This window comes from Cajanus cajan, chromosome 5, assembly GCF_000230855.2.
Source record: "Cajanus cajan strain Asha chromosome 5, NIPB_CcT2T_4, whole genome shotgun sequence".
Classification (NCBI taxonomy): Eukaryota; Viridiplantae; Streptophyta; class Magnoliopsida; order Fabales; family Fabaceae; genus Cajanus; species Cajanus cajan.
In genome coordinates this window covers 25,119,709-25,187,289 of record NC_138521.1, presented here as the reverse complement: position 1 = coordinate 25,187,289, position 67,581 = coordinate 25,119,709, and the positions used below count along the sequence as shown (strand labels likewise).

At 33.0% G+C, this 67,581-nt stretch overlaps 2 protein-coding genes across 23 annotated transcripts; both read left to right on the top strand.

Annotated features, from left to right (window-relative positions):
- Positions 1-6,898: 6,898 nt before the first annotated feature.
- LOC145949192 (uncharacterized) lies at positions 6,899-16,565 on the top strand. The gene is made up of 6 exons (XM_083074356.1): positions 6,899-6,955; positions 13,216-13,302; positions 13,887-14,003; positions 14,685-14,762; positions 14,852-14,917; positions 15,365-16,565. The coding sequence occupies exons 1-6, from the start codon at positions 6,899-6,901 to the stop codon at positions 15,605-15,607; spliced, it is 648 nt and encodes a 215-aa protein (XP_082930482.1). The 3' UTR covers positions 15,608-16,565.
- Positions 16,566-18,923: 2,358 nt separating this feature from the next.
- On the top strand, positions 18,924-44,367 carry LOC114916527 (RNA cytidine acetyltransferase 2). Of its 22 annotated transcripts, none has more exons than XM_083075142.1 (14): positions 18,924-19,120; positions 24,412-24,522; positions 29,777-29,866; positions 31,110-31,193; positions 31,899-31,986; positions 32,079-32,141; positions 32,273-32,323; positions 33,102-33,277; positions 33,370-34,333; positions 34,406-34,459; positions 34,613-34,671; positions 35,927-35,999; positions 36,159-36,253; positions 37,346-38,081. In XM_083075142.1, the coding sequence occupies exons 4-9, from the start codon at positions 31,129-31,131 to the stop codon at positions 33,401-33,403; spliced, it is 477 nt and encodes a 158-aa protein (XP_082931268.1). In that variant the 5' UTR covers positions 18,924-19,120; positions 24,412-24,522; positions 29,777-29,866; positions 31,110-31,128; the 3' UTR covers positions 33,404-34,333; positions 34,406-34,459; positions 34,613-34,671; positions 35,927-35,999; positions 36,159-36,253; positions 37,346-38,081. The 22 variants fall into 22 exon arrangements, with proteins under 22 accessions (XP_082931268.1, XP_082931264.1, XP_082931263.1 ...); XM_083075138.1 differs by having other exon boundaries at positions 18,925-19,120; positions 29,777-29,884; XM_083075137.1 differs by having other exon boundaries at positions 18,926-19,120; positions 31,036-31,193.
- Positions 44,368-67,581: the final 23,214 nt, after the last annotated feature.

Below are 67,581 nucleotides of genomic sequence, written 5' to 3'. Positions count from 1 at the left end.
TTTTCTTATCATAAAAATTTTACCTCTTATACTTGGCATGTTGTGTATGTAGGTGATAATTTTTATTCCATACATCCTCGAGATTTGAGGACAAATCCTTTTCAAGAGAGAGGGGATGATGGAATCATGCTTAGGAAGGCAAGAGGTGACAACCTAAAAGATCCAAGAGGAGTGGGCTAGGCATGGAGGTTTGGGCCAGTCAAGGCCCAATGGGCCCGATGGGCTTGGAAGGCCCAAGTTGAACTTCTCATGGGCCTATCTTTTTATGTCCATTCTTCTTATGTTTTTATTAGTATAGTTTTCATATATTTTAGTCTTGTATTTTAGACCACATAGAATAGCATTCTGGGCTTTAGGCTTGTTAGGCCTAGTTTTGGGCTTCATGGGCCTTTGGGCTTTTGGTATCCAATATTGGGCTCATTTTCATTCTTGTAATTTTACTTTTCCATTGTATTTGAATGACCATTGTATTTAGGTCATTAGAATAGGATTATACAAGGATTACTTAAATAGGCAAATTAAACTAAACTAGGTTTAATTTGGAAGTCATTTAAGTCACATTTGAGTCACATGTTTAACACCATGGGTGGATGAACATGTGCCACTCAAATTAACCCTAAATGACACTCCAAATTCAACCTAGATGCACCTTAGTACCTAAAATTTCGGCCAAGCACATGGGAGCCAAAATTTGAATTCAAATTTCAAGTTTGAATTCAAATTTTGGGCGCCACATGTAGGCTTTGATTTAGGCGCTCAAAGTGTGCATATCCGAAGTGCTTACTTAAGTAATTCTTTCCCTCATTATACTCACTTTTGAACTTCAGAAATTTGAGAGCATTTCTTTGCCAAGTTTCTTCCAAAAGTCATCGAGATATTGCCTTCAAGAACCCTAGGAAACTTACCTAGTTCCTACCTTTTGAAGTGAGCAATCCTTTGAGCCTTAAGCTAGGGTACTTCCTTCCGTAGTCTAGGCTATTCTAATCCGAAAATCTCCTCCATTTCAAGTGTTCATCCATTGGTTTCAAGCTCCTTTGAAGAGGTCTAAGCTTTGGTGAATTTGAGGAGAAGAACACCTATCACCTCTCCTAGTTTTTGCCATCAACAAGATTTATTTTCTACTCTTACGTATCTCTATATACAATGAAGAATCAGAATTACGTAATTGTTTGTAAAAAAATATTTGCGTGTTGATATATTTAATTAAATATTATTTTTTTATTAAATTTAAGATTCATGTTTACGACCTTTATAATTATAAAATAGATTATATAAAGTGAATCCATGATAAAAATAAATAAATAGGAAATAACTTGTTTGAACAACTTAGAATTGAGTTATAGATAAAAAAAAAACTCAACACTTTGAAATTATAAAAAAAAAGTTTTAAATTGGAAAACTTAATAGTTATTAGTATTAAAATATTTTATACTATATCATTATTGAAATGAATTTATACTTATTTTTTATAAAAAATAACAATTTATTATAAATGATTGTTTGTGATTGAAAGATGTTGTAAAACTATTTTATGATATCACTTATTTTTTTCTTAATTATATATAAAGTAATTTAATCTAATTTATTTTTAAGATAAATATATATTTCATAACTATTTATTTTTAGTAAAATATATGTTATAAAATTAAATTTTAATATAAATTTATGTTTTAAAATTATTTATTTATTTTCTTTTTACTGAATATTTTATATTTTAAAAAATATTTATAAATACTTGTAGAAATATATAAAATTCACAAATATTTACTAAAATACACTTACGCTAAAATGTGACAAGTGACCAGATAACTACTTACACATATGTGTCTCATTTTGTAAAATCTCTCGATTGCTCCTCCTTCGGGTGTCTCTCTCTCTCTATGTTTTTTTTGGGTTATATTTTCGATTTTTCAATAGATTGAAAATAAAGTCTTTATATGGTGGTTCTGAATTCATATATAACATTACAAGGCATCGTGACACTGCTATCAAATTGGTCATTTTTTTTAGACTCATTTGTTCACGCCCTTGATTTTAATGCTTTTTTGTTTCAAGTATTTTTGTCAATGTCGCATTTTTTCATTTCATCCTTGAATTGCAATTTAATTATTTTAATATTGAGTTAATTGTACTTAGGGAACGTTTGACCGAACATTTTTTTCCTTGCTTATAAGTAGCTTTTAAATTAAAGCAAAAAATAAGAACTTAAAAAGAATATGTAAAAATTGTTTGTTAATTTTTTTTTTAGCTTAAAGTTAATTTTAAACTACAAGTTATATAGTATTTTAAAAAAATCAAATTATATAATATTAGTTATCTCATTCAATAAAATAGTATATTTATAAAATAAAAATATTATGTAAAATCATTTTAATAATAAGAAAAACAAATAAAAAATATTGAAGATCAAAATATTGAAATTTTAATTTTTAAAATGTTAAAAAATGCTCATTCAATAAATTTTTATTTCAATGATGATTTAAAAATAATCTATACTATATACAAAGGGATACCTCCACAATTTGTTTTCAGATATTTATATGCTTTTATTATATATTAATTTTTTCCACCACCATATTTTGTCAGAGTAAAAAAATATATATAAAAAATTAAATATAATCCACTTTATTAATAATAACTAGCATCTTATTTTGTAATAATTTTGTTTAATCTACATAATTTCACTTTTTTCTTCTTCTAATTATACATTATTTCACTCAATTTACATATGTTGTAAGTTATATTATTTCTATTATTTTTATTGCATATTATTTTTAAACAAAATATATATAGGCATGAAGTGCCTCGATCCCACTGATATACATAATATCAAGTGAGAAACTTTGGATTTAAATTACAAGTGATAAAATATTTAAGGCATTATATACAATAATATTTTTTTTAAATAAAAATCTTATTTAGGCAAAATCTAATAATTAACCAAAAAATATATGGGAAAAAATAGAATAAAAAATGCAAGAGGAAAATAGCCAATATGGAGTTTAAATAAAATAAAATAAAGATAAGAGTAAGAGTAATTCTCAACAAAAGAAAATAAAATAAATAAGATACATACAAATAGTAACCAATATTGAGATTTGAAATGAAGTACTAAGAGCAACTTCAATGGGAGTTGCTTGTCTTATGAAGTAACTCAAGTGCCGGTTTCTTACCATTGGAGGACTGTGACGTGATAATAACATGAGTTGCTTGAAGAAGAGAGAGAGTTGTTTCCTCAAGCAACTGTTCCTTACCAGATTTTAAGCAGATCTCATTGAATATATTTGGAAACATTTCGGAAATAATAATGATGAAAATTAATTTCGTATAATATTTATGTATTTATTATTGCTTTATTTTATTTTTAATATCTACTTACACTACTAGAAAAATTAATATTTGTGACGAATTTTGTGACGGAAAAAATAGTATCGCTAATAGTGACGCATTTTGTGAGGGAATTTTAAGTTTTGTGACGGACTAGAATTTATTGAATTTTGTGACGGATTTTGTGACGGAATATATTCTGTCTCTAAAAATCCGTCACAAATTTCGTCACTGAATAAAAAAAAAAAACTTGTGACGGATTTTGTGATGGAAAAATTTTCGTCTTTAAAAATCCGTCACAAATTTCATCGCTAAATAAAAAAAAATGTTTGTGACGGAATGGACTTCGTCTCTAAAAAATCCGTCACAAATTTTGTCACTAAAATGAAAACATTTAGTGACGGATTGTTCCCTCTCAAAATTCCGTCACAAATAGGTTATTTAAGTTAACATATACTATAATTTTTATTAATGTAACAAATGATATATATTTATTATTACTAAATAAATAAAATTTATATATTATTAATAATTTAATATTGCTAATAAATTAATATCAATAATATTTTTAGTATATTTATAGATAAATTGATAATTTGATAAATATAACTTGGTATATATTAATATACTTTTACAAAAATATAAATATAGTAGATATATAAGATATGTATATTTATATTTTTGTAAAAGTATATTAATATATAATAAGTTATATTTATCAAATTATTAGTTTATGTATAAATATACTAATAATATTATTGATATTAATTTATGAATAATATTATAAAAATATAATATATATATATATATATATATATATATTTTATGCATTTATTAATAATAAAGATATATCATTTGTGTGACACCCTCTACCCCACATACCATAACACAAATAACAAAAATTGAATAACATAATCTTTTTCATAATTGAAATACCAAACATGTTTAATTCAAATCAAAACTCATGTATTTGTGGAATTAAATAGATATTGATACATCTCACGCAACAAAGAATACAACAGAACAATCAAAAAGCAAAATATAAACTTACATAGTTTATTTGTTTATCTCAGGTTCTCTTAAGAACCCACAGAGTACTCTAATCCATACAATAAACATCTTACTCATATAATTGTCTCGTACAATTGCATTCCCTTATGGTGTGTTTGGATGAGTAATTTTACAAATTCAAGGAATTTGAAATTCTTGATATTTGAATTACTTTGATTTTAATTTCTATCATTGTTAAAATATTTTGTTTGGATAAGTCAATTCAAATTTTTTTTAAATTTTAAATTGTTAATTTGGATATGATAATATGATTCTATCATGATAAAATTGCTTTTAAAAAGATATTTATATGTTGAGATTTTTAAATAAAATTTTATAAAAAAAATGTTAACCAATTTTTAAATATTTAATAATTTTAAAAATTAATTTAGATAATATTTAATAATTTTTAAAGTATTTTTGAATATTCAATAATTAAAAATATGAAGATATAAGATAAAATATATAAGTGAAATAAGGGAAAAAAATATGAGGAATTTCAAATTGTTACATTTTTGGGAGAATTTGAAATTCTACTATTTCAAAGAATTTCACAAATGCTCTGGTAATCGATTACAACACATGGTAATCGATTACAACGGTTTAGTTTCAAAATGATTGGAACGTTGTAAAGTTTAAATTCAAATTTTGAAATTTTCATCTTCTGGTAATCTATTACATGGAACGGGTAATCGATTACCGGAGCACGTTTTAAAGAGTGACTTTGAACATATGAGATTCATCCTTTGGTAATCGATTACATGTAATGGTAATCGATTACCAGTCTCTTAAAAACAATAATTGTCTTATTAAAACTTAAAATATTGAAAACCTTTATTTTCAAAACCTTATTAATATAAATCATATTTGGGTTTTCTTTGAAATTCTTTATTTTAAATGGACAAGAACTTTATGCAATATTTCTAAAGATTTCTTTTTACATATTAAGCTAGGTTGACAAGACTTATCTAAAATATTTTGAGATTTTTGTTTCTTGGTCACCTTACTTTAACTTGACCTCTTGTTTTCTTTAACTTCTTTGGCATCATCAAAATCCTTTAGATACGTTCTTCCACATTCTCCGCCTTTTTGATGATGACAACATACTGTAGATGGAAAGAAACATAAAACAGTGTATATCGATCACTCCCCCTTAGTCTCCCCCTTAATAAATCATTGTTTGATGTTAATTTTTATATTGTAAAAATTTGACTTTAAATAAACAGTTGTAATGATCAGATTAAATTGTTCAATTCAAAATATCTAATATTTGATCAGGACCCTTCTTTCTTTTTCTCTCCCCCTTTGGCAACATCAAAAGGAATGAGACAATATATAAAAAAAATTGAATAAGATAAACAAACACCATTCCGAAACAAAAGTAAAATATGTCCTATGAGCAAAATAGTCAGAGTCAAGCGAGCAGAATTAATCTAAAACATACTAATCAAAGATCCAGAAATTGACTAAAAAATAGTCCAAAACATAAGATAAACTAAAATAGCAAATAACAGAATCAGAGTCAACTAGCTACTCGGAAGGGCGTCTAAGAGATTTTACTTCCTCCTCAAGACGAGTCATGCGAGTGTCAAGAGAATCAAAACGTTCACCAACATAGAACTGGAGATCTCTAATTTCATTGAGAACATCCGAGAGAAGTGCTGATGAAGGATCTTGAGGAGGTGGTGACGGAGTTCGATCGTCAGTGTCTACTGCTTGAAAATCCCGCTTCCTGACCCAGGTGTTGTCCAGTGTTTTGTTGTACCCAAAGGAAGCAATTGCATTTGCTCCAATCTCAAAGACCCTCTTAACTGGAACCCAGGTTTCATCTTCCAAAGGAACTTTAAAATGTTCCAAAATAGTAGTTACAAAATGTGGGTATGGAAGAGAAGCATTAACCCGCAAGGCCTTATTCATTCGACTCCTAATCAGATGAGTCCAGCTAAATTCCCGGCCAGTGATTAGAGCCCATATCAAAATTAAGTCCTCTTCTGAAGCCTGTGCAAGGTTAGTCGTGCGTGGAAACAGTACCCGAACAATTATGTAATGCATGATTCTATAATCAAATTTCATTGAGCCAGCCAATAATCTTCCAGTCATGTCAACATTATCCATACAAATCATACTTCGGGCATTGGGATGGGAATATTCTGCTTTCCATGTATCCGGTATCGTTCCCTCGAACAGAGTACCTTGATCTTTTAATTTTGATAAATCCCGGAACAGAGACTGATTTATCACTATTGGAATCTTTTTAACTTCACTGTAAAGAACTCCATTCCTAATTTCCAAATTGCTGTAAAAGACCCTAACTAATTCTGGATAAACAGGGTTTTTCATAGCCATAAAATCCACTAACCCAGAATTCTTAAAAATCGTATAACACTCAAAAGATTCATCCTCAAAAAAATCAATACTGATATATTTGGGATCAACAATATTTCTCTCAGAAAATAACTGGTAGTACTTATCTCGTTGTTCGTCTGTGGAGAACAAAGCGAGAGCACGTCCAGTGTACGGAATGGGATTCGTAGGAGTAGGGGCGTCGTTGGAGGGAGGCTGTTGGCGGCGCCTGGCGGTGGTTGAACGTGACTAAGAACCCTTATGACGTTTGGATGATTCCGCCATTTGAGGGATTTTTTTGAAAAATGCAATTGGTAGAGTTGAAGAGACTTGAAAACGAAGAAGAATGGAACAAACGGGGCTCAATTTGGTTAAGATTTGAGGAAGATATGGGGATTTGAAGATGTTAGGGCACGAAGGGTTTTGGGCATTTTCGTGAGGAAGAAGACGAACTGCACGAATATAAGTGCGGATGCGCCGTGTAATCGATTACATGTATATCGTAATCGATTACACCTTTTTCAGATTATGTGCATTTTGCCACTGGTAATCGATTACATGACATGGTAATCGATTACACTTTACCCAGATAAGTGAATTTGCACTGGTAATCGATTACACTACTCTGTAATCGATTACATATATCAGAACAAGCAAACACGCACTGGTAATCGATTACATGACCATGGTAGCCACTAAGCCAAAAGCTATAGCTGATAGTCAGGGCGCAACTCTTTTTACTTAAGAGCGTAGAAGCCCAAGTTTGAGAACGGCCCGTTTTGGGCTACTTAAAAATCAAAATATTACAAAAATTAATTTTCATAAATATTCATTATTAAAATACTAATAATTATTAAAAACCTTTAAAACATTCTATAAAAGTCATTAAAATAACTATAAGAAGATAATGTCCACAAATATAAAATAAATAATAATTAACTAATTTATTTATTTATTGAAAAATATCTTTCTAATTTCATATACCTGAACAAGAGCTGTCAAAATGGGCCAGCCCGGCCCGTTTTGCCCTGCCCACCTCAACTTTTTAAGTGGGCCAACCCGGCCCGGCCCACCAAGTTTATTATCTAAAAATTTCTAGCCCGGCCCGGCCCACCACGGGTTGGTGGGCTAAACGGGCCGCCCACCAACCCACCTTATTTATTTAAAAAAAATTATAATTTAAAATAAATTTCAATATAAAATAATATTTAATCTAAAGTAAAAATTATTAAACTAAGTATCATGGGTACAACATTAAAATTAAATTAATAAGTGTGCAACTTTAAAAAATTAAAACAAAAAAAATAAAAAATCTTTCATGAGAGTGATTATTCATCAATATTAAATTTTATTAGAGGTTTGGATAGATAAATTTATAGTAATTTCATATTATTTAACATTGATTTTATCTTTATCTATAAAAAAAATGATATCTTATTAAAATAATGCATATATAATAATAAATAGTTAAGTGAGTTGTTAGTGGGTTTAGGGGATGGGTTGGTAAGTGGGTCAGGTGGGCCGCTCGGGCCACCATGGGTTCAACCCGGGTGGGCCGGGTCAAAAGTGGGCCGGGTCACATTTTTTGACCCATCATAAATTTTTTTATTTTTTTGGCCCGGCCCGGCCCGTTTTCAAGGTGGGTCGGGTTGACCCACGGGTTGGAGCCTACTTTGACAGCTCTACCAAGCAGACACACACTGGTAATCGATTACATGACCATGGTAGGCCACTAGGCCAAAAGCTATAGCTGATAGTCAGGGCGCAACTCTTTTTACTTAAAAGCATAGAAGCCCAAGTTTGAGAACGACCCGTTTTAGGCTACTTAAAAATCAAAATATTACAAAAATTAATTTTCATAAATATTCATTATTAAAATAGTAATAATTATTAAAAACCTTTAAAACATTCTATAAAAGTCATTAAAATAACTATAAGAAGATAATGTCCACAAATATAAGCTGAGGCATTTTCTAAAGTTGAGAGAGGACCCTTATACCTTTGCTTCACTAGTTTGCTTTATTACATTTTTACTCTATCATACATATATATGTTGTATTAGCATATTAAGTTTGTAGTAGCCACAACAACAACAGTAGTCTTAATAGAGTGTTAAAATCTGATTTGATCCAATAGCATTGCAGCAACTGATCCTAATAACCACAAATTCAGAAAACCAAGAACCAATAACCACAAAATATGACTGCATGTGAAAACTGAATTGCACCAATATATGCTATATGTGGTAATCGATTACAAGAAATGGGTAATCGATTACCAGAGAACCTTTTAAAAAGTCAATTTCGAACATATGATTTTCATTGTCTGGTAATCGATTACATGTATATGTAATCGATTACCAGACTCTTAAAACAATAGTTTCCTCATTAAAGACGCCCAGTTTGTGAGGGATTCAACCCAGTTAGTGACGGATTTTATCCGTCGCAAATTGTGACGGAATTATGGCGTCGCAAATTGTGACGGATTCTACTCAATAATAGGCATCACAGTTTGTGACGGATTTTCTTCGTCGCAAATTGTGACGGATTCGTTCATCATAATTTGTGAGGGACTCACATACCTCTCAATCCCTCTCAAATTGCGAGGGGTATAATCCCTCACAAATTGCGAGGGATTTAATCCCTCACAAATTGTGACGGATTTTTATTAATTTCTAAACATTTATTGTTAGAAATTAGTGACGGAAATTATACTGTTTGTGATGCCTTAATTCCGTCACTAATTGTGACGAAGAAAATAATCCGTCACTAAATTTTTTGTGACGCCAAATTTTGTGACGGAATCATTTCCGTCACAAATTCCGTCACTAATTTATTTGTGACGGATTTTATGAAGATTAGTGACGGATTTGTTCCCTCTCTAATTTTAATTTTTCTAGTAGTGTTATTGTGTATTTTTTCTCGTAATTTATTTTCTTTCATTGTAGCGCAATTATCCTTTTTAATAAAAATTTAAATTTGGTTCATAAATGATTAGAAAAAAATTCTAAAAGTTGAATTTCTTAAAGTTTCTTACCATTTAAGTAAATTTGTGTTTGAGTTGCTTAATGCTAATATGGCACACTAAGGACCACTTTTTTCATTTTTCAATGCATGAAACAACTCAAATGAGTTACTTCTATTGGAGATGCCCTAACAACAACAAAATAAAAGAAAATAAAATGCACACAAATAGCAACAAATCGAAATGAGGTGCTGATAAAAAAACCTCCTTTAAAAAGAGAATGTATACAGGTAAAAATTTATTATTAAACAAATAGAAAAATATTTATATTTATTATTTATAATATTTATTTAAGTTGTCTATTTATTATTTGTTTATTTATTTATTATTTATGACGGGTTTTATTTGTGGATATAAGTTTTTTTTTATCACCCATATAAGAGAAAGAGAATTGAATAGGAGAATGAGAAGGCAAAGAATAATTTATTCTCGTAGTTTAAATGGTGGATTGCTACACTTTTGTGTTTAAACGATATTGATTCAAAGATATTATCCTGGGTAAGTTTTATGCTTTCCTTTTTTAAACATTTCAATATTCATGTTGTAACATTGTTAAAAAAAAAAAAGAGGCTGATTCAGTAGCCCAGAACGGGCCGTTCCCAAACTGGAACGGGCCGTTCCAAACTACTGAATTGAACTACATATTGTAGTTGAGAACGGGCCGTTCTGGGAAGGAGAACGGGCCGTTCCGGAGGGAGAACGGGCCGTTCCAGAGGGAGCACAGGTCGTTCCATAGGGAGAACGGGCCGTTCCGGATGAGTCCCGGAATGGGCCATTCTGATTTCAGAACGGGCCGTTCTGGGTGTGGATTTTGTGCGTGATCTGGTAGTTCAGAACGGGCCGTTCCGGTATCGGTACAGGCCGTTCTGGCCACTCCGGATTGCCTATAAATAGGGGTGAGGGGGGCCGTGAGGAGAATTAGAGGTTCTAGAGAGAAGTTTTAGAGAGAAGGTCTCTAGGTCAGTGAGCTCCTTTCTCTCCCAAATTTCTCTGTTTAACTCCTTTTCTCCTCTAGATCAATAACTCCTTCTGTCTTTTCTTGAAATTCAGATTAGAAAGCTTGTTTTGGGAGGATTGAAGTTCCGAGTTGAGCCTCAAAGGAAAATTCTACTTTTGTTCAGTTTTTGGCTATCTGAGCCAATCTTCAGGTAAGGGAAGCTAGATTGTTTGCATGTGGTTGAATTTGTTAGTTTAGATTAAAATTTTGAACTCTTTAAATAGGTTTAGGCCGGGTGCATGTTGAGCGCGTCAGGCGTGGAAGAGCTTAGAGCTCTTGGGTTGGTGTTAGGCTAGGCGCGAGCTGACTGCACCGATCGTGATTATATTTATAAATAATTAATTTAAATTGATTCTTATGCATGTTTAAAGTCGAAGTTTAGATCATGTATGTATGATATATGATGTATGGTGAGGTATGATTCATATGTATGATTGTGATGATACGTATGAATGGTTGAATATGATATGAGTATGTTTATTGATCATAATGATTTGATGTATGATGCATTATTGCATGTGATGTCTTATGACATGTGTATGATTGTTGATCATGATGGTGGGCAGACCATTATGATGTATGATGCATGATTGCATGTGATGCCTATGGCATGAGTCTAGCCTAGGACTTGAGGATAGGAAAAATATTTTCGAACTGGAAGAACTCACATAGAGTTTCTTGAGAGTGGTGCTCAGATAGGCCACTGGGTTGGGTGAGTCTCCTCTAAGTCCTTAGCTAGTGTTGGAGCGGGGTATGAGGTCGAGGGTTATTCCCTTAACCAAGTACTCGGGAAGGTGCGTGGATCCTTGCGGATAATCGGTGGGCGAACTCCACAGTTGACTTGGTTAATGCATGCCAAGGTCGTGGTAAGCCTGTACCCAGCTGTGTTATACCTGACGGTGGATCTGGACTTCCAAGTGTGTAAGTGACATCATCCGAGTAAACCTGAGTGAGGATTATATATCCTGTTTAGCTGTGACCGAGCGGACGCATTGGGCGTGAAAACGGTTGGGGTGGTTTCGGTAGGATGTAATGTCACTTATACAACTCTATTATTATGGAGATCTCCTAGGTGTATGCGTGACGACACATTAGATGATTGATATGCATTGATATCTGTCATGAGATGCATTTATTGCATGATTATTAATATGATGAAGTGTGGTGTTTGACTTCATGTTTGATGAATGAATGATTGATTGAGATGAAAGGGTCCTCAGGGACAGGATTTGGGATGCATGTGTAATATAGATTTTATTATGTACTTGTACTATTGATTTTTGAATTCTAGCTTACCCTTTTGTTTCCATGTGGTGGAACTGCGATGATCATACTTGGTATAGGAGTAGGTCAGGGATAGCTTGGAGTAGAGGTGATCGTTGTGAGATGGGGAGCTGAGTCTCGTGTTTTGAGTTACCATATTGGGTAACATTTTTTTTGTATGTGCTTGATCGGCACTAAGGAATATTTTGGGATGACTGTACATATATGGTGCTATATTTTATATACAGAAACTTAATTATTTTGATCTTTATATTTATGCATGTATGTATGTGTTATCCAGTTTAATATTCTCTTAGTTAACTAGTTGTAGTGCGATTCCACTAAGTGTAAAGACTGTGGTGGGTCGTTACACATGTAATGTTGTCCAAAGTTCAAAATGAGACTTTTACATATTGCCCTCTTCCAACCTAGCTTTTACTGAAGTATATACGAAGAGTTAATCACATATACATTGTTAGTGTAAAGTTTTTTTACACTGATAATCAATTATATCTTTTAATTATATTATGTCACTATAAACACATTTATTTTTAACAATGACATAATACAATTAAACAAACACTATTTTTATATTCGAATCGATCAAATTTTATCACAATTACCCGAAAATACATTATAACTATGCATCGATTAAATATGCATCAATTTTATTGGCACAACACCTTGACTCACCGGACAACAACCCTAATAGTGTGTTTGGATGAGGAATTTAAATGGAGTAATTCATTTATTTGAAGAATTTCAAATTCTTTGAGGTGAAATACCTTGTTTGGATGAAGAATTTATAAATAATTTGAAATTCAAGCATTTGTGAAATTCCTTGAAATAGTAGAATTTCAAATTCTCCCAAAAAAGTAAGAATTTGAAATTCCTCATTTTTTTTCTTCATATTTCACTTATATATTTTATCTTATCTCATATCTCTTCATATTTTTAAAATTATTAAATATTATCTAATATTAATTTTTAAAATTATTAAATATTTAGAAATTAGCTAATATTTAGTTTTATAAAATTTAATTTAAGAATCTCAACATATAAATATATTTTTAAAATCAAATTTATCATGGTAGAATCAAATTATCATAGTTAACCCAACAATTTAAAATTTAAGAAATTTGAATTGACTTATCCAAACAAAATATTTTAAGAATGATGGAAATTGAAATCAAAGTAATTCAAATATCAAGAATTTAAAATTCCTTGAATTTGTAAAATTCTTCATCCAAACACACCATAACCTCCCATGGGAATTCTCCGATGCCAACCAAGCAAAGGTAATGTTTCGTCGCATTTGGATTTTAGAACCCGAACTTAAAATGTGGCCACCTTCTTTGTCATCATTTATTATCATGTAGTTCACCGGAGCTATCAAAATGCATAAATGTTTCGATAGGCACTGCTGAGGACTATTAGTTCAATGCTATCAGTTTTTTGTCTGTATAAACTTTCGGGGTCGTGTATTGATTTGACGCTTGATCACTATTAATATATAGTTTTAACGGTTCTAACCATCTTCTGTCATCTTATATATTCTATATTACATATTCTGTAATAGTGAATCTGGTGTTGGTTTGGACATAAAAAATTGGCGGACGTGAAAAGTCGTTGAGCATGTGTTGTGGTGCAATTTATTGCAGCTTTGTTCATTTTGCCCCTCTATTGTTGCTCTTTTGTGTGACTAGCTTTATTCTTTATTTTCTGAAAAAGTGTAGACTGATATGATTTGATGCCTTATTGATTTGTTCTATATCATGATGTTTACACGAGTTATGGATATTTAGTTCAATGTGATCCTTTCTGGTATCTAGCCCATAATCATATTTAAAAATTTAATGATTTTATTCTGTGCTAATTACAGGTCAAGGAGATTTTATCGCACTATCCATCCAACTATAAGCAATCTGCAGTGATCCCTCTTTTGGATCTTGCCCAGCAGCACCATGGAGGGTGGCTCCCTGTTTCTGAAATGAATGTGGTATGTTTGCCTTCTGCCTGATGTATTCTTTTAGCATGTCTTGAAACACATCAAAGGACCATGTCTGATTCTCTGAGCAGGTCACATGTACTCCCTTCAAATGGAAAAGGTGCTCCACACAAGATTGCGAGTTAATGAACTGGGGTTATTGTGCTCATAGATAGTGTCTATTAAGTACTAAGTAGAATAATGAAGCCTTTTGCTAAAGTTAATGAATCCTTTTGTGCTTGTTATAGATTGTCATGTACATCCTTTTGCTAAAAGCATTATTCTGTTGGTTGGCATACATGGTTTGTCTAAAATCTATGTGCTTTTTACTGAACTGGGTTGCACAACCTGACCCAGAAAAGTCAATTTGCAGGACTAGGAAAATCATCTGATTCCACAATCCTGGTCCAATCCCACTTTAAACGATTTTTCATGCTTGATCCAGCTTGGGAAAAGGCTGTGAGATCATATAATAGTGCAATTTCACAATTTAACCAGTGATGATGACTACATTGGTACATATAGTTTTCTATGCAAGTACTCATCATACTCATCATTGTTTCGTTGAGTTTTTTACTCACAGCTTGTCACTGTGATGCTTCGGTGAAAATCCCAAATTAACAATGTTTACAAATAGGGTAATTTTCTTGATTGACTAATAAGTGAATGATTGAAGTTGTTGGTGTTTTGCAGGGGTGCTGTGTGAATGCTCCTATGATTACAGTGGCTGATTATTCAAATGGATTGGAGGGATATACTTATAATTACTATGTTCGTCTTTTTTTTTTTCCTCTCCGTTTTATTAATATTTTTTGTGTGTGTTGGGGGGTCCTAACATGTCATATTTATGTCGATTCCAGGAAGATGTAACTCCAGAGAGAGTAGTTGAGATAGTGGAATTGCTGAGAAAGGGGGAGAAGCCACCGGTAAGGATATTGGCCTTGATCTATTTCGTTATTGTCCATATTTTAGAAACTTGTACCTTCTTGGATTATAAATCTGGTTTGTTTTTATTTAGCACGGCACGCAAAATCTCTTGCTTGCCACAACAGTTTTCTTCATTCCATATTTCAGTCAAAAAAAGGGTTGGACTACTCACACATATGATGAGGTTACCTAAATTTTGGGCTGACTTATCTAGCCCGATGTAAAACTTCAATGCAAGTTGGTTAATTTCATTTTTGGATAAAAAGCTAAGAATGACTCCAGCCTATCAATAATTACAACCAACCAATCAATTACTTTTTGGATAAAAAGCTAAGAATGACTCCAGCCTATCAATAATTACAACCAACCAATCAATTACTTTCAATTATGTAACATACGTTCTTCCATCTAGAATCTATAATTTAGTGACCTCACATTGTCAACAGGTATGCATAGATCCCAGTTTCAAATCAGGAAGGCTCTCATTGTTAGATCGGGTTTTTATATATGCAATAGCTCATATACGTGGAGGTGGTGAAATGGGGAGGCAGTGGTATGAGAATGGGAAGCTGTTGAAGAAAAAGAACACTTTCACTGATTTTATTGCATGTGCTGAATATTTGATTGAAAATAAATTCTGTTCAAATATTATCTTGTTAATAGCATGCACAAAAACCTTACCGAGGTAATTAACATTTCATATAATTATACCTGGAGACACAAGCTAGAATAAGCAACAAAGCTGCAGTGATGACTGTCAAATTTTGAAGTGCTTCAATCCTTAAAACTGGCCATTCCATGGCCACATTAGAACGAAAGAACAGTGTTGCGTCTGTGTCCACAAGCTTTAAGTAATTTTTAAAGAATTTGTCTGTCATCTTTTATGCTCTTACAGTAACCACACCAAGTGATGTCTCCGATGCAAAATTCATGTTATAAAGTATTAACAAGTTTTAATACTTTATATAATTATAGTTTAAAATGATTTAGTATTATTTTTAGTTTTAATTTATCTTTTTTATGTGGTTGTCTAAACATTTCCGGTCAGCAGTACGGGACTTGAAAGCTCAACTCAAGCCAGCTTCTATGCAGGTATTGTTTACAATTAAGTGTTTTAACTGGATCTCTGAAAATAATCTTTTTCACTGATCATTCTTCATTCTTTATCAATTAATTTCAAAAGCACTATTGTTTTCCAATTTCTTTGAGTCATTTAAATATTGTTTCACTGATTCCTTACATCCATTTCTCGGGTTTTTTTTTATATTGGATTTTATGTTTTACGTGTCTCATATTTTAGAAGAAATGTTTATGCTATGCTATCAAGTGCTAAATAGAGATTTCAAGTTTGCAGCATGGATAATTGCTTGCACGGTTTGTTTATTGGCAAAATTCTTTATGACTCAATTGATTTAGTTAAAATTTGTTTAAATCAGGTAAGAGTTATATTTTTCCTCCCTGTAAACCAAGACATCATTCCTCAGGAAATTTTCCTTTTGTTAAACTTTATTATGTTCTGTAGTTAATAAAACCTGCAAACTTTCCTTGGTTGTACTTTTGCAAACTTTTTTGTTTTGTATCTTCCCGTATCTTTTGGACCATTTGGATTCTGCTATTGTATGTTACAACAACCAGGTTGTTTAAATCTTGTGTTGCTATTTACATATAAAACGCTACAAGGTTAAAATGCTAAATTATCCTCCAGGCACCTTTGCAGCTGCTCAATACCTTATATTTATATATATATATTGTCATTCATCAATCTCTGTTGAACAATCCTATGCAGTCCAGGACCACGAGGTCACTATTAGTTGTAAACTGTTCAGTATTTTTGGGATCTTAACTGACCACTTATTTAGATGTTGAATCAAGAAAAAAAAATTGCAATTTTGTGGTGGTTTAAAACCGCCACAAAATTTATCTAAGATTTTTCTATAATAATAAAAATAATTATGACCAAATATCTTATAATAATAATATTTTAAAAAAATAGGGTGTTACACAGACAAAATAAAAATAAAAAATCAAGCTAAAACAAGTTAATTATGATTCCTAATTACATATATATTGTGTAAATAATGACCATTAATAATAAGTCACATGTTATCTATAAAATAAATGAAAGAAATAAATTAGCATACTAATATGAGGTTGATCCATAATGCATATATGAAGCCTTGTTTAAGGACTAAAAATAAGTAATTGCTACAATTTTGGTCATTTTAGACCAAATCAAGTAGCCTATTTCTAAAATATAAAAATTGAGAGAAAGAGTAAGTTAGTCATACAGATATGTAGCAAGTAATTCGTCTCAAAGTCAATAATCATCCTTCCCAAAAACACTTTGGTCACTTTGTAGAAAAAAAGTAGTACACGATAAAATTAAACCTATAAAAATAATATCAAAATAATTATATAATTAAATAACTTTTAATACGTGATTGGGTGGGGAGGGGTTAGGGTAGTTAGAAGCATGAGGACTTAGGTTCAGTCCTCATTGCGATCATCTTTCTTATCTTTATCGAATTTTTTTTTTAATATCTACGTACACTTTTCAAATTTAATTTTAGATGAAGCAACAATCAAAAAAATCTTGAAAGTTTAATTTAAATATATTCACACTACATAAAAAATGTAAATAAATTGCACTAATTAGAGAGTGCTTAAATAAATTAATAAATGTTCTAAATGAACATCTATAACATTATATAAAAGGGATATAAATATTCATAACCACTATTTAGTCTTCACTTTTAGTATGACCGTTTTACCTTTAATAACCACCATCTTAATATAAGTAACTGCCATCTCTATATTTTAAAAATCTTTTATCCCTCACCAAATAATCTTTTTAAACAACTGTACTTATTATTCTCACTCTCACAATTTAAGTAACTGCACTCATTATATTAGTATAGATATAGATTTTCTAGTACAAAATAAAAAGAAAGCATTTATTGAAACTAGAGGAGTAGAGACACTTTATGCCTCTAATAGTTATTCACTAATAAAATATTAGAAAGTTGTGTATAATTATTTAAAGAAAATTTAAGATTTTTTTTATATCCGGGGGTATAATGGTCCATTAAAAAATGGAGAGCAAAAAGCAGTTACATCTCCTATATCCCCTTTATAACAGAATAAAAAGAAAGCATTTATTGAAACTAGAGGAGTAGAGGCACTTTATGCCTCTAATAGTTATTCAGTAATAAAATATTAGAAAGTTGTGTATAATTATTTAAAGAAAATTTAAGATTTTTTTTATATCCGGGGGTATAATGGTCCATTAAAAAATGGAGACCAAAAAGCGGTTACATCTCCTATATCCCCTTTATAATAGTTATAGATAATAGTTATTCACTAATAAAATATTAGAAAGTTGTGTATAATTATTTAAAGAAAATTTAAGATTTTTTTTTATATCCGGGGGTATAATGGTCCATTAAAAAATGGAGACCAAAAAGTGGTTACATCTCCTATATCCCCTTTATAATAGTTATAGTATAATAGTTATAGATAATAGTTATTCACTAATAAAATATTAGAAAGTTGTGTATAATTATTTAAAGAAAATTTAAGATTTTTTTTATATCCGGGGGTATAATGGTCCATTAAAAAATGGAGACCAAAAAGCGGTTACATCTCCTATATCCCCTTTATAATAGTTATAGATAATAGTTATTCACTAATAAAATATTAGAAAGTTGTGTATAATTATTTAAAGAAAATTTAAGATTTTTTTTATATCCGGAGGTATAATGATCCATTAAAATATGGAAACCAAAAAGCGATTACATCTCCTATATCCCTTTATAATAGTTATAATAGTTATAGATTATAGATACGTGCCATTAAAAATTTACTTATAAAGAACGCTTTAGAGCAAAAGTGATGAGCGTATTCAATTTATTGTTTATATTTTTAAAATTAAAAAATAAAAATATCCTAATGCAATTTTAAAGATGGAGAACATTTGTTTGTTTGGCAAGCCTGTCTATTCATACAAAACAACTTTACGCGCCAGACTCATTATTCCCATTGTAAGTTACTTCATCTTCTCCTCTTCTCATCATCCATAGCCACACCCGCTACATTCGATTCCTCCGAAATTGTTCGTGAGTGATTCTATTGTTCTTGCGTCTCCTCTACCGTCGTTCGCGACGCTGCAAGATTCTTGGGTCTCTCCCACCGTTAGCGCCCAGGTTATTTAAACTTCTTTTACCATGTAGTATGTCTTTAGTTTCTCATTATTTTTGTTTAGGGTTTTTACATTTTTGTGTTTCTATTATGCCTCACCAATGCACCCGAACCCTGTGAGGTACTGAAAAGTTTCTACTTTTTTTTGTTAATCTTGGAACTGTCATTCGTGGTGGGTCCGTGCTGAAAAGTTTCTATTTTACTGCTGAAAAGTTTCTGCAATTTCGTCTATTAAAGAGAGAGTGTTTGGCAATTGTTGTGATTGGGTGGTGAAGAATGTGAATTGATTAGTTTGGAAATAATGTTATTTATGTTTTGTGGGAGTTACTTTCCTTACGTGGTTGTTTGTTAGGTGGGGTCTAGTTTGTCTTCTTGTTGGAATTGTGGGCATATACTATTATTCAATCGGTGTCTGAGGCCCCAGGAATCTGTGACTACTTTTGCTTCTTTTTGTGCATTTTAAGCCAAACTGCTGATAACAGCAGAGGAAAAGTTGAAAAACCCTTTCGCTCTGATTATTGTCCTCGAAGTCCAGTGCTTTGGCCTGAGGCTTCAAATAGAATGGAAAGGAGGTACCAAGGGGCAGGGATCACAATCATATAATATATGATAATAAACAAAATTAAAACTATAGAATGTTAGATTTCAGAGGATAGAATATTGGCAAAGGGTCCCACACAAGGTCAAAAAAATGTTATTGTGTTTTGGGATGTAGTGTGCCACAACAAAATCTAAATAGTGGTGCCTACATTTACTATCGGTTAAGGTGCTTACATTTATTGTCTGTGTCTCGAACATGATTGTTTTGAAAGAGTGAAACATGTGAGAAACGAAAAAGACAATGCATGTTTTGTATTAGCTAAGGTACTAGAAGAATGACACCAAAGTGAGTAGATAACACCAAAGTGAGATTTATGACACCAAAGTGAGTAGATAACACCAAAGTGAGATTTATGAACGAATGTGTGAGGAAGGTGGTCCTTATATAGAGGGAGGCACATGGAAATAGCAAAGTTGGAAATAGGTGGAAATGGCCATATATTTTAGGAAAACAAAGGGAAGTAAACCGGTGGTTTTTGGAAAGACAATGGGCTATATGATTAAGAATCAGATACATGCATCCAGAGTTATAGGACTAAGAAGTAGGAACACGTGTATGTATTTACTAAGTGCTATTGAATTTGACGTGGCATCTTTCCTTGCAGCCTCATCATATTTTGTATGGATCCAATCCAACACATAATATATAAGCATTAATATTTAATGAAATCATAGGAACCTGTAACCTTTGAATGAAAAATATAACATGATATGTAGGAATAAAGATCTAGCAGTATTTTATAAAGATGAATGTATTTCCAACTTAAAAAAAATGACTTGGCAATTGCCATTATCATAATTACCTTTACATGACATCTACTAGTCATAATACGATACTTGTTTTACTATACAATAACCAGGACTAAGCCAACATGGAAATAGATTATAGAAATCCCAGGTCTCATTCATTTTTGTGGCTACAAATTAAATTAAAAAATAAAAAAGAAATTGTCTGCTTAGTTGGGACCCCAACAACTTAAGTACATAACAGTTCTTAAGCACTCCTCTGACTGCTTTTGCCCCTTCAATCCGAACCATAGAAAAAGAGGAAAATTTAATTGCCTGTGACAAAGCTCCAACGTGGCTTTTCACTTGTTTCTGAGCTAATATTAAAGCATAGTTCCACCTGCTTATGCCCTGGTCCTTCAAGGCCTCCACAACTCCAACACTAGTTGCCACAATCCATGCTCTCCTTGCTGAATTCATTTTGCTACTTCTATGGTCAAAACTTCTTTCTTATGTTTCTTTTAAATGTTGGAAAACATGTAGCTGCAGTTTATGTTAGTGTAATGTGGTATTCAAGAAAACACTGGCAAATTAGATGTTTGTTTGATGAGGCAAATGTAGAGAAGTGTTACTTATATTGAGAGAAAGTGGCTAAGTTAATTTTGAAAAACCACTGGCATGAGAAACCATGACAGAATATTGGCAGAGTCCCACACAAGGTCAAAAAATGTTAATGTGTTTTGAAAGAGTAAAACATGTGAGAAACCAAAAAGACAATGAATGTTTTGTATTAGCTAAGGTACCCAAAGAATGACACGAGATAAATAGGATACTGCTGCTCTCTTTTTTTAGGTTGCGTATAATATGTTAATTTTTTTTTTTTCTTTTTCACTCGAGAAAGAATTGGCCTACTTTTTTAGGTTTGCTACTTGACTGGAGCATTAAATACTTGTGCTATGTTTAGTAAATACGCAATTTCCTTGGGCACCACTTGTGAGTGTGTAGGGTCACGCTACAACCAACTTATGATGTCTGTTCTGCTGAATCATTTTGGGTCCAATAATAAGCATCACTTGTATGTGTATGCACAGTCAGAAAGCAACAAAACAAGTACAAGAATGTTTCTTTCCTTCTAATTATCAGTTATTTGAGCTTGGTGTTAGGTAACTAGGTGTAATTAATTAACAAGTACAAGAATGTTTCTTTCCTTCTAATTCTTAATGGCATCATCTCCTTTTAGTTTCTTCCTATCAGAATTATAAGTGGCCTGGAATAACATTACTTAAAATAAAATCATCAGAAAAGCTTAAACTTACAAATTACAAATATCCAAAAATAAACCAATGTAGGTTCTTAGCTTCAAATATATAACTAGGGTATATTCGGTAAATTAAGCGAATGAAATTGCATGCCTGAGTTTGATTCAGCACAAAAAATAACATTTAAAAAAAAGGTGTTTAAAGACAGTGACGGATCCAAAAATTTTAGATAGTGGGGGCAATACTTATTTATATATTTGTAGTATTAAATTTTTTACATATATAACTTTTAAAAGCATAAATCTATTATCATAATTATTTTTTACCAGCTTTTATATTTACGATTACAAGTAAATATGAAAATAAATTAGGTTAGACTAAATTTTATTATAATTTAATAAGTTTGAACATAACTTTTTTTAAAAATATATATATAAGTATGACTTATTTATTTATCATAGATATTTTTTTAAATTTTTAGTTAGAACTACAATCCTAAAGACATACTTTATAATAATTCAACACTATTAAAAATATAAAATAAATATGTTAAATTTTATAAAAATCAAGTTTAATTTATTTATGATATAAACATGTTTTTAATATCTAATACGTATTTTCAGATGATAATTTATTTTAATATATATTTTATAATAAAAATTATAAATGGAGTATAAATCTTTCGATTTTTCTTATTTTGATTTTTTTTTAATTTTTTAATTAATATATGCAATAAATAGAAAACACAAAAGGTAAACATGCATACCGCAAATTTTATTTTATCAAAAATTAATTTTTTTAACATATTACATTATATATGTGAGTATTAAGATATATATATATATATATATATATATATATATATATTATAATTAAATCTTTTAAGAAAATTGATTCGTTATTAAAGAGTATTTTTTATCATATAAGAGAATTAATCTTCTTCAAAAATTTGATAGACATCAAATAAATAAATCTCTTCTACGAATCTATATTTTATACACATAATAATTTAAATATATATATTTATTTTATTAAAATATAATTTTTATTTTTAAAATATTATTTTTAAAAATAAAAATTATGTATGTATGAAATAGTAGTGGGGCAAGTGTCCCACTGGTGTCAACGTGGATCCGTCACTGTTTGAAGATACAACTATAAAAGGGTATCTCAATTTTAACTTCAACAGATCACAGGGGAAACTGAAGCAGCAACCGTGGAAAAAGACATTAGGTAGGATTTATATATATTGCTATTCAAGCTATTTATTAATTTAGACTATCTGTACATTAGTTTATATCTCAATTTTCACTTTGGATTTATATATATATATATATATATATATATATATATATATATATATATATATATATATATATATATATTTATCATATTAGTGAAATATATCATATATTGACTAAGAAACTTGCTCAATAAATATCTTATTTACAAATTAACATTTGGACTTAATTATTTAAAAGTACAGGAAGAGTTCTATTTTTCGGACAATCCATTTTCAAAAGACACCCATTTTTTAATTAATTTTTTAAAGGTGTTGTTCGAGTATTTTTGTCGTATATGGGTGTCTAGAAAAACATTTGTTGATTATTTTATAATTTTTTTATTAATATTATTGTTGTTATTAACTATTAAGGATTAAGAAATGGCTGTTAAAACTTAAAATATAGCCATTGCCTTTTCTTTTAGAGGTATAATTAACTATTAAACTTGGTATAACTATTAAACAGCCATTGCTTTTTCTTAATGTGTGATTGGTAGCGGTACTTCTTCTTAAGCTTTTCCTGTCCAACTCACCCAGCTCACTCGAAGTGAAAGTGAAAAACTCTCTCCAAACCGACTTCTATAGCTAGCAAGCTGATAGTCGTCAAAGCATGACAATGGAGATTGAAGATTAATAATATTTAAACGAACTGCAAGTGGTATCAAGAAATAAGTTTTATTCCAGACATATCTCTTAAGATTAAACCATAACCTTTAATGTTGCAATTAAGATAAGGCTGCAATAAGATAGGTTAAGAGTGCTCACACTAAAGATGTAGTGTGTATCTTTTTTACCAGGGAAGTATGTGCATATTCATGTTAAGAAGGAATGGTGTGTGATAAATGAGTAAGTTTAGAAAATGTATGCCATATAAGTGACCTTAGTGTTGGATAAGGAAGAAATTGAAGAAAAGACGAGAAAAAAGTAATTATAAAAAATATTTTTATATTTAATTTTTAATTTATATTAATTTAAATTAAATTTTTACATTTTATTTAAGACTTATAAGTCTTTTATTTTAGTCCATGCAATTTTTTTTTTCATTTTTAAGTCCCTCTGATATATTGATAACATGACATTTTATATTGAGATAATACTTATAATGTGATGGTATGTTGATGTAACACATAATGATATTGTCAAGTTAATGTTTTTATAATAAACTTTGATGGTTGAGAAAAAAATAAGACTTTAGATTTTATAACAATGACTAACTAAGAGAATCTAGCTTCTAATACCGACAATTTCTAGTTGTTAGTAATCACAAATTAATATAAATATATTAGAGACGTGTTTTAAATAGCCAATCTATTTTTCTTGTTTTTTTCTTGTTTTGAACTAAACATATCATCAATTAATATTTTTCATTTTTTCATTTTTATTAAACAATTTTTATATGATGTGTGTTTCTTGATTTATGACTATGTAGGTTGTTCCTCTCTATGCTAGAAAGACTATTGGTGGATCACATGAAGGCATTGTTCCATTTCTATAGTTGTTGCATATTAGTGAGACTACTATTAGGAAGGTGACCTAGAAGGTATGTCTAAATTATACATGCCTTTGTTATCCAATTGTTAATAATTAAATTTCCCTTGTCCAAATCTGGAAAAAATAAATAAATTTCTGATAAGAAGAATCATGGATGCTAATATTAATTAATTTTATGAAATCTATTGGGTTTTCTTTTTGAACATATAGGTTTTTTGTGTTTTTATTTTTTAACTATAAATCAATGAATAACATGATAGATAAGTTATGGATCAAAAATGGACGTTTGCTAATCGATTATCAAAAGAATATGAGGATGGGTTGAAAGAGTTTCGCAGATTTGCAGTTGAGCATGCCAAAAACCCTAGTAGAATTATTTGTCCTTGCTTGAACTGTTGTCATTCAAGGGTAGTTGATGTAAATGAGTTGGAAGAGCATTTAGTATTGCTGGTTATTATCTATAGGTAAATCTTATATTTGATAAATAATACTGTTTTTGAAATATTTGGTAATTTGGAGCATTCTCAATTATCATAAGAATATTTAATAGTCGTAATAGACCAAAAAAGCCATAACTGTTGCAAATATAAGAATAGTTACAAAGTTATCCTAAATTCAAATTGATGTGGTAGATATGTATAAGTTGTCCATGACTCCATGTGTTTTACTTTTAGGTGTTTCTCTTAGGAGATTATCCTTGCCCTACATTTGTTTGTGATGCTCTTGTTGATATTTGAGAAGATTGTAGAGTGACCTGTTTGTTCTTGGAATGGTAGTTAACTAAGATTGAGAAGTTTATTTGGGAATTTTTATGGCTTAGGCTTGGGGTTGTGAGACAGATCATTTAGCTAGTTGGGAGGTTTCCTTTATGTCTAAAAGAGATTGGGCCATGATTTTTTTTAATTTGGTTATAAGAAAAAGAACAACTCTCTAATGAGTAATTGGTAACAATGGTTTCTTTTGAGACATTATCCTTTGTGAAGAGGATAATTAGAAGAAAATACACCAGAATTGTTAGGATGGTAAATTTGTAATTGATGTCATAATAGTTGAATCGGGATACAAATAATGTATAGGAAAACCTATTTTTTGAATCGTGAATCGTAAGATTTATGATCACTAGAGGGGTAGAGGCACTTCGTGCCTCTAATAGTGATTCACTAATAAAATATTAGAAAGTTGTGTATAATTATTTAAAGAAAATTTAAGATTTTTTTTTATATCTGGGGGTATAATGGTCCATTAATGTAACAACACTACACCCTACTGAAATATATATATATATATATATATATATATATATATATATATATAATAGTAGAATAAAATATTTACAACATAAGTTGCTAATCAAGCAATCAACATCAACTAGTTATATACAACAAAATATGCTACTACAAGGTAGCCTAAAAAAAATATCCATCTCCAGGCACCTCCTGTGGCCTCTAGCAGCTATCTCCAATCTATCCCTGCCCTGCTCCCATACAATGTATGATCATCGCAGTCCAAATCACATGGAAACATGCAAGGGTAAACTAGAGACAATGAACAACTCATAATAATTTTTTTATGCAACATAACAACTATACATCTAAACATCATTTCAACTTTAAATGACACAATCAACTCAACAACTTATTAGCTCAACTCATAATTTACAACTCAATCATCATAAAGTAATATCTTTTCAACACATGGCATATAGCAACCTTATCAACTTAATTTCAACTAGCTTCAACAATATCATAGATTAACACACGACTTGTAAACAAATAAGCAACTTACAATATAACAGCACTATCATCATCCTCAACAAGGTCAACATACAACACAATTACAAGTTAACAACACAACAACGTATGTACTACTCATATTAACAAAAAATCAACTCATTAACAACTTATGCGTCGTCACACATTTCGACTCGGAGATCTCCTACAACATAGTAAGTAGTCTAAGTGGCTAGGTCCTACCAAACCGACAACACAACACATTTGAATATCAATCCACAACACGATAATGGTTTCTCAGACTTTGCCACTTAAACTAGGAAGTATAGTATTCGGTTAGGAACTAAGTTCCCGACTTCATACTTTACTCAAATTGGCCACTTGTAATCGATATAGGTCGACCTGACCCCTATACCGTGGTCGCTTTATAATCGGTATAGCTCGACCTTGCCCTTATACCGTGGTCGCTTTGTACACGTGTGCCTCGACCTTGCCCACACACGGGATCAACTAAGTCCTAGAGGAAAACAACACAACGACCACTCCAAGGGACAACTTCCCAAGGAGGGTTTTTCAACAAATTGGGCTCTCAGAGCACCACAACTATCTCAATCCACACAATGGGATGAACAACTTCGAAAACATCTCCCCTAGTCCTAGTGATCAACAACTTATCGTCACAGCTTAATTAACTTACAACTCAACAAGATAGCTTTACAGCAATAGGCATCTTAACAACTTTACAACAATAGGCATCTTAACAACTTTACAGCAATAAGCAACTTAACAACTTTATAACAATAAGCAACTTAACAACTTTACAGCAATAGACAACTTAACAACTTTACAACAGTAAGCAACTTAACAACTTTACAACAGTAAGCAACTTAACAACTTTACAGCAATAGACAACTTAACAACTTTACAGCAATAAACAATTATAGTCATCAATCTCAACTTTTAACAACTTTAAACAACATAACAACTTTTCAACTTTATACTCAACATGCATCTCTTCATTTCACTTTCTACTCATCATACATCTCAATGTAATTATACTTCTTATTCAATTATACAACTATCCAACTTTAATAATTTTAACAACATGCAAACAACTTAATTAAACAACTATAATCATTACAATATCAACTTAATATAACTTAACAAATTTATAAACAACTTCAACAATATACAACATATTTAAAATTCTTAGTCCAGAGTCATTCTCTATAAAACTTCTCTCTAAAAACCTCATCTTCTCCTCAACCACCCAACTCTATTTATAGAAGTTCAGGAGTGGCCAGAACGGTCTGTTCCGAATCCGGAACGGCCCATTCTGCACCCCTTCACCAAGTACAAAATTTACATGCAGAACGGTCCGTTCTGGGACTCATCCAGAACGGCCCGTTCTCTATCCAGAACAACCCGTACTCCCTCTGGAACGACTCGTACTCCCTCCAGAACGGTCCGTTCTCAACTACATTTTATAGGTTAATTCAGTAGTTTGGAACGGCCCGTTCTGGGCTACTGAATCACCTAACCTACTACGTTACAATTAAAAAATGGAGACCAAAAAACGGTTACATCTCCTATATTCCCTTAAAGGAAATTTAAGATTTTTTTTTTTTTTTTTTATATTTGGGGTTATAATGGTTCATTAAAAAATGGAGACCAAAAAGCGGTTACATCTTCTATATTCCCTTTATAATAGTTATAGATTAAAAACATAACATATATAACTATATACAAGATATATAAAAACACTCTAGGACATAATAGTTGAATCAAGATATAAATCATCCTATTTGTTTCGTTGTGAATGGTAAGATTCATGATCATTGTAAAAAAAAAGTAATTTATATAATTAACAAATATATATTAAAACACATTTATTATTAATAAACTAGTCAAATAAGATAAAAACAATATTTACTTATATCACAAATAAGTCCTTTTCTAATTTTTTGTTTAATAAATTTATATAAAAATTGATTTTTATCGATTGAATAACTAAATTTGAAGATTTTATATTAATTTTATGAAATATATAATTTTATAATAAATTAAGAATTTATTCGATAATTTTATTTTAAGTACAAATATAATTTAAAAGAACAAGTAAATAGAAGTTATATATATGTTTATTTTATTTAAATTTATTTTTGTATTATTTTAAAGATGGTAATTATGTATGTCAATTTGTGGTTGAATTTATAGACATTAAATTACATTAATATAATTTTTTTGGTTTGAGAGGTCTCATTAAATAGATCAAATATATAATTTTATAATTTAAAATTTATATAATATTTAGTATTAACTTGATTTATTATATATTATACTTTTTAAAATATAAATAAATATTAAGGTAATATATAATATTCAATTTATATAAAATTTGACCAACGATATTGAATAATTCACTAACTGAATTTATAAAAAAAGAAATATTTTATAAAAAAAGTTCGTAAGAGAATATAATTTGTTTTGGGCTAAACCATCCCTATATGAAATATAATCTGTGGGCTTTGCAGACCAACGAGTGAGTGAAAATCCGTACCGCAAAACTAATATATTGAAAAAAAAATTATTTTTACGTAAAAAGGTATGCACTAACATGAGAAAAAAAAGTAAAATTAGAATTATGTTATGAGTTTAATTATAGTATAAATATTAAACTATTGATTAATTAAAAATAATGTAAAATATAATTTTAAAAAAATAACAATAATAAAAAATAGCAACTGTACTATACATATTTATTTTTTAATATATTGGGAATTTTTATATATTTAAATTAAATTTGTGTGGCTAACATGCAAAGAAAGAAAGCGTTCCCTATTCGCGGGGCAATCTCGGAAGTGGATGATCTTGGTTGCCATTCAGGCCTTCACCGGCACCAACTTCCATTTCTCCGACTACTCCTCTTCCCTGAAATCCGTCCTCGCCACCGCCAGCAACATCGGCAAGCTCTTCGGTTGGTCCTCCGGCCTCGCCCTCATGTACTTTCCCCTCTCTCTTGTTCTCCTCGTCGCTTCCTTCATGGGACTCTTGACTCTTGAATCAGTGTTCTTTATTCTCATTCGAGTCATTTCCTTCGTTTACTTTTTGTAGCCATCATACTAAGGAGGATTTCTTATCCTCTATATTTATTTCCTTCCTCTTAATAAATTCATTACAGGACTAATTTTGATGGATGAAGCACCAAGAAAAGAAGACATATTGATTTTGTGCAAATAGAAAATGAACCCCGTCTTGATTGAAATTTAAAAGCTATTCAATGTTTCTAAAGCTGTAATTTTTTTTTCTCAAAAATCAAGAAAAGTCATTTTGTTGAAATTCTTGAAGGTGTATTTTATGTTTTATTTTTTCTTTGTTCGGTTGTTTTTTAACCACATTTATAGAATACATTCTTTCTAGCCTTGGTCTACTTTGTAAATAATATTTTGAATTATTTATTTATTTATTTTTTATTATTAACATTGTTGTTGTTGTTGTTGTTTTTTTTTTTTTTTTTCCACAGAGAAGTAAGCTTTTATCTTCTTTATGCTTTTTCCCCTTTATTTCAATCAGATACAAGAATTTCAAAATCCATTTGTCATATTGAAGAGATGCGGGTGCAAGAAGCAGTGACATTGCAACCATTGTACAAGACTGCCTAAGGTTTTGTTCATATTAATGGTATTATGCCAATTTCTTTAATTTCTTATATGTACAATGATAATGATTTTATATTATGATCGGTGAATTTATTATCCGTGCGTATGCCAATTTCTTTAATTTCTTATATGTACAATGATAATGATTTTATATTATGATCCGCGTATTTATTATCCGTGGGTATACCACAGCAGCATACTTACGTTTGATGTTAACGAGTTAAAAAGTGGGATAAAGTGTCTATAATTTAAATCAATTTTAACTTGATTATTGTTTCAAACTTGTTTTCAAAACTATAATAGTTTACAACTGGTTTAAGATTTGAAATATATATTTAAGCTAGACTGATTTTAAAATCGATCTTGAACCATAAATAGGTTTTAGAACTAAATTGGTTTCACAATGAATTTAAACCATAAATTAGTTTTAAAATAGATATAAAGAAAACCAAGTCTTTGTTTAAAATAAATTTTAAAATTATTTATTTTGTTAAAATTAGTTTTAAAAAACTATTTTGTGATTTAAATCTAGCTTTGAAATCAAACAGTTCAATGTGAAATGATGTGAAATGCTTGAATGAATTGGAATAATTTCAATTCGATGGATTAGTAATTCTAGTTGTTGTTATTGTTATTGTGATTAAGATTGTGATGATGTGTATTTTATGTTTTATTTATTTGTGTGTTGTTTGTGACTTGCGTGTGTTTGTGTCTTGTTTTTGTATGTTGTGTGTGCTTATATGTCTTTGCGTGTCTCTACGTGTGTGCATATCTATGCCTTGTATCTATGTTTTGTGTATGTGCGCTGTCTTCGTCTCTATGTTTATGCATTTGCTCAGTTTTTATGTTTGTCTATGTGTTACTTTGCAAGTGATGTGTTTGTGCCAGTGTCTCTCCATGTGTATGCCCTGCCTTTATCTTTGTATATGCGTTTGTCTTTACTTGTATATGGTAATTTATATCTGTGTTTGGATGTCTCTTTGTTTGTGTCTAGTTTATGTTTTTATCTCTATGTGTATGTATCTCTCTCACTCCCTCTGTGTGGGTGTGTTTGTGACTTTGTTGGTGTGTGTTATGTCTATATTTGTTTGTTTATGTTTGTATGTGCTATGTATCTGTCTTTGTGTATGTGTGCATTGATATATTTAACTTTAAAAATGTATTGATGTTTAGGAAACTTACCATTGCTGTGAGATTACAAGTAAATGAAATTCAGGACCTCTTTTTTCCTTCTCAATTTCATTCAGTATATATGGCCACACGAGCATGAAAAGCTTTCACAAGTTGAGCTGTTGGTTGTTGAAGAAGCTGCTGCTATTCCACTGCTGGTGGTAAGTCTTTGCTTGGCCCATATCTGATCTTCCTGTCTTCTACTATTAATAGGTATGACTATTGTTTTTTCTTATGCTGAAGGGGAGTTATTAATCATTTTTTATTGTTGGCCATTTCCTGCATCTCTTTAACAATGTTTTATATGTCTCTCCATTTAAGAGAACTGAAAAAAACTGTTTTCTTTTAAATCAAAAGGTTTGAAGGTACTGGATGCTCTTTATTGCTAAAGCTTTTGCATCAATTGGAATTGCAAAGCAGTATGTCTTCCAAGAGCATAGAGGGCACTGGTTCTGTTCTGGTGCTTATTTTTGCTACTAGCTTTAAAACATCACCTTAATAAACAACGTGCATGTCATCTACAATTCATAATGGAAATACATCCTAAATGGATTATGAAATTAAGATATTTGGTTTCAAAAAATCCATTAAATTATTGTGATGCACATATTTTTAAAGGGTGCATGAGTTGTTGCAAAAAAAAAAAAAATTATCTCTCAGGTTGTCTATTTAAGAAAATAGAACTGAGTGAACCCATGAGATACACTTTTGGGGATCCTATTGAAACTTGGCTCAACACACATTGCTTAGATGTTTCAAAAGCCATCCCTAATCTTAGCAGATTATTTCTAGCTAATTTCATGTTTTGTTGGAAGATGAGAAAGTTTTTTCAATATCCATTTATGGTTCTTTTGTTCCCAAATTAGGTTACCTCCTCATAGTGAGTGTGATCTATACTATGTTAATCGGGATACTCTTTTTTCCTATCACAAAGATTGTGAATTGTTTTTGCAGGTAAGACCAGATTTATCTGATGATGTTGGGTGGTTTGTGATTAGTATTTTCACATGTTTAAATGGGGTGCTAAAGGATTGTCATTCTTGCAGCGAATTATGGCCATATATGTTATATCGCATTACAAGAATTCTCCAAATGATCTGCAACTGATGGTAGATGCTTCAGCACACTACTTTTTTTTTGTATTACTTGGTATACATGATTTTCTTTCTAGTTCTGCTTTGGTCCATCTGTTTTAACCGACATGACTTGCATTGGGCATATAATGATATTTGTGTGACAGGACCGCTTGATGAATCGAAGAATTATCTTCATGGTATTTTGTGTCATCCAGGTATGCATCTTTGACTTAAGTAATTTTTTTTTTTTTCAGCATTTCTGTATATTGTGTCTGTCTTATTGGCGTCCATTACGGGGCTTGCTTGCCCACTCTGTTCTAACAGAACTAAAGGAGTTTTTGGTTCAAGGATTAAGAAAACATTTGTTTTTACCAATAATTACAAGAGTTTCACCTTGTTATCATAATTTAATTTAATTTTTCTATTTTTCAAAGTTTGTATAGGAAATGGCAAAAGGAATGCTTTCCTCATTTGTATAAATCTTTGAAAACAAGGTGGTGTTTTTGGTAATTATTTAGTGAAAGCAGGAAATAGAAACATGTCGTTGAACTGAACAAGCCATGATATCACCGACAAAAATTATAAGTTAAATTGCCAAGATAGATCTAGAGTTAAATTGTCTAAAATTGTGTTGTGGCCTTCTACAAAGCAACACACATGTCACATCAAGGAGTTTGTAAGAAACAGATTTCTTGATTCTGAAACTATCTATGAACTAGGACAATATCTTTTAATTGTTTAAAATAGTTGAAGCTTGCAGTTCCGTTTCTATATAAATTGAGGACTAACTGAATTATTTAAAATTTATGGTGGTTGCATGATTTCATTTACACAGCTGCAACTTCCATTTCTTTCCATGGTGTTTGTTTTAAGTTTGTAATTTCTTGTTATTTATGGTCATGCTACAGATGGTTATGCTTGTTGTCCCATTTTCTGTTTCTTAAGGTTGCTTTTTGTTGTGACATCACATATTTCATATCTTTTTATTTTCAGGTTTGCCTTGAGGGGTCAATATCTGATCAGTCAGCTATCCAAAGTTTGAGCAACGGTCATAAACCTTTTGGAGATCAAATACCATGGAAATTCTGTGAGCATTTTCAAGACAAGTTTTTCCCTCACTTTCAGGTGCTCGCATTGTACACATTGCTGCACACCTTATTGCCACGAGGGTAACTTCTATCATTTGGTTTATGGTTTTGTTTTACCAGATTCTTCCAGAATTCCAACACCCCACTTATCTTTTATCTTTCTTTGATTTCAGCTTGGATATGGTTCACAAGCAGTTGAACGTTTAACGGCGAGTGCATGGCATTTTTCTTACTTTGGTTTGAGAGATGTTCATTTTAGCTTTTGTTTTACACAAATGGCTATTTTGTTAAAATATTAATTTTTTGAAACATAAATATTGGTTAAAATATTACTTCTATTTTTGTGGGCCTTTTGACTTTATGAATTTTTTCATAAATGGACTTTTTGGGCTGAGGGATTTTTTGGTGGTCTCTATGTAATGGATTCACACGTCTCAAACACTTAACTGTGTCTCTGCTTTTTAAAAGTTCCTATCTGTTTTTGAGTTATCTATCATCCGTTTCTTATCTCTTCAAAGTTCCACTCAAGAACTAGAATGCACAATTATAAGTAGAGCTTCTCCAATGCAAGGGAAATGCCTGTCTCCCAGACCCTTATTGTGGTCATTGTCTCCATCCACTGCCAGGGTGCCAAAGGAAAGTCAACAACTGAATGCTGCACCCTTTCTTGATTGAAATGGAAAAGCTATTCAATGTTTCTAAAATTGAATTTTTTCTCTCTCTCAAAAGTGAAGAAAAGCCTTTCTTGTTGAAATTCTTGAACGTGTATTTTTTTTTCTTTGTTCGGTTGTTTTTTAACCACATTTATAAAATACATTCTTTCTAGCCTCTGGTGTATTTGGTAAATCATATTATCTTTTTAATTAAAATTAAACTTAAATAGAAATGGTATGAGTTACACCACCATTCTGTATTATATTGTATTTACAGAGATCACAGTTTATGGTGAACATAAGTGGAGAAAGGAAAAATGGTGAGAAGTAACAGGGATGGGCTCAACTCTCAAGACCTCGGATGTAATGGATGATGGAGAAGAGGATTTTGTGGTAGAGGGTGGTGACAGAGGACAGTACAAGCATATCAAAGAAAAGAAGATGCTTCTTGATACAAAGTGTTTCTTGATACATATTTAATTAGGTATGTTTCTTGATACAGATTTAATTAGGTATCTATCACAAATTTGCTTTCCAGTTTAATTTCTTGATGCAGATTGCTGGATTTCTTGCATTTCTTGCAACTCCTCGTTTACAAGATAATGCTAAGGTTCTTGATACTTTTGTTACAAAACAGTCTCAGTTTAATTTCTTGATACAGATTGTTGGATTTTCTTGCAACTCCTCAAATTCAAGATAAATCTATGGTTCCTGATACTTCTGTTACAAATCTCTGTCTCAGTTTAGTTTCTTCTTGATACAGATTGCGGGATTTATTGCAAGTTTGCAACTCCTCAGGCTCAAGATAATGCTATGTGCAAGGTACTTTTCTAATTGTTTTCTCTGTTTGAAGGCAGCAACTTATCGTTCTTACTCATTTTTTAACCTTGAGTGTCCTTAAATCCTCTGGGTTGACATTGCCTATGAAACAAGTCTTGATTGCTCAAACTTGAAAACCATTTTAGTGTGTTGTTCAAGATGTTCTTCAAAACCATTTTTGGGATAAACTAAACGTTAATGTATTATATGATTAAGAACTTCTTTTAGTGTATACTATTGTGTTGTACTCTTGAAATAACGGAGAAACAAATTATAAACAGAGCAGCTATTGTATATAACAAAAAAGGGTATGAAATAGATCAATAAAAAAATTCTAAAAATCAATGTTTTGAAACTTTGATTCTTGAATTTGAGGTGAATAATTTCGGAGTAGCGATTGAATATAACAAAGACAGAAACATTATGAGGAGTTTTTGTCCTCAAGGTAAAAAAATTCTTATAAATGTATTGATAATATTATTCTATTAATATCTTTATGTCAAATATTCGTCTAATCTTTTTCCTTTCATTTCTAGTATAGAAAGAATGATGTATACTTTCCCCTTTCTAAATGAGTGGGAAGATCATAATGATCTTCAAATTTTTTTGGAAGTAATGATCTTCATAATGATCATAATGCTCTTGACTTTCTTATCAGGCATCCCTTTAGCAAAATCAAGATAGTAATAAATGACAGATTAAACTTCTATTATCTTCTTAAGTATCTTTATTCATTTTTGTTTTTTGTTGTTGATCATGGTACTCTCCCAAAAGCCACATTGAAATTTCCACCCTTTATGAGTGCATACATCATCACACAACACTACTCAAACTTATTTCCATCTTGATATTCTTTTGTTCTATTTGTTTATTTTTTGAGAGAGATTCTTTTTTCTATTTATTTATATTTTTGAAAGGGAGAGGGTTCATCCCCAACAAAACAAAACTAATTTAGCTACACTATCCATATAGTAAATAGTAGTGAAGGGTTGCACATGTTAAACAAAATTTTAGAAGACACTTACTCTTGTTTTAAAGGGTTTATTGCTTCCTTCATTATCAGGTTCTATGTATCTTGTTGTGGTATTATTCTTTATAGTAGTTAAATAGGTTACTTAAGTTGCATGCTTTCACGTAAAATGCCATTATCAATTTTACTTATATGTTAAAATTACTTATATAATAATGATCCTTTGTTGTTATATATATATATATATATATATATATATATATATATATATATATTGTTTAATGCCAGGTGATAAATTGATGCAATTGATCTCAAGAGCAAGCACAAGCGAAAACTTAGATAGCGAACTTGTTCAACCAAGGTGATTTTTCCCCTAATGTAACATCCTCTTTTTTTAATTGCATTTCCTATGCTCATTTTAATCTCTAGCTAGTGTCATGGATAGGATTTATGTTGTATTATAAAATATTTAATACTTTTTTATAACACAACATAAATATTTGATGTTGTGCTCATGCAGTGTTAGAGATCTGTTGAAGTCTTTGAAGATAATCATGATTCATGAGTGTGAAGCTAAAAGTCATTGCACCATTGCAAACACGGATGATATCTGAGGTAGTTTCATTTCAAGCTTTTGATTGCAATAAATTTTCTATTTTTATTTCCTTTATAACTTTTAGATTTTTGATCTTTTCATATTATTATTAACTAAACAATAATTACTAAAATTATCTTTATTCAAATAATTATTTTAATTTAAATTTTAGAGGATATATCAAATCAAACTACATCACTAAATGAAAATATCTATCTTCAAACAACATAAATGGAAATTATGTTTCTAATTATAAAGTGAGATAAATTCTCTGCCAAAAAAAAAAGTGAGAGACAAAGAGCAAGTTTATGATTTTTTATATTATTGTGCTATTCCTTTTTTCTTTCTTTCTCTGCAATAAAGTATAATATTTAGATAGTGTAGATGTGATGATATTGAATGAGCTAGTTAATTGTTTGCTTAATCTTGTTCAATAAGATATAGATTTAAATTTTAAATTTTGAACTTGAATTAAATTGACATTTTTAACCCAATAAGATCATTGTAACCATACTAAATTATTTTTTAAATCGAAACTTATAGAAAAGATCATGCCTTAGTTTCTGTTTTCAAAATAATTAAAAGCTGACAACATATGAAGTTCATTATATTCTTTTAGCATGTATAAGAAACTGGCCCAAAATAAATTATTTTTTCTTTATATATATTAATGGTCCATTTATTTAATTTAATTTAAAAACATTTTTAAATATAATAAATAGTTTTTTAAATGTTTATCTAAAGTGAGTATTTTATAAGTAAGCATCTGTTTATTTTTTAAGAATTAAATAATTATTTCATAATCATTTTTTAAAATTTTAAACAAATTGTTCCAATATCAATTTTAGCATTCAAATTTATAGAGAATAATTAAATAAGAGAACTTTTGAATCACTAGGATCTGTATAATGACATAGAATTGAAATAAAATACCCAACATCTTAAATTTAAACTTTAGAATCGTTAATTATAATTTGTACTTGTAAAAAAATTAGAAAGCTTCTAGAAATTTAATTAACATTTTATATAAATTTACAAAAAAATTATCTAATCAAAATATTATATCGTGGGATATTCATACATCATATTTCTTTGTAATACTATTAATCAAGTGATGGAGGACCATCCAAGGAAGAGGAATACATGAAGGCCATTGGACCTTTGACAAGGTCCATGGTAAGGAAGCTAGAAGAGACATCTAAGGAGGAGGTGCTTGCTCACCTTGAGCATTGTGTACTTTTCTCCTTAGTAGTATCTTGAGTAGTCCCATTGTATATATTGTATATAGTAGACTTTGTATAGGATTGTTTTGCCTTTGTATTTTGGAGGCACCTTTTTCTTTTTAGAAGTAGGCATAGGAGTGGCATTAGTAGACTAAAGTGTGCTCCTAGCATTTTAGCCAAATGTGGTCTTAGGATAAAGGTTTTACATATTGGACTCATTTAACTCCTAATTTTTCATAGATTTGATTTAGCTAGGTTTCATTCACATTGAATGAACCTAACTAAACCAAATGAACCATTTTCAAACCGGGTGGAGTTAAATAAAACCAATCAAAACCGTCCACACCTTTGTGTTCACACCTTGTGTTCACATTGGTGCACACTTGGCCAAATGCTTGGACCTCTTTTCTCTCCTACACAAGGGCGGTTTAGGAAGGCTCAACCATGGTTCTTAGTGAACCATGGTCTAGCCTTTTCTTGCTCCCTAAGTTGGACGGACCCAACCATGGTTCCTAGTGAACCATGATCTAGTCTAGCTTAACCCCTAGGTGGCCACGCCTATATAGCTTCAAATTTTCACTTGTATGACACTTTTGGCATTAATGAGAATTGAGTATTCAGATTAGAGATCAGATTTCTCTCCTCCCAAAGGTCCTAAACCTCTTTGTGCAAAACCAATCTCTTATCACTTTTCCAAAGACAAGTGTGGCGGGTTGAAGAATGCTTATCCTTTCACCAAGAGTGGCGCATTCTTGAGAGGCTTCTCCACCATCTTAAGGTGGCCGTGAGGTTCCTCCCTCCATTGGAGCCTTACACAAGCATTGGAAGGATTCTAGGAGTACAAAGATCTAGGGAAAGACTTGAAGGAAGCTACATCAATCCGGCCTCCTCCAAAGTTCTTCCATCATTTGGTATCATGAGCTAGGACTCCAAGTAATCCGATTCCCTTGCTTTCTTTCTTTTCTTTTGCATGTCTTGAATCATCTTGGTAGAGTCTTGTTGCTGTTCTCCTTGTCTTCTTTTTCCTCTTTGAGTCTTGGTATGTTCTTGGAGTGATTCTTGAGTCACATTTATAAATCTATAGAATTCACTCACATTGTCTTGCTTTTCTTGGTTCATTTTTGATAATTCTTGTGAATCAATCTTGGTATGTGCTGTAGGTACTCTTTGTTTGTCTTTCTATATGAATTAGGATTGTTTTTATCTTCTTTTGAATTCCTATGGTATTCGGTCTTAAAAGAAAGTTCAAGAAAGAAACAAGAATGCATGCTTTTTCTTTTGTAATCTACTAGTTTTGTCTTAGAGTCATGTGTAGTTGCTTTGCTTGTCATTAAATCCGTGTAGTCCCTTTTTCTTTTTGAATCTTGAAATATTAATCTCTGAACTTGAGTTGTGTCATTGCTGGTTGCATGTTAAAATCATTCTTAGAGTGCTCACAAATTAATTCCTATGCATGTTATTAGACCTAACATGTTCTAGAGTCATTTTTGTGAAATTCTTTGCTATTAGTTTCATAGCAATATATGACCAGCAATTCTTTTGTGTGTCTTGTGCTTGCTTTGATTAAAGAAAACAGAGAAAGAAGTGCCTAGAAAACGTTCTTTAAGTGTGCTAAAAGAAGTGACAAAATGGAACAAAACTAGTACTAAAAAAGTGCTGAAAATTTTGCCTAAGTGCACTTGGAATTTCTCCTCTTCTTTCTCTTCTTTTCTCCACCACTTGGAAACCTTTGAATTTGTGATTGGCCTCTGTTTAAAGTGCTTAACATTCTGTGTTTAAAGAAAGAAAAGAAAGAAAAAGATTTCAAAAAGCAAAGAAAAAGAAAAAGAAAGCAAAAGAAAAAGAAACTAGAAAAAAAAATTTCAAGCTGAAAATTTGACAATTTTGTAGCACTTGGCCTATTGATTTTTGTGTGAATTTTTGTATGTGGTTTCCTCACTGTCCAGTGGCTGAAAAGAGTTTTAAAAATCATCTTAGCATTGCACAAATTTTGTTTTTGGTTTTTGTAATCAAATCTAGTGCCATTCTTAGGAAAATCTTTTGAGTGCTAGCTTTGAAATTAGTCTTAATTGTTGCTTTGTGTCTTTTTGGCTCTCTTTGTTTGTCTCATCAATTTCCATTAGAGTTTTGCCCTTCCCAAATTGTGCTTTTCAGTTTTACTTCTTTGGCCTCTTTCCTCTCTTGTTTTGCTTGCTAAGCTTGGTGAAGTTATAGGCCTTGTTCAAGTCATTACACTTGGAAGGAAGGTATAATTGAGGCATGTGGTTGACCTCAAAGGAGTTTAGCCTTGAAGGAGGATTGAGGTACATAATTGCTGAGTGAAACACATTAAGAGAGGCTGACTTGTTTGCTCCTTGTGCAGCCAAAATTTGCTTTGAATTTGTAGGTGAAAATTGGTGGCAATTGGTGGCGGCCTTGGTGTAGATTGGTGGCGGTTTTGGTGTATCTTTGTGGCGGCCTTGGTGGAACCTTGTGGCTGTTTGTAAGACCTTGAAGAGGACTTGGTTCCAGCCAATTTGGAGCGTCTCCCTGGGGTTCAAAACTGCACCAAACTGTCCCAGCTACCTTGGTGGAAGATAGGCCAAGAAGAACCATTGTTTTGTATTGACTATTTGAGTTGTAACTTCATAATTTTGTTGATTAGTTTTGTGTGATTTCTCTTGTATTCAACTTGCATTTAGGGGTGGCTGTTTGGACATTAAGTAAGCTCCACCACCTCCTAAATAGTCCTACTTAATTTCTATTAGCCTCGATTAGTGCTTGTGGAAGGGTCCCCAAAGGCTTTAAGTGCCACCTTGGGCTTCCACTAGGAATCGGCTAGATTTAGTTTTAGCTTTCATAAACCGGATTTCTAGGTTGGTGAAAGTGTCCCAAAAAGCCTTAGGTGCTACTTGGACTTTCACCTTAGGATAAGCGACTAGTATATGCTTTATTTGCTTTCATTTTTAATTGTTTAGCTCCTAGGTTCGTTTAGAAGGCTTCTATTGCCTACTAGGGGTTTCGTGCACACACACACACTACTTTACTTGTCTTGTGTGGAACTTTGTTTTGTAAGAAAAGTACAATGGGGTTTAGTAATTTCCACTTGAAGAGGCTTGGTTATTAAGTAGCTCCTTGTAGCTCACCTCCCTTGATAGTGCAACTTGTATACTTAGACCTCTAAATACTTAGTACTACACCAAAACAAGTTTTTGTGAAAACTTTTATCACTCACTTTGCAATTTTCAAAGACTTGTGAAACCTTTTTACCTTGCAAAAATGAGTGATCATTCTCATAATAGTAGTGTGCATGGTCATCACTCCCCTAAGAGCCATAAGAGTACTAAGGAAGAACTTAGGGAACTTAAGGAATACATTAGAAAAAAAGAACTAGAAAATGAAAAAAACAATGAAACAATTAGAGAGTTGTTAAATAAACTTGTGGTGGGTGAGACTAGCAAGCCCCACGGCCATGAGGGTCATGGACCTTCTAGGTCCAAAGGCTATCACTCGCACACACATTCACTAACAAGTGAAGGGTTGCGTAGTAGTCATCATGATGATGGTTACTACCAAAGATCCCCTAGGCACCATAGGCCTAAGCATGAAACAACTCCTAAAGAACCTAGGTTTGACCTTCCTCCCTTCCATGGCAAGGATAGTGTGGATGACTATTTAGATTGGGAGATGAAGGTTGAACAACTCTTCACTTGCCACAATGTAGGTGAAGACCGAAAGGTTCCCATGGCTACTCTTAGCTTTCAAGGGTATGCCATGTATTGGTGGACTTCCCTAGTTAGAGAAAAACAAATTCATCATGAGCCTCCAATCCAATATTGGAATGAGCTAAGGAGTACCTTGAGGAGAAGGCACATTCCTCCATACTTTGAGAGGGAGTTAATGGACAAGCTCCAAAGACTCCAACAAAGAAATTTGAGTGTTGAGGAATATAGGCAACAAATGGAGTTGCTTATGATGAGAGCGGGAATTAGGGAGGAAGAAAGAACCACCATAGCTAGGTTTCAAAGTGGCTTAAACCTAGAGATTAGGGATAAAGTTGAGCTATTGCCCTATAGAGACCTAAATGAACTAGTTCAACTTTGTGTGAGGGTAGAACAACAATTAAAAAGAAAACCTAGTTTTAGGAAGGAAACTACCCCCTACCCTAAGAAAGACTTCAAGAAGGAGGGTACCCCCTCCTATTCAAAGGATAAGTCACTAAAAGAGAAACCTAAGGAAAGACCTTCCCATGATACTAGGACTAGCTCCATAAAATGTTTTAAGTGCTTAGGAAGGGGACACATAGCTTCCCAATGCCCTACAAAAAAAACCATGATCATTAGGGGCAATGAGATCCTAAGTGAGGAGAGCACTTCATCTTCTTCATCCTCCTCAAGTGAAGAAGACGAAAGCCATAGTTCTAGTGAGGAAGCACCATGTGAGGGTGATCTATTAATTGCCCATAGATTGTTGACTAACCAACTTAAGGAACAAGACCAATCACAACGAGAGAATCTCTTTCATTCTAGATGCAAGATTTTCAAGAAAACATGTTCTCTCATTGTTGATAGTGGCTCTTGTAACAATTTTGTAAGCCAAAGGTTAGTTGATAAGCTTAACTTGACTACTATAGCCCATCCTAAATCTTACAAACTCCAGTGGCTTAATGAGGATGGACCTATAGAAGTCAAAGATCAAGTAAATGTGCCCTTTTCCATTGGGAAGTACAAAGATGAAATTTTATGTGATATCATTCCCATGGATGCAAGTCATATTTTACTTGGTAGGCCGTGGCAACATGATAGACAAGCCATCCATGATGGTGTCACCAATAAGATCCGCCTAGTCCATCTAGGTAAAAAGCATACCTTGATCCCTCTTACACCTTCCCAAGTGTTAGAAGATCAAGTATTTATGAAATCAAAAAAAAGAAAAGAGGAGAAAAAGAAGGTTTTAGAGTTGGAGGGTAGTGTCTCCTCCAAGGAAATTGTTCCTAGAAGTCAATTTTTAATAAAACATTCTATCAAGAAATGTCTTCTAGTTGAACAACCTCTTCACCTTCTTAAAACTAAAAAGACACTACTCTTGGAAAAGAGTAAGGAGGATAGTGTCTCCTCCAAAAATCTTATGCAAAAGGAAAGTCACTTTTTAATTCAAAATAATTGTAAAAAGACTTTTCTTCTTCATAAAGAATTTAGCTCTTTTTCTACTGCTGCCACAACCTTAGAGCTTAAGATCCACCACCTAAATATTTTTGAAAATAATGGATCTCAAGTTCTTAGTCTTGTGAAGAAGAAGTGGACTTCACTTAGTTCTACTTCTTATGCTACAACTTTGGTGGTGCCCAAAGTAGACGGCCATTGTCTATTTAGGACTTCTCCTACTTTAGTTGTTCTAATAAAGCACCCAACCGTTGGTTTATATTGTTTATCAGATACATCTCATGGTGTCTTATTTTCTACTTTTGATCTTAAGGGAAGTTCAAACTTCTTTGAACTTAATTTTACTACTTCCCTTCAAGACCAAATTAGATTCTATGACTTTTCTAAACTCTTTACACCCTCTTCCTTGATGTATCTAACATATAATATGATCAAGGGTTGTCTAGGTAGTTTCCTTATTATATTCACTTTATTTTCTTGTAGAAGCCTAGGTTACTACATAGGGTACTTTAGGCAAGATATCTTAGTATATAGGACTACTTCATTAGCTTGTTATAGTTTTAGCACTTTAACATTTTTAGGATTCAGTTTTACACTCAGACTACACTATAGTGAGGATTCTATTCTTATATAACCCATCCTTCCTAGTCTAAGGACCCTTGCTAGGACTATAGAAGGAATTCCTCATAGGGTGCACTTTCCACATATGTTATATGAATATGTCATCCCTAATGCTTTATTTCTTATTTTCATTGTAGGTGATGCTATCTTTGTGGAAGGACCACTGTATTTGAGGACAAATCCTTTCGAAGGGGGAGGGTATGATGGAAATCTAATCCCCAAGGATCCCTTTGGAAGAAGTAAGACCAAGAAGGGTGAAGGGTGATCCAAGGATGCTCACACATGAAGACCATTAGGCCTCTAAACTAGGTCTATGGTTAGGAGGCTAGAGGAGGCTTCTATAGAGGAGGGAATGCTAACATGGATGATGAAGAGGTAGATCTGAGGACAGATCCTTCCCAAGAAGGAGGGTATGATGGAGGACCATCCAAGGAAGAGGAATACATGAAGGCCATTGGACCTTTGACAAGGTCCATGGTAAGGAAGCTAGAAGAGACATCTAAGGAGGAGGTGCTTGCTCACCTTGAGCATTGTGTACTTTTCTCCTTAGTAGTATCTTGAGTAGTCCCATTGTATATATTGTATATAGTAGACTTTGTATAGGATTGTTTTGCCTTTGTATTTTGGAGGCACCTTTTTCTTTTTAGAAGTAGGCATAGGAGTGGCATTAGTAGACTAAAGTGTGCTCCTAGCATTTTAGCCAAATGTGGTCTTAAGATAAAGGTTTTACATATTGGACTCATTTAACTCCTAATTTTTCATAGATTTGATTTAGCTAGGTTTCATTCACATTGAATGAACCTAACTAAACCAAATGAACCATTTTCAAACCGGGTGGAGTTAAATAAAACCAATCAAAACCGTCCACACCTTTGTGTTCACACCTTGTGTTCACATTGGTGCACACTTGGCCAAATGCTTGGACCTCTTTTCTCTCCTACACAAGGGCGGTTTAGGAAGGCTCAACCATGGTTCTTAGTGAACCATGGTCTAGCCTTTTCTTGCTCCCTAAGTTGGACGGACCCAACCATGGTTCCTAGTGAACCATGATCTAGTCTAGCTTAACCCCTAGGTGGCCACACCTATATAGCTTCAAATTTTCACTTGTATGACACTTTTGGCATTAATGAGAATTGAGTATTCAGATTAGAGATCAGATTTCTCTCCTCCCAAAGGTCCTAAACCTCTTTGTGCAAAACCAATCTCTTATCACTTTTCCAAAGACAAGTGTGGCGGGTTGAAGAATGCTTATCCTTTCACCAAGAGTGGCGCATTCTTGAGAGGCTTCTCCACCATCTTAAGGTGGCCGTGAGGTTCCTCCCTCCATTGGAGCCTTACACAAGCATTGGAAGGATTCTAGGAGTACAAAGATCTAGGGAAAGACTTGAAGGAAGCTACATCAATCCGGCCTCCTCCAAAGTTCTTCCATCATCAAGTATGTAGTGTTATCGTCATTTTGGTTTATGTTCAATAACTTCTCAAAATGCACGTAATAGACAATATGAATTATGATACAATCCAATTTGTTTATGTTAAAAAGAAGGAAAAGAGATATAAAATCTAAACAAATTGATTGTAATATAAACATTAATTAAAATTAACAAGTAAAATTGAAATTTTAGTAAATTTATAATGCATATACAATTATATTTCACCCATCTACTTTATCTTTCACTTTAGGAAAAAAGTATTAATTATTCAATTAACAACTTTATGTTAATTTAATTTTTCAAATCAAATCATTTATTATTTTATTTTGAATGAGATCAATAACGAGGTGTAAGAAAAGAAATGCAAAGAAAAAAAATTAAAGAGATAATTGTTAGATTATGTTGTGGGAAAACTAAATGGAAAGACTTAAAATTGATCTCCCTTCATGTTGTGTAAAATGGGGATTAAATGTGTTTAAATAAGGTAAATAACCCATATAAAGAATGATATTTGATATAAACAAAAGGTATATTTTTTTAGGAAAATAATACTTATCCATATATAAATTAGAATAATGTGTGTAAAGTCATAAATATTTTAAAACTATTTTTTTTAACTTGTCTACTTAACTCAAAAGAGCCGGGCTTCTTGAGTTTCAAGGTAGTGTTTTTCAATTTTTTTCGGTTCTACAGCTTTAGCTTTGAGAGCATTTTTTTTAAGTTCTCTTGCTGAAGACTAAGTTCCAAGTTTGTTATTAGTTTCATTATTTTAAAAAGAAATTATTTAATTGTTTGAGTTTGAGAGTTCTATCATACATTCTATTGTCTAAGAAAGTTGTTTTGTCACACAGATAGTTAGGTTTGTTACTAGTTTTATTATTTAAAAAAAAATATTTTATTGCTTGAGCCTGAGAGTTTTATCTTTACATTCTATTGTCTAAGAAAGTTGTTTTGTCACACAGGTAGTTAGGTTAAGTTCCAAGTTTGTTATTAGTTTCATTATTTTTAAAAAGTTATTTTATTGTTTGAGCCTAAGAGTTCTATCATACATTCTATTGTCTAAGGAAGTTGTTTTGTCAGACAGATAGTTAGGTGCATTATAAAATTTATATTATTTTCTTCATGATTAAAGTATTAACTAAATAGTTCTTTAGTAGACAACTTAGAGGGAGAGGCAAACATAAAGTATTGTTTGCAATTTTCAGAAGAGTGAAAAAAATTATGTTTATGCCTTTAAGGGAGATAGTTGTTAGGGAGCCCACCCACACGAATGAAGGATCAACCATAGTGAAAGGAAGGGATAGTAACCCTAAAAATCAAGTGACCTAAGCATCATTATTTAAGCCCTATTAGGATTTTTTTAAAAGTAGTTTACTATTTATACCCTTGTTTGCATACCTCTAGGAATGTGGGGTGGGGTTCGTTCGGTGATGTCGACTTTGGAGCACGTGAAAGTGTATGAGTAATATTTGGGATGCTTTTTTTGACTGACTCCATGCTTGTGCATCAAACGGTTGGCATGTATCCCTTCTAATATTTTTCTTTAGCCTTTATGACTTTGGGGATATGCTTGGTTCTTGTGTTGCCTATCTATTAAATATATTCATTTGATTTAGAGGGCTTATTTCTCCCACACCTATTCTTGGGTTTGTTGGGGATTTGAAAGTAGTGCACTTGATGCATACTACGTATGTACAATAATGTTCTTGTTCCTAAACTTGGTAAAAATCAATTGCATTTACATGAAAATTTTAATCGACAAATAATGAAAATGGTATATGATCCTCTATAAGTATGCCTAACCCTGATGTCAAAAAATTGAAACGCTTGTTATTACATGCATTTGGTATTTGATTGTGAGAAAAGATAGGGTGTTAAAACCTTATATATTTGTCCATGTCCCTTATTTCAGTAAAAATCGGTTGCAATTAAATGATGAATCTTTCAGTCGACAAATGATGAAAAAATTATATGATCTTTTTATACTTGACCTTGATGTCGACAAATAGAGCTGGTTATGATTTGATGTATTTGCTATTTATGGTGGGAAAATATAGGGTGTTAAAACCCTATATATTTAACTTTGTCCTTGAACTCGATAAAAGTCGGCTACATTTTCATGATGAGTGTTTTAATTGGCAAGTGATGAATATGGTATATGATCCTTCTATGATTATGCCTGAACCTGATGTCAAAAAGTAGAAAGTCATTATTCGTTGCATTTTTTTATTCATCATGAGAAAAATATAAGGTAAGAAACCCTATATATGTCCCACAGATTTTCATGCCTAGCGATGTCAGACTTGGCTTCACTTAATGTTCCATTTGCTTGCATTCCTTTGGGAATGCGGGGTGTGGTTCATTTGGTGGTGTCGAGTTTGGCGCACGTGAGGGTGTATGAGTGGTATTTGAGATGCTTTTGTTGGCTGGCTCCATGCTTGTGCATCGAACGGTAGACATGTATTCTTTTTCATATTTTCCTCTTGCCTTTATGCCTTTGGGGACATGTTCGGTTCCTGCGTTGCCTATCTATAAAATGATATTCATTTAATTTAGAGGGCTTATTTCACCCACATCTATTCTTGGGTTTGTTGGGGATTTGAAAGTAGTGCACTTGATGCATGCTACGTATGTACAATAATGTTCTTGTCCCTAAACCTGGTAAAAATGAATTGCATTTACTTGATAAATATTTTATTGAAAAATGATGAAAATGGTATATGATCCTCAATGAACATGCCTAACCCTCATGTTGTAAAATTGAGACCCTTATTATTACATGCATTTGGTATTGATTGAGAGAAAAGATAGGGTGTTAAAACCTTATATATTTGTTCATGTCCCTCACTTTAGTAAAAATCGGTTGCAATTAAATGGTGAATCTTTCAGTCGATAAATGATGAAAAAGGTATACGATCATTTTATACTTGACCTTGATGTCGATAAATAGAGCTGGTTATGATTCTATGTACCTGGTATTCATGGTGGGAAAATATAGGGTATTAAAACCTTATATATTTGACTTTGTCCCTGAACTTGATAAAAGTCGGCTACATTTTCATGATGGGTGTTTTCATTGGCAAATGATGAATATGGTATATGATCCTTCTATGATTATGCCTGAATCTGATGTCAAAAAGTAGATAGTCATTATTCGCTGCAATTTTTTATTCATCATGAGAAAAATATAGGGTAAGAAACCCTATATATGTCCCACAGATTTTCATGCCTAACGATGTCAGACTTGACATCACTTAATGTTCCATTTGCTTGCATTCCTTTGGGAATGCGGGGTGTGGTTCGTTTAGTAGTGTCGAGTTTGGCGCACGTGAGGGTGTATGAGTGGTATTTGGGATGCTTTTGTTGGCTGATTCCATGCTTGTGCATCGAACGGTTGGGGACATGCTCGGTTCCTGCGTTGCCTATCTATTAAATAATATTCATTTGATTTAGAGGGCTTATTTCACCCACACCTATTCTTGGGTTTGTTGGGGATTTGAAAGTAGTGCACTTGCATGCTACGTATGTACAATAATGTTCCTGTCCCTAAATCAGGTAAAAATGAATTGCATTTACATGATAAATATTTTATTGACAAATGATGAAAATGGTATATGATCCTCTAAGAATATGCCTAACCCTGATGTTGTAAAATTGAGACCCTTGTTATTACATGCATTTGGTATTGATTGTGAGAAAAGATAGGTGTTAAAACCTTATATATTTGTCCATGTCCCTTACTTCAGTAAAAACCGGTTGCAATAAAATGATGAATCTTTCAGTCGACAAATGATGAAAAAGGTATATGATCTTTTTATACTTGACCTTGATGTCGACAAATAGAGCTGGTTATGATTCGATGTATTTAGTATTCATGGTGAGAGAATATAGGGTATTAACACCCTGTATATTTGACTTTGTCCCTGAACTCGATAAAAGTCGGCTACATTTTCATGATGAGTGTTTTAATTGGCAAATGGTGAATATGGTATATGATCTTTCTATGATTATGCCTGAACCTGATGTCAAAAAGTAGAGTCATTATTTGTTGCATTTTTTTATTCATCATGAGAAAAATATAGGATAAGAAACCCTATATATGTCCCACAGATTTTCATGCCTAGCGATGTCAGACTTGGCTTCACCTAATGTTCCATTTGCTTGCATTCCTTTGGGAATGCGGGGTGTGGTTCGTTCGGTGGTGTCAAGTTTGGCGCACGTGAGGGTGTATGAGTGGTATTTGGGATGCTTTTGTTGGCTGGCTCCATGCTTGTGCATCGAACGGTTGACATGTATCCCTTTTCATATTTTCCTCTTGCTTTTATGGCTTTGGGGACATGTTCGGTTCCTGCGTTGCCTATCTATTAAATGATATTCATTTAATTTAGAGGGCTTATTTCACCGATATCTATTCTTGGGTTTGTTGGGGATTTGAAAGTAGTGCACTTGATGTATGCTACGTATGTACAATGATGTTCTTGTCCCTAAACCCAGTAAAAATGAATTGCATTTACATGATAAATATTTTATTGATAAATGATGAAAATTGTAAATGATCCTCTATGAACATGCCTAACCCCGATGTTGTAAAATTGAGACCGTTGTTAGTACATGCATTTGGTTTTGATTGTGAGAAAAGATAGGTGTTAAAACCTTATATATTTGTCTATGTCCCTTACATCAGTAAAAATCGATTGCAATTAAATGATGAATCTTTCAGTCGACAAATGATGAAAAAAGTATATGATCTTTTATACTTGACCTTGATGTCGACAAATACAGCTGGTTATGATTCGATGTATTTGGTATTCATGGTGGGAAAATATAGGGTACTAAAACCCTGTATATTTGACTTTGTTCCTGAACTCGACAAAAGTCGGCAACATTTTCATGATGAGTATTTTAATTGGCAAATGGTGAATATAGTATACGATCCTTCTATGATTATGCCCGAACCTGATGTCAAGAAGTAGAAAGTCATTATTCATTGCATTTTTTTATTCATGAGAAAAATATAGGGTACGAAACCTTATATATGTCCCACAGATTTTCATGCCTAGTGATGTCAGACTTGGCTTCACTTAATGTTCCATTTGCTTGCATTCCTTTGGGAATGCAGGGTGTGGTTTGTTCGGTGGTGTCGAGTTTGGCGCCCGTGAGGGTGTGAGTGGTATTTGGGATGCTTTTGTTGGCTGGCTCCATGCTTGTGCATCGAACGGTTGACATGTATCCCTTTTCATATATTCCTCTTGCCTTTATGGCTTTGGGGACATGCTCGGTTCCTACGTTGCCTATCTATTAAATGATATTCATTTAATTTAGAAGGCTTATTTCACCCATTCTTGGGTTTGTTGGGGATTTGCAATTAGTGCACTTGATGCATGCTACATATGTACAATAATGTTCCTGTCCCTAAACCTAGCAAAAGTGAATTGCATTTATGTGATAAATATTTTATTGACAAATGATGAAAATGGTATATGATCCTCTATGAACATGCCTAACCCTCATGTTGTAAAATTGAGACCCTTATTATTACATGCATTTGGTATTGATTGTGAGAAAAGGTAGGTTGCTAAAACCTTATATATTTTTCCATGTCCATTACTTAAGTAAAAAATCGGTTGCAATTAAATGATGAATCATTCAGTCGACAAATGATGAAAAAGATATGTGATATTTTTATACTTGACCTTGATGTCGACAAATAGAGCTGGTTATGATTCGATGGATTTGGTATTCATGGTGGGAAAATATGGGGTATTAAAACCCTATATATTTGACTTTGTCCCTGAACTCGATAAAAGTCGGCTACATTTTCATGATGAGTGTTTTAATTGGCAAATGATGAATATGGTATATGATTCTTCTATGATTATGCCTGAACCTGATGTCAAAAAGTAGAAAGTCATTATGCGCTACATATTTCTATTCATCATGAGAAAAATATAGGTTAAGAAACCTTATATATGTCCCATAGATTTTCATGCCTAGCGATGTCAGACTTGTCATCACCTAAAGTTCCATTTGCTTTCATTCCTTTGGGAATGCGGGGTGTGGTTCATTTGGTGGTGTCGAGTTTGGTGTACGTGAGGGTGTATGAGTGGTATTTGGGATGCTTTTATTGGCTGACTCCATGTTTGTGCATCGAATGGTTGACATGTATCCCTTTTCATATTTTCCTATGACCTGTATGGCTTTGGGGACATGCTCGGTTTCTGCGTTGCCTATCTATTAAATGATATTCATTTGATTTAGAGGGCTTATTTCACCCACACCTATTCTTGGGTTTGTTGGGGATTTGAAAGTAGTGCACTTGATGCATGCTACATATGTACAATAATGTTCCTGTCCCTAAACCTGGCAAAAATGAATTATATTTACGTGATAATTTTATTGGCAAATGATGAAAATGGTATATGATCCTCTATGAACATGCCTAACGCTGATGTTGTTAAATTGAGACCCTTCTTATTACATGCATTTGGTATTGATGGTGAGAAAAGATAGGTGCTAAAACCTTATATATTTGTCCATGTCCCTTACTTAAGTAAAAATCGGTTGCAATTACATGATGAATCTTTAAGTTGACAAATGATGAAAAATGTATATGATCTTTTTATACTTGACCTTGATGTCGACAAATAAAGCTGGTTATGATTCGATTTATTTGGTATTAATGGTGGGAAAATATAGGGTATTAAAACCCTACATATTTGACTTTGTCCCTGAACTTGATAATAGTCGGCTACATTTTCATGATGAGTGTTTTAATTGGCAAATGATGAATATGGTATATGATCCTTCTATGATTATGCCTAAACCTGATGTCAATAAGTAGAAAGTCATTATTCGTTGCATTTTGTTATTCATCATGAGAAAAATATAAGGTAAGAAAACCTTATAGATGTCCCCTAGATTTTCATGCCTAGCGATGTTAGACTTGACATTACTTAATGTTCCATTTGCTTGCATACCTTTGGGAATGCGGGGTGTGGTTTGTTAAGTGGGGTCGAGTTTGACGCACGTGAGGGTGTATGAGTGGTATTTGGGATGCTTTTGTTGGCTGGCTCCATGTTTGTACATCGAACGGTTGACATGTATCCCTTTTCATATTTTCCTATGGCCTTTATAAATTTGGGGATAATTTTCTTGTCCCTAAACTCGATAAAAATCGATTTCATTTACAAGTTGAATATTTTAATCTAGAAATGATGAAAAGTCTACATGATCCTTTTATTAATATGCTTAACCCTGATGTCTTTGTGTGTATGTGTTTGTGCTTGTGTGTGTTTTTTTCTGTGTGTTTGTGTGTTTTCTGTGTTTTGTTTAGATGTGTGGTTATCTTTGTGTGTGTTTGTGGGTGTGTGTCTCTATGCATGTTAGTGTTTGTGAATGTTTTTGTGTGTTTTTATGACTACATGTTTGTGTGTATGTGTGCCTTAGTGTGTGTTTGTGTTTCTTTATGTCTTTGTGCATTTATATGTGTGCATGTTTATCTTTGTGTATCTTTGTGCGTGTTTTTTTTTTTGTCTAAGTATGTGTGCGTGTGTGTGTGTGTTTAGGTGTCTTTGTGTGGCTGTGTGTGTGTGTATTTGTGTGTCTACATATAAGTTTGTTTGTGCCTTTGGGTTTTTTGTGTATGCGTGTTTCTGTATGAGTTTATGGTTTTTTGTGTGTGCATGTGTTTGTGTGCGTCTTTCGATTTATGTATGTATGTGTTTGTGTGTGTTTGTGTTTGTGCTTGTGTGTTTCTATCTATCTATTTATGTGTGTCTATTTTTGTGCATGTGTCTATGTGTGTTTGTGTATGTGTTTGTCTATGAACTGTGTGCTTGTAGGTGTGAGACAATATTGGTCTATTTGCCTCTGTGTGTGTGTTTGTGCTTGTGTGTGACTATGTGTCTTTATGTGTGTGTGGCTGTGTATGTTTGTGTCTATCACTCTGTGTCTGTGTTCGCATGTGTATTTGTGTTTGTGTGTGTATTCGTGTATGCGTCTATCTACGTTTGTGTGCGTGTGTCCTTATGTTTTTGTGCTTGTGTTTATGCATGCGTTTTTATGTGTATGTGTGTTTCTCTATTTTTATGTGTGTCTATATTTGTGTTTTCGTGTGTTTATTTGTGGGTTGCATATGTGTGTGAGTGTTTATGTGTGTGTATGTGTCTTAATGTGTGTGTTAGTCTCTCTATGTATATATTTGTGCATGTGTATATATATGTCTATCTTGGTGTGAGTGTACCTGTGTGTGCTTGTATGCCTCTGTGTGTGTGTTTGTCTATTTGTGTGTCAGTGAGTCTGTGTGTGTGTTTGTGTTCCTTTGTCTTTGTCTTTGTCTTTGTGTGTGAGTCTGTAAGTTTGGATGTGTGTGTCTTTTTGTGTGCGTGTGTGTGTTTATGTGTGTATGTCTTTTTGTGTTTCTGTATGTGTATGTGTGATTGTGTTTGTGTATGTGTGTATGTATGAGTAATTTGTGTCTGTATGTGCGTGTGCCTATGTGTGCCTTTTTGTGTATTTGTGCGTGCCTGTGTTTGTGTTTGCGTCTATATATGCATATTTGTCTTTTTGTGTTTGTGTGTTATTGTGTAAGAGTGTGTGTTTGTCCGTGTGTTTGTGAGACTATGTTTGTCTGTGTGCCTTTCTGTATGTCTCTTTGTGTTTATGTGTGTGTGTATGTGTCTTTATGTGTGTTTGTGCCTATCTTTATGTGTGTTTGTGTGTGTCTCTGTGTTTATGTGTGTGTTTGTGTCCATGTGTGTGTATTCGTGTGTGTGTATGTCTACATTTATGTGTGTGCATGTGATTATGCATGTATTGTGTGTGTGTGTGTTTGTGTCTGTGTTCGTGTTTGTGTGCCCATGTGTGTTTCTCTATTATGTGTCTTTGTGTATTGTATGTTTGTTTGTGGTTGTGTGTGGGTGTGAGTGTTTTTATGTGTGTTAGTCTCTTTTTGTGTGTATTTGTGCGTGAGTATTTGTATGTCTTTCTGTGTGCATGTATTTGCCTTAGTGTTTCTTTACGTGTATGAACTTGTGTGTGTTTGTGTGCCTCTATGTGTATGCCCCTATTTGTGTGTCTGTGTGATTATGCATGTGTTTATGTGTCAGTGTGTACATGTTCAGGTGCGTGTGTTTATTTGTGTTCATTTGTATCTGTCTGACTGTGTCTTTGTGTGTGTCTCTCTTGGTTTATGTGTTTGGGTGTATATGCGTTTGTGTATGTATGTTTGTGTGTGTGCCTAGATGTTTGTGTTTATGTGTGTGTGTGTTTTTGTGTGGTTGTATTTGTTTGTGTGTTTGTGTATGTTTCTTTGTATCTATGTGTGTGTGTCTCTGTGTGACTGTGTATTTGTGTGTCTATGTCTATGTCTATCTTTGTGTGTGTATGGATGTGAATGTATCTATGTGTTTGTTTTTCTGTTGCTTTGCATTTGTGTTTGTTTGTGTGTATGTGTGTGTCTATGTCTTTGTTCATGTTTGTGTGTGCCTGTATGTGTTTGTCTGTGTGTGTTTGGGTGTGTTTGTTTTTTTTTGTGTGCCTCAATATGTGTGTGTCTCTATGCTTGTGTGCATGTCTATGTGTCTTTGTGTGTGTGGTTGTCTCTATGTGTGTATCTTCGTGTCTATGTATGTTTATTTCTATGAGTTTTTATGTGTGTCTATGTCCGTGTGTGTGCATCTCTTTATGTATGTTTTTGTGCATGCATGTGTTTGTTTGTTTGTCTGTGTGTTTTTGAGTGCGTTATTTGCGTGTCTCTGTGTGTGTGTTTGTGTTTGTATGTGGGATGTGTCTGTGAGTTTGTGTGTGTGTTGTTTGTGTGTGTCTGTAAGTTTGTGTGAGTTTTGTTTGTGTGTATCTATATGTGTTGTTTGTGCCTTTGTCTATGTGTGTGTCTCTATGTTAGTGTTTGTGCGTGTGTTTCTTTTTGTTTTAATGTGTTTGTTTGTATGTGAGTGAGTGTGTGTCAAACTTTGTTTGTCTGTGTGCCTTTTTGTGTGTATGACTTTTTGTCTATTTGTGTGTTTTTATTTACTTATGTGCGTGTTTGTGTGTATTTGTGACTATATCTATGTGCATGTGTCTGTGTGTGTTTGTGTGTATGTGTGTCTATGTATGCGTGTGATGGTTCATGTTTGGGTTTGTGTCTTTGTATTTGTTTGTGTATGTTAGTGAATGTGTTTGTCTATATTTGTATGTGTGTCAATGTGTGTCTGTGTTAGTTTGTACGTGTCTACGAGATTATGTTTGTCTTTGTGTCTCTTTGTGTGTGTTTGAGTGTGTTGAGTGTCTCTTTGTATGCATGTCTGTGTTTTAATGTATATGTGTTTATTTTTGTTTGTGTTTCTCTATGTATGGTTATTTCTAGGTGTCTGGGTGTCTGTTTATGTATTTGTATGTGTGATGGCAAAAGCCTATCTAAGGAACCCACGACTAGAGCTATGGTTAGGAGGATGCATGAAGAGTGAGCTAGTTCAAAGAAGAAGAAAATTCAAAACATGTTTGATAAATCACTAAACACTTGGATCTAACAACTTGTAATCATAGTTTTTCTTTCCTTAATCCTTTGTTTTAGTTTTCTTAATCCATTCTAGATCCATTCTAATTTTATATTTTTGTGTGCTAGCCTTTTCTTGAAGTGCTTTAGTTCTAGGAGGAACAACTCATTGATTGACAATTGGAGACTTGAAGAGCTACACCAAATACTTTGAGAGCAAACACTTGAGATAAAAGTTCAAGAATAGTATCCTTTTTTATTGTTGAATTTTTTGTGTAAACTTGGCCTTTTATTCTTGTGGAAGTGGTCTTATTGAGGCTCCATGTGTCTCTTTAAGACTTCTACTTTGTTTGTATTCTTTACATTGCTTTTTTACTTGTTTCTTTAAGGCTTTCACGTCAATTTATGTTACCATAGCTTTCGGTCTTGATTAGTTAGTAAACAAGAGTTCCAAAGTCTTTTGTTTACTGATAGGTGCATCTAGGATGGTTTTTATTTAGCTTAGTTTCTTTTACAAGTTGAGCTCAAATGTTCTTGTTCAACCATGAGTCGTCATTCTCATTCACATACTGGTAGTGATTCAAGCCCTCCCAAAAGTATTTCACATGTTACAAAGGAACTTTAATCACTAAAACTATGGAGAAAGTAAGGGACCCTGACTAAAGAAAAAGTGAAAGTTGAAAGGGATACTCAACTTGGTATAATTAAGGAAAAACTTAGATTGGTTAAACAAGAAAAAAAATTGAGGGAAAAAATAAGGAGAAAATAAAATAGTAGTATAGCCACAAGTTTCCAAGAACAACTGGGTGGCCTACATATGCAAGATATTTATCAACCTCTTCCTAGAAAAATTTCTAGGGAACGTACATTAAAAGAAGTTAGAGTTGAACTCCCATATTTTCATGGAAAAGACAATGTAGACACCTACTTGGATTTGGAGATGAAAGTATAGCAAGTGTTTACTTGTCATGCAGTAGGTGAAAATATGAAGGTAAACATATGCAAGATATTTATTAACCTCCTCCTAGAAAAATTTCTAGGGAACGTACATCAAAAGAAGTTAGAGTTGAACTCCCATATTTTCATGCAAAGACAATGTACACACCTACTTGGATTTGGAGATGAAAGTATAGCAAATGTTTACTTGTCATCAAGTAGGTGAAAATAGGAAATGTTTACTTGGATTTGCCTGCATACCTTTGGGAATATGGGGTGTGGTTCATTCAGTGGGTTCGAGTTTGACGCACGTGAGGGTGTATGAGTGGTATTTGGGATGCTTTTGTTGGTTGGCTCCATGCTTGTGCATCGAACGGTTGACATGTATCCCTTTTCATATTTTCCTCTAGCCTTTATAAATTTGGGGATATGCTTGGTTCCCATGTTGTCTACCTATTAAATGATATTCATTGGTTTAAGAAGGTTTATTTCACTCGCAGCTATTCTCGGGTTTCTTGGGGATTTCAAAGTGGTGAACTAGATACATGCTACGTATGTACAATAATTTTCTTGTCCCTAAACTCGATAAAAATCAATTTCATTTACAAGTTGAATATTTTAATCTAGAAATGATGAAAAGTCTATATGATCCTTTTATTAATATGCTTAACCCTGGTGTCTTTGTGTGTATGTGTTTGTGCTTGTGTGTGTTTTTATCTGTGTGTTTGTGTGTGTTTTCTGTGTTTTGTTTAGATGTGTGGTTATCTTTGTGTGTGTTTGTGGGTGTGTGTCTCTATGCATGTTAATGTTTGTGAATGTTTTTGTGTGTTTTTATGACTACTTATTTGTGTGTATGTGTGCCTTAGTGTGTGTTTGTGTGTCTCTGTGTCTTTATGTGTCTATATGTGTGCATGTTTATCTTTATGTATGTTTGTGCATGTTTTTTTTGTCTAAGTGTGTGTGTGTGTGTGTTTAGGTGTCTTTGTGTGGCTATGTGTGTGTGTGTATTTGTGTGTCTACATGTAAGTTTATGTGTGTCTTTAGGTTTTTTGTGTATGTGTATTTCTGTATGAGTTTATGGGTTTTTGTGTGTGCATGTGTTTGTGTGTGTCTTTCGATTTATGTATGTATGTGTTTGTGTGTGTTTGTGTTTGTGCTTGTGTGTTTCTATCTATCTATTTATGTGTGTCTATTTTTATGCACGTGTCTATGTGTGTTTGTGTGTGTTTGTCTATGAGTGTGTGCTTGTAGGTGTGATACTATATTGGTGTATTTGCCTCTGTGTGTGACTATGTGTCTTTATGTGTTTGTGTGGCTGTGTATGTTTGTGTCTATCACTGTGTGTCTGTGTTCGCATGTGTGTTTGTGTTTGTGTGTGTATTCGTGTATGCGTTTATCTACGTTTGTGTGCGTGTGTCCTTATGTTTTTGTGCTCGTGTTTATGCATGTGTTTTTGTGTGTGTATGTGTGTTTGTGTTTGTGTGTTTCTCTATTTTTATGTGTGTCTATATTTGTGTATTCATGTGTTTGTTTGTGGGTTGCGTATGTGCGTGAGTGTTTATGTGTGTGTATGTGTCTTAATGTGTGTGGTAGTCTCTCTATGTATATATTTGTGCATGGGTATATATATGTCTATCTTGGTGTGAGTGCACCTGTGTGCTTGTATGCCTCTGTGTGTGTGTTTGTCTATTTGTGTGTCAGTGAGTCTGTGTGTGTTTTTGTGTTCCTTTGTCTTTGTCTTTGTCTTTGTCTTTGTGTGTGAGTCTGTAAGTTTGGATGTGTGTGTCTTTTTGTGTGCGTGTGTGTTTATGTGTGTATGTTTATGTGTGTATGTCTTTTTGTGTTTCTGTATGTGTATGTGTGATTGTGTTTGTGTATGTGTGTATGTATGAGTAATTTGTGTCTGTATGTGCATGTGCCTATGTGTGCCTTTTTGTGTATTTGTGTGCGCCTGTGTTTGGATTTGCGTCTATATATGCGTATTTGTCTTTTTGTGTTTGTGTGTTATTGTGTAAGAGTGTGTGTTTATCCGTGTGTTTGTGTTTGTGTGCTTGTGTGTGTTTCTCTATGTTTATGTGTGTGTGTGTCTTTCTATTTGTGTGTACGTGTTTGGGTGTATGTGTGTGCTTGTATGTTTGTCTTTGTGTGTGTCTATTTGTGTGTTCGAGAGTCTGGGTGTGTGTCTATGTGTGTGTGTATGTCTGTCACTGTCTTTGTGTGTGTGTTTGGATGTATGCGCAGCTTTGTGCGTCTAGGTGTTTGTGTTTTTTTTTGTGTGCTTGTGTAAGTTTCTCTATATTTATATGTATTTGTGTGTCTACGTGTTTGTGTGTCTGTGTATGTGTATTTGAGTGTGTTTCCGTGTTTGGTTGTATGTGTGTGCTTGTGTATGTTTGTCTGGGTGTCTATTTGTGTGTTCGTGAGTCTGTGTGTGTATGTGTGGTGTGTTTGTCTGTGTGTTTGTGTGTGTGTGTGTGGATGTATGTGCATTTGTGTGTGTCTGGGTGTTTGTGTTTTTGTGTGTATTTATGTGTGGTTGTGTCTGTCTGTGTGTTTGTGTGTGTTTCTCTATGTTTATGTGTGTGTATGTTTGTGTGTCTTTGTCTATGTTTATTTGCATGTGTGTTCTTGTCTGTGTGTATGTCTGTGAATGTATCTGTGTGTTTATTTGTGTGTGACTTTTTGTTTGTGTTTATTTGTATGCTTGTATGTTTGTGTCTTTGTATATGTCTGTGTGTCTGTGAGTTTGTGTGTCTATGTGTGTGTTTACGTGTTTGGATCTATGTGCATTTGTATGTGTTTGTCTGGGTTTTTGTGTTTGTGTGTTTGATTTATGTTTATGTGTGTTTCTCTGTGTTTATGTGTGTGTATCTATGTCTGTGTGTTTGTGTGTCTATGTCCTTGTGTATGTGTGTCTTTGTGTGTGTGTATGTGTGTGAATGTATTTGTGTCCATGCTTGTCTGTTGTTTTTGTGTGGCTTTGCTTTTGTGTTTATTTGTATATGTGTGTATGTGTGTATGTGTTTTTGTCTATGTTTGTGTATGTGTGTTTCTATGTTTCTATGTGTGTGTGTATTTGTTTGTGTTTGTGAGTGTTTCTATGGATGTGTGTTTAGCCTTTTGTGTTTATCTGTGTGAGTATGTTTATGTCTATGTTTATGTTTGTGTTTTTGTGTGTGGTTGGGTTTGGGTGTCTCTGTGTATGTGTTTGTGCTTGTGTGTGGTCGGGTTTGGGTGTCTCTATGTTTGTGTTTGTGTTTGTGTGTTGTTGGGTTTTGGTGTTTCTGTTTATGTGTGTTCTTTTTTGTGTTTGTGTTTGTGAGTGTCTCTTTGTGTATGTGTTTGCATTTAGGTGTTTGGATGTCTTTGTGTGTATGTGTGCTTATGTGTGTTTGTTAGTGTGTTTTTGTGTATTTGTAACTTAATGTGTGTATGAGTGTTTGTGTGTCTGTTAGTGTGTGCGTGTGTTTATGTGTGTCTATGTGTGTGTTTGCATGTGTTTCTTTAACTATGTGTGTTTGTATGTATTTGTGCCTTAGTGTGTCTGCTTGTGTGTGTTTGTCTTTGTGTGTCAATATTTCTGGGCATGTTTATCTTTGTGTTTGTGTTTGTGTGCCCGTGTGTGTTTCTCTATTATGTGTGTCTTTGTGTATTCGTGTTTTTGTTTGTGGTTGTGTATGGGTGTGAGTGTTTTTATGTGCGTGTTAGTCTCTTTTTGTGTGTATTTGTGCGTCAGTATTTGTATGTCTTTATGTGTGCATGTGTTTGCCTTAGTGTTTCTTTATGTGTATGAACTTTTGTGTGTTTGTGTGCCTCTATGTGTGTGTGTCCCTATTTGTGTGTCTGTGTGATTATGCATGTTTTATGTGTCAGTGTGTACATGTTCAGGTGCGTGTGTTTATTTGTGTTCATTTGTGTCTGTCTGACTGTGTGTTTGTGTGTATGTCTCTTGGTTTATGTGTTTAGGTGTATATGCGTTTGTGTATGTATGTTTGTGTGTGTGTCTAGATGTTTGTGTTTATGTGTGTGTGTGTTTTTGTGTGGTTGTGTTTGTTTGTGCGTTTGTGTGTGTTTCTTTGTATCTATGTGTGTGTGTCTCTGTGTGGCTGTGTATTTGTGTGTCTATGTCTATGTCTATCTTTGTGTGTGTATGATGTGAATGTATCTATGTGTTTGTTTGTCTGTTGTTTATGTGTTGCTTTGCATTTGTGTTTGTTTGTGTGTATGTGTGTGTCTATGTCTTTGTTTATGTTTGTGTGTGCCTGTATGTGTTTGTTTGTTTGTGTGCCTCAATTTGGGTGTGTTTGTTTGTTTGTGTGCCTCAATATGTGTGTGTCTCTATGCTTGTGTGCATGTCTATGTGTCTTTGTGTGTGTGGCTGTCTCTATGTGTGTGTCTTTTGTCTCTATGTATGTTTATTTCTGTGAGTTTTTGTGTGTGTCTATGTTCGTGTGTGTGCATCTCTTTATGTATGTTTTTGTGCATGCATGCATGTGTTTGTTTGTTTGTTTGTGTGTTTTTGGGTGCGTTATTTGCGTGTCTCTGTGTGTATGTTTATGTTTGTTGTGGGATGTGTTTGTGAGTTTGTGTGTGTGTTGTTTGTGTGTGTTTGTAAGTTTGTGTGAGTGTTGTTTGTGTGTATCTATGTGTGTTGTTTGTGCCTTTGTCTATGTGTGTGTCTCTATGTTTGTGCATGCATGTGTTTGTTTGTGTGTTTTTGGGTGCGTTATTTGCGTGTCTCTGTGTGTATGTTTATGTTTGTATGTGGGATGTGTTTGTGAGTTTGTGTGTGTGTTTTTCTGTGTGTTTCTTTTTGTTTTAATGTGTTTGTTTGTATGTGCGTAAGCGTGTGTCAAACTTTGTTTGTCTGTGTGCCTTTTTGTGTGTGTGTGTCTTTTTGTCTATTTGTGTGTTTTTATTTACTTGTGTGCGTGTTTGTGTGTATCTGTGTCTATCTATGTGCATGTGTCTGTGTGTGTTTGTGTGTATGTGTGTCTATGTATGTGTGTGATGGTGCATGTTTGAGTTTGTGTCTTTGTATTTGTTTGTGTGTGTTAGTGAATGTGTTTGTCTGTATCCAAAGACATATTCCTAGTATCTGATAGCATAAATTGGACATCACTGGACGTTGGATTTCCAAAGAGTAAAAGTGAATTGTTATTCAACATAGGCTACTTTGAAAAATAGCTCTGCTCCCCTTTAAAAAAAGAAAGAGAGACTTGTTTGTTGTAAATCGCTGGTTGGTTTACCAACCAAGAAAGGGCAAGGGGAGCCCCACAATGTGTTTGAGTGTGTTGAGTGTCTCTTTGTATGCATGTATGTGTTTTAATGTATATGTGTTTATTTTTGTTTGTGTTTCTCTATGTATGTTTATTTGTAAGTGTCTGGGAGTCTGTTTATGTATTTGTATGTGTGATGGCAAAAGCCTATCTAAGGAACCCACGACTAGAGCTATGGTTAGGAGGATGCATGAAGAGTGAGCTAGTCCAAAGAAGAAGCAAATCCAAAACATGTTTGATAAATCACTAAATACTTGGATCTAACAACTTGTAATCATAGTTTTTGTTACGTTAATCCTTTATTTTAGTTTTCTTAATCCATTCTAGATCCATTTAATTTTATCTTTTTGTGTGCTAGCCTTTTCTTGAAGTGCTTTAGTTCTAGGAGGAACAACTCATTGATTGACAGTTGGAGACTTGAAGAGCTACACCAAATACTTTGAGAGCAAACACTTGAGATAAAAGTTCAAGAATAGTATCCATTTTTATTGTTGAATTTTTTGTGTAAACTTGGCCTTTTATTCTTGTGGAAGTGGTCATATTGAGGCTCCATGTGTCTCTTTAAGACTTCCACTTTGTTTGTATTCTTTACATTGCTTCTTTACTTGTTTCTTTATGACTTTCACGTCAATTTATGTTACCATAGCTTTCGGTCTTGATTAGTTAATAAACAAGAGTTCCAAAGCCTTTTGTTTACTAATAGGTGCGTTTAGGATAATTTTTATTTAGCTTAGTTTCTTTTACAAGTTGAGTTCAAATCTTCTTGTTCAACCATGAGTCGTCATTCTCATTCACATACTGGTAGTGATTCAAGTCTTCCCAAAAGTATTTCACATGTTACAAAGGAACTTTAATCACTAAAACTATAGAGAAAGTAAGGGACCCTAGCTAAAGAAAAAGTGAAAGTTGAAAGGGATGCTCAACTTGGTATAATTGAGGAAAAACTTAGATTGGTTAAACAAGAAAAGAAATTGAGAGAAAAAATAAAGAGAAAATAAAATAGTAGTATAGCCACAAGTTTCCAAGAACAACTGGGTGGCTTACATATGCAAGATATTTATCAACCTCCTCCTAGAAAAATTTCTAGGGAACGTACATCAAAAGAAGTTAGAGTTGAACTCCCATATTTTCATGGCAAAGACAATGTAGACACCTACTTGGATTTGGAGATGAAAATATAGCAATTATTTACTTGTTATCAAGTAGGTGAAAATAGGAAGGTATCCTTAACCACCTTAAGCTTTCAAGGGCAAGCTATGTATTGATGGACTGCCCTAGAAAAAAAGAAATAATGCTCCATAATGATCCTCCAATTCAATATTGAAATAAGTTGAGAGGAGCATTAAGGAGACATACCTTGATACTATAGTAGGGATGTTATGGATAAGCTCCAAAGGCTACAACAAAAGAATATAAGTGTTGAGGACTATAGATGTTAAATGGTGCTTTATCTTATGAGGCTAGGTATTATGAAAGAAGAAAATCTCACCATAGTAAGATTCCTTTGTGGGATTAATCATGAGATAAGAGATAAAGTAGAACTTCTACCTTATAGGGACTTGAATGACTTAGTCCAACTTTGTATTAAGGTGGGGCAACAAATTTTGAGAAAGTCTAAACGTTTCCACTCTAACTCATAACAAGAAGGATTTCAAGAGGCACGAAAGTTCTTACAAGAACCATCGCAAGGATGAGATGACAAAAGAAAAAGAAAAAGAAGTAGAAAAAGGAAAAGAAAGAGAAAAAGGAAAGGTCATTTCACATAATAGCTCTAGGACTATTGAAATCAAATGTTTCAAATGTTTAGGGAGAGACCACGTTGCTTCTTAATGCCCCGCAAGGAAAACCATGATAATGAGTGATAATGCCATAGTAAGTGAAGATGAGTATTCTTCATCTTCATCTTCAAGTAAAAGTGAAGAAGAGAAAGTGATGTGTAAATGACCAATCCTTATGATGGAGAACTTTTAATGGTTCAAAGGTTACTTGGGAGCCAACTTAAGCAAGATCTTATATCTCAAAGAGGGAATATTTTTCATACTATATGTAACATTTCAAATAAAGTTTGTTCTCTCATTGTTGATAGAGAATCTTGTTGCATTTGTTTTAGTAATAGGTTGGCTGACAAGCTTATTCTTCTCACTGTTCCTCATCCAAAACCTTATCAACTTCAATGACTTAAAGATGATGGGGCAATAGTGGTTGACCAACAAGTTAAGGTCATGTTTTTCATAGGAAACTATGAAGATGAATTTTTATGTGATGTATTGTCTATGGATGCTTGCGATATCTTGTTAGGAAGGCCTTGACAATTTGATAAGAAATCTATACATAATGGCCTTACTAATGAGATTACCTTCAAGCATAAGGAAAGGAAGTTTGTATTTACTCCTTTCTCACCAAAACACGTGGTAGAGGATCAAGTTCAAATGAAGAAAAAAAAAGGAAGATGATAAAAAGAGAAAAGTAAAGAAATCTTCTAAGAGTAGTACTAAGGGGAAGGAAAGAGTTGAGGGAACTACTTCGTCCTTAGAGGTTATTCATAAGGAAAATATTTTAGCCAACAAACAAGAAATTCATAGAACTCTCCTTGTTGAATAGCCTCCTTTCCTTCTTCTTTGTAAGAGTACTCTTGTATGCATTGCCACAACTCTTAAGGTGAAACTCTTCCGAGTGAGGTTAAAGAAATTTTGAAAAGGTTTGATGATATATTCCTACAAAAAGGTCCAAAGGGATTGTCACCTCTTAGGGGAATAAAGCATCAAATGGATCTTATTCCTGGAGCTAGCCTACCCAATAGGCTCACTTATAGGACAAATCCACAAAAAGACTAAAGAAATAGGGTCTCAAGTTCAAGAGTTATTAGATAGGGGTTGGATTCAAAAGAGTCTTAGCCTTTGTGTTATTTTGGCATTGTTGGAGCCTAAAAGGATGGGAAATAGAGAATGTGTTGTGATTGTAGGGCCATCAACAAAATTACTATTGAGTATAGCCATCCTATTCCTAGATTAGATGACATGGTGCTACAATATTTTTTAAAGTTGATCTTTAAAATGGTTATCATCAAATAAATATTAAATAAGGAGATGAATGAAAAATCGCTTTCAAGACCAAATTTGGATTATATGAGTGGTTAGTTATGTCTTTTGGGTTTACTAATGCTCCTAGTATTTTTATGCGTCTCATAAATCATGTTCTTAGAGAGTATATAGGTAGGTTTGTAGTTGTTTATTTCGACGATATCTTAATATATTGTAGGAAACTAAGTGATAACATAGGGCGAGTCTTTTTTAGTCTTAGAAAAATAAACTTTTTGGAAACATAGAAAAATGTACTTTTTTGTGTAAATAGTGTAATTTTCTTAGGTTTTGTTATAGGAGTCAACGGGGTTCATGTGGATCCCCAAAAGATAAAGGTCATCCAAGAATGGCCTACCCCTAAAAGTGTGGGAGATATTAGGAGTTTTCATGGTTTAACAAACTTCTATAGGAAGTTTGTTCATAACTTCTCCACACTTACTTCACCACTCAATGAGTTAGTGAAGAAGGATGTTCCATTTCTATGGGTGAAAAATAAGAAAAATCTTTTCAACTCATTAAGGATAAGCTCACCCATGCTCCTATTCTAGCTCTACCTGATTTTTCAAAAACTTTTGTTGTAAAGAGGACATCCAATTGCATATTTTAGTGAAAAATCACATGGTGCCTACCTCAACCACCCTACCAATGATAAGGAGTTATGTGTTTTAGTGAGGGCCCTTCAAACTTGGGAACACTATCTTGTTTCTAAGAGGTTATTATTCATAGTGATCATGAATCATTCACGTATTTGAGGAATTAGAGAAAGCTTAACAAGAGACAAGCAAGATAGATATAATTTTTTGGACAATTTTGTTTTCTTTTGTCATTTCACCTGATGGAACCTCCTCTCCATTGGTGGATTGATGACTCAAGGGGAGAGACTCTTTACTCCAAGGATCATGGATCATCAAGAGCTCCTAGTTTCCATGGATGAGAGTGGACGTCCAAGGGAAGAGATGAAGGGCGTCAAGTGTGGATGCTCTTAAGGTAGGGTTGGCTCACTCCAAATGAAGGTGGAGGCCACTCTAGGGTTTTCGCTCTCCAAGGGTAAAGATAAGAGAAGGTTGGCTGAAAATCTCAACCTAATGACTAAGGAAGGGATGTTGAGGCATGAAATGCTCACTCAATATCATAGATTCCAAAGTATCTACGTGGTGGGAGGCCTATGACATATATAGAAGGAAGAAAAACATCTAGGGTTGCATTTGGAGGTGCTTGATTAAGAAATGCAAGTCAATTGCACCCTAAATAAACCTTAAATGTGGTGTGGGTTCCTTTCCTCCTAAAAGACTAAAATACCCTTTGTCCTACAAATAAAAAAAAAAAAGTATAATACAAAGGCTAAATAAAAATACAAAATAAAATTCTATCATTTGGGGTACCTCAAAATACAAGGGTAAAATGGGAATAAAAGCAATAAATCTTATACTACTCAAAATAGGCCTAGGAGAGGGTCAATATTCTACACACATGATGAGCATAGCCCTAGGCATGGTGTCCAATCCGTCCTTTTCCACTCTCCTAGTCATAAACCTAGTAATGGATCCCATATGAAGCTCCAAGGGTGGTCTTCCATCATTACCTCTTTCTTGGGAAGGATTTGACCTCAAATCTTCAAGCTCATCCTTGTCATTAGTCCTTACAAAAAGTGTAAGATGACAAACATTAAAGGAGGAACTAACTTCATAATCAGAGGGAAGGTCTAGGGTGTTTTCATTGTCATCGATCTTTTGGAGAACTTGAAAAGGTCCATCTCCCTTAGTACTTAGTTTTGACATCCTTTGAGTAGGGAATCTAACCTTCCTCAAGTGAAGCCAATATCAATCCGCAAATTCAAAGGTTTACCTTTTCCCTCCCTTTGGTATTGTATTTGGCATACTTTTGGGTTTGCTTCTTAATTTGGCTTTTGAATTTCTGATGATATTTCTTTACAAAATCAACCCTAGATACTCCTTCTCTGTAAAACAAGGAAGTAGTATTAGGGAGTGGGAGCAAGTCAACATGAGTGAGAGGATTAAAGCCATATACAACCTCAAATGGGGATAAATTAGTAGTCTTGTAGACTACTTTATCGTAGGAAAACTCTATATGGGGGAGATAGTCATCCCAAGTTTTCGTATTTCCCTAATATAGCCCTCAACAATATGGATAGGAACCTATTCATTACTTTGGTTTGCCCATCAGTTTGTGGGTGACGAGTAGTGGAATAGACAAGCTTTGTTCCTTGTTTTTCCTATAGTACTTTCCAAAAGTGATTAAGGAACTTAACATCCTTATCAGACACAATAGTTTTGGGTAGACCATGCAAATGGACAACCTTCTTGAAGAAAAGTTTAGCAATATAGCTAGCATCATCTTCTTTGTGGCATGGTATAAAATGAGCCATTTTTCTAAAACGATTCACTATCACAAAGATAGAATCAAATCCCTTTTGAGTCCTTAGTAGACCAAACACAAAATCCATAGTAGTGTCAACCTAAGGAGAGCTAGCTATAGGGAGGGGTACATAGAGTCCATGAGGCATCACTCTTGATTTTGCTTGAAGACAAGTGATGCACTTAGAACAATGCCATTGGGCATCTATTTTTATATGTGGCCAATAAAATTTAGATTTCAAAAGGCTTAGGGTTTTGTTAACACCAAAATGGCTCATGAGACCTCCCTTATGACTTTCCTTAACCAAAAGCTTTCTAATGGATCCATAAGGTATACAAAGTTTTCCTATTCTAAATAAATATCCCTCAAGAAGATAGAATCCATCAAAAAGCTTTTGGAGGTGCTTGGCATAAGTGGATTAAAACTCCTTTATATTATCAAATCTAAGAATTTAAGAGCTCAAGTTGAAGAGTATTGTATGCCTTCTAGTGAGAGCATCAACCACTACATTATTCTTTTGCTTTTTGTATTTGATAATATAAGGAAATTGCTCTAGATATTCTACCTACTTTGCATGCCTTTTATTCAACTTACCTTGCCCTTTAATGTACCTAAGTGACTAATGATCGATATGTATGATAAATTCTTTAGTCACTAAGTAGTGCTCCCAAACTTGGAGGGCTCTAATAAGGGCATACAACTCTTTGTTATAGGTGGAATAATTCAAGGTGGCCCCTTGAAGTAGCACGACACCTATGCCAAAATCG

Bases quoted from the DNA above. Each gene is read 5' to 3' on its own strand.
- LOC145949192 (XM_083074356.1), top strand. From the start codon at position 6,899: ATGGGATTCGTAGGAGTAGGGGCGTCGTTGGAGGGAGGCTGTTGGCGG. The intron at 14,004-14,684 runs GTATGTTTGCCT...GGTGTTTTGCAG, and splicing joins CTGTTTCTGAAATGAATGTG to GGGTGCTGTGTGAATGCTCC. The intron at 14,918-15,364 runs GTAAGGATATTG...CATTGTCAACAG, and splicing joins GAAAGGGGGAGAAGCCACCG to GTATGCATAGATCCCAGTTT.
- LOC114916527 (XM_083075124.1), top strand. From the start codon at position 40,715: ATGAGTGATCATTCTCATAATAGTAGTGTGCATGGTCATCACTCCCCT.